This window comes from Salvelinus fontinalis, unplaced genomic scaffold, assembly GCF_029448725.1.
Source record: "Salvelinus fontinalis isolate EN_2023a unplaced genomic scaffold, ASM2944872v1 scaffold_0848, whole genome shotgun sequence".
Taxonomy (NCBI): domain Eukaryota; kingdom Metazoa; phylum Chordata; class Actinopteri; order Salmoniformes; family Salmonidae; genus Salvelinus; species Salvelinus fontinalis.
The window spans coordinates 15,672-83,354 of NW_026601057.1; the positions used below are offsets into that span (position 1 = coordinate 15,672).

Genomic DNA, 67,683 nt, shown 5'->3' on the forward strand with positions numbered 1-67,683 from the left:
TCTCTCTCTCTCTCTCTCTCTCTCTCTCTCTCTCTCTCTGTCCTTTTTGATTATATCAACAGAGAGACAGAGAGACAGAGAGAGAGGTCATAGGAGAAAGAGAGAAAAGTCAACAGAGAAAGGGAGAGAGGTCATCACTATATCACTGATACTATATATATATAATACCACTGATACTATATATAATACCACTATATCACTGATACTATATATAATATCACTGATACTATATATAATACCACTATATCACAGATACTATATATAATACCACTATATCACTGATACTATATATAATATCACTGATACTATATATAATACCACTATATCACAGATACTATATATAATACCACTATATCACAGATACTATATAATACCACTATATCACAGATACTATATAATACCACTATATCACAGATACTATATATAATACCACTATATCACAGATACTATATATAATACCACTATATCACAGATACTATATAATACCACTATATCACAGATACTATATAATACCACTATATCACAGATACTATATTATACCACTATATCACAGATACTATATATAATACCACTATATCACAGATACTATATATAATACCACTATATCACAGATACTATATATAATACCACTATATCACAGATACTATATAATACCACTATATCACAGATACTATATAATACCACTATATCACAGATACTATATAATACCACTATATCACAGATACTATATAATACCACTATATCACAGATACTATATATAATACCACTATATCACAGATACTATATATAATACCACTATATCACAGATACTATATATAATACCACTATATCACAGATACTATATATATAATACCACTATATCACTGACATTAATACAGAATAATAAGTGATATTCTAATCATTCATGTGAATGTGATAATACGAACATCTGTGTGCTCCATTGATGTCTGTTTGTGCGGATTGATTAGTAATGCCTTGTTGAAATACAAATGGGAAACACTACGTCATTTGAGACAATAGCTATCTATGTAAAGAGTTGCTGATTTTATGCACTTCATCATTACAACTGATGAACAGTCCCTGATGCTACTTGTCAGCGTGAATATTACCTCATATTTCCCCTCTTTCAGGGCTGATAGGTTATGTGTTGATGGACTGAGGGGAATGAAGCTAGAGCAGACAAGGGGATAATGGCTGGTGTCATTTTGGCTTGTTTTCGCTGTTCTTCAAATAGCCTTTTAACGGTATTTAAATGGGATACAAAGGCAGTAAATGAGCTTCAACATATTGTATCTTGAAAACCTGATTGCTGACATAAAACCATTTTGAGACGATATCAACAATGGACTAATACAACAAATACCAACAGATCGTTTTGGGCTGTTTTCTTTTATTAGGGAATAGGGTGACGTCCCTCTCTGTTCTCTTTTATTAGGGAATAGGGTGACGTCCCTGCTCTCCTCCCTCCCTCTTTCTCACCTCTAGCCTTCTATTCCATTCCTCTCTCCATCCCTCCCTCCCTCCCCTCTTTCTCACCTCTAGCCTTCTATTCCATTCCTCTCTCTCTCCCTTCTTTCTCACCTCTAGCCTTCTATTCCATTCCTCTCTCTCTCCCCTCTTTCTCACCTCTAGCCTTCTATTTCATTCCTCCCTCCCTCTGTCTTCCGCCTACTGTCTCACTATCTTACATATCCTCCCTCTTCATCTCTCTTCTTCTCTCTGCCATATCCTCCCTCTTTTTCAACACCTCCCCTTCATCCATCTCCTTTCCTTTTTCTTGCACTGCCTCTGCCCCTCTCCTTACTCCCTCCTCTCTCTATCTTTGATCCCCCTCTCTCCCTCCTCTCCCCTCTCTCTCCTTCCTCTCTCCTTACTCCCTCCTTGCTCCCTTCTCTCTCCCTCTTTCCCTCCTCTCTCCTCCCGCTTCCCTCCCTCTCTCCCTCCTTAATCCCTCCCTCCTCTTTCCTCCCTCTATCCCCCCTCTCTCCTTCCTCTCTCCTTACTCCCTCCTTCCTGCTCCCTTCTCTCTCCTCCCTCTTTCCCTCCTCTCCTCCCTCTTTCCTACCTCTATCCCCCTTCTCTCCCTCCTCTCTCCTTACTCCCTCCTCTCTCTCCCTCCCTCTTTCCCTCCTCTCTCCTCCCTCTTTACTCCCTCCTCTCTCTCCCTCCCTCTTCCCCTCCTCTCTCCTCCCTCTTTCCTCCCTCTCTCTCCCTCCTTCGCTCTCCTCCCTCTGTCCTCCATCCCTTTCTCTCTATTGGATCAGCAGATGTTGGTGACCCAGTTAGACCCAGGAACATATGTTTGATGTGTGGGGTCTGTCTGTCTGCTATTATGTGTGCCTGTCCTGGGAGGGTGATTTGTTCTTTAAGTACCAGGATGGAGAGATGGAAGGAGGGATGGAGAGATGGAAGGAGAGATGGAGAGATGGAAGGAGGGATGGAGAGATGGAAGGAGGGATGGAGGGATGGAGAGATGGAAGGAGGGATGGAGAGATGGAAGGAGGGATGGAGAGATGAAGGAGGGATGGAGAGATGGAAGGAGGGATGGAGAGATGGAAGGAGGGAAGGAGAGATGGAAGGAGGGATGGAGAGATGGAGGGAGGGATGTAGAGATGGAGGAGGGATGGAGAGATGGAAGGAGGGATGGAGAGATGGAAGGAGGGATGGAGAGATGGAAGGAGGGATGGAGAGATGGAAGGAGGGATGGAGGGATGGAGAGATGGAGGAGGGATGTAGAGATGGAGGAGGGATGGAGAGATGGAGAGATGGAAGGAGAGATGGAGAGATGGAAGGAGGGATGGAGAGATGGAAGGAGGGATGGAGAGATGGAAGGAGGGATGGAGAGATGGAAGGAGGGATGGAGAGATGGAAGGAGGGATGGAGAGATGGAAGGAGGGATGGAGAGATGAAGGAGGGATGTAGAGATGGAGGAGGGATGGAGAGATGAAGGAGGGATGTAGAGATGGAGGAGGGAGGGAGAGATGGAGAGATGAAGGAGGGATGGAGAGATGGAAGGAGGGATGGAGAGATGAAGGAGGGATGTAGAGATGGAGGAGGGAGGGAGAGATGGAGAGATGAAGGAGGGATGGAGAGATGGAAGGAGGGATGGAGAGATGGAGGAGGGATGGAGAGATGGAAGGAGGGATGGAGAGATGGAGGAGGGATGGAGAGATGGAGGAGGGATGGAGAGATGGAAGGAGGGATGGAGAGATGGAAGGAGGGATGGAGAGATGAATGAGGGATGGAGAGATGGAAGGAGGGGTGGAGAGATGGAGAGATGGAAAGATTGAATAGAAGCAACAGGGAATTAAAAAGGAGTGTGATGAGAAGAGAAAGAGAGGTGTATTTCTGTATCTTGTCTGAGTACTATGAGGAATGCTGTGCAGTGACCAGTTCATTAGACCGGAGAGAGAAACATGAAGGAAACACAAGTCGAGCAAAGCAAGGAAGGTAGAGAGTGGAAAGGTCATTATTCACAGAATGTGATGTAGTCATCACCATGTAAGCAGAATTATGTGTGTGTGTGTGTGTGTGTGTGTGTGTGTGTGTGTGTGTGTGTGTGTGTGTGTGTGTGTGTGTGTGTGTGTGTGTGTTCTCCAAACACTCCCCTGCTGTTCTGAAGGGCCTCTTTCTGTTGGCACTGAAATCACTCCATACTATGGGTGTGTGTGTGTGTGTGTCATGCTGTTACTAGAAGCCAAAACTCACAAACTGAAACACCTTGCTCCATTTGTTGTTGTAATTTTCTCTCTCTCTCTCTCTCTCTCTCTCTCTCTCTCTCTCTCTCTCTCTCTCTCTCTCTCTCTCTCTCTCTCTCTCTCAATTCAATTCAATTCAATTCAAGGGGCTTTATTGGCATGGGAAACATGTGTTAACATTGCCAAAGCAAGTGAGGTAGGTAATATACAAAAGTCAAATAAACAATAAAAATGAACAGTAAACATTACACATACAGAAGTTTCAAAACAATAAAGACATTACAAATGTCATATTATATATATGCAGTGTTGTAACAATGTACAAATGGTTAAAGCACACAAGTTAAAATAAATAAACATAAATATGGGTTGTATTTACAGTGGTGTTTGTTCTTCACTGGTTGCCCTTTTCTTGTGGCAACAGGTCACAAATCTTGCTGCTGTGATGGCACACTGTGGAATTTCACCCAGTAGATATGGGAGTTTATCAAAATTGGATTTGTTTTCGAATTCTTTGTGGATCTGTGTAATCTGAGGGAAATATGTCTCTCTAATATGGTCATACATTGGGCAGGAGGTTAGGAAGTGCAGCTCAGTTTCCACCTCATTTTGTGGGCAGTGTGCACATAGCCTGTCTTCTCTTGAGAGCCATGTCTGCCTACGGCGGCCTTTCTCAATAGCAAGGCTATGCTCACTGAGTCTGTACATAGTCAAAGCTTTCCTTAAGTTTGGGTCAGTCACAGTGGTCAGGTATTCTGCCACTGTGTACTCTCTGTTTAGGGCCAAATAGCATTCTAGTTTGCTCTGTTTTTTTGTTAATTCTTTCCAATGTGTCAAGTAATTATCTTTTTGTTTTCTCATGATTTGGTTGGGTCTAATTGTGCTGTTGTCCTGGGGCTCTGTGGGGTGTGTTTGTGTTTGTGAACAGAGCCCTAGGACCAGCTTGCTTAGGGGACTCTTCTCCAGGTTCATCTCTCTGTAGGTGATGGCTTTGTTATGGAAGGTTTGGGAATCGCTTCCTTTTAGGTGGTTGTAGAATTTAACGGCTCTTTTCTGGATTTTGATAATTAGTGGGTATCGGCCTAATTCTGCTCTGCATGCATTATTTGGTGTTCTACGTTGTACACGGAGGATATTTTTGCAGAATTCTGCATGCAGAGTCTCAATTTGGTGTTTGTCCCATTTTGTGAAATCTTGGTTGGTGAGCGGACCCCAGACCTCACAACCATAAAGGGCAATGGGCTCTATGACTGATTCAAGTATTTTTAGCCAGATCCTAATTGGTATGTTGAAATTTATGTTCCTTTTGATGGCATAGAAGGCCCTTCTTGCCTTGTCTCTCAGATCGTTCACAGCTTTGTGGAAGTTACCTGTGGTGCTGATGTTTAGGCCGAGGTATGTATAGTTTTTTGTGTGCTCTAGGGCAACGGTGTCTAGATGGAATTTGTGGTCCTGGTGACTGGACCTTTTTTGGAACACCATTATTTTGGTCTTACTGAGATTTACTGTCAGGGCCCAGGTCTGACAGAATCTGTGCAGAAGATCTAGGTGCTGCTGTAGGCCCTCCTTGGTTGGTGACAGAAGCACCAGATCATCAGCAAACAGTAGACATTTGACTTCGGATTCTAGTAGGGTGAGACCGGGTGCTGCAGACTGTTCTAGTGCCCGCGCCAATTCGTTGATATATATGTTGAAGAGGGTGGGGCTTAAGCTGCATCCCTGTCTCACCCCACGACCCTGTGTGAAGAAATGTGTGTGTTTTTTGCCAATTTTAACCGCACACTTGTTGTTTGTGTACATGGATTTTATAATGTCGTATGTTTTACCCCCAACACCACTTTCCATCAATTTGTATAGCAGACCCTCATGCCAAATTGAGTCGAAGGCTTTTTTGAAATCAACAAAGCATGAGAAGACTTTGCCTTTGTTTTGGTTTGTTTGGTTGTCAATTAGGGTGTGTAGGGTGAATACATGGTCTGTTGTACGGTAATTTGGTAAAAAGCCAATTTGACATTTGCTCAGTACATTGTTTTCATTGAGGAAATGTACGAGTCTGCTGTTAATGATAATGCAGAGTATTTTCCCAAGGTTACTGTTGACGCATATTCCACGGTAGTTATTGGGGTCAAATTTGTCTCCACTTTTGTGGATTGGGGTGATCAGTCCTTGGTTCCAAATATTGGGGAAGATGCCAGAGCTAAGGACGATGTTAAAGAGTTTTAGTATAGCCAATTGGAATTTGTTGTCTGTATATTTGATCATTTCATTAAGGATACCATCAACACCACAGGCCTTTTTGGGTTTGAGGGTTTTTATTTTGTCCTGTAACTCATTCAAGGTAATTGGAGAATCCAATGGGTTCTGGTAGTCTTTAATAGTTGATTCTAGGATTTGTATTTGATCATGTATATGTTTTTGTTCTTTATTCTTTGTTATAGAGCCAAAAAGATTGGAGAAGTGGTTTACCCATACATCTCCATTTTGGATAGATAATTCTTCGTGTTGTTGTTTGTTTAGTGTTTTCCAATTTTCCCAGAATTGGTTAGAGTCTATGGAGTCTTCAATTACATTGAGCTGATTTCTGACGTGCTGTTCCTTCTTTTTCCGTAGTGTATTTCTGTATTGTTTTAGTGATTCGCCATAGTGAAGGCGTAGACTCAGGTTTTCCGGGTCTCTATGTTTTTGGTTGGACAGGTTCCTCAATTTATTTCTTAGATTTTTGCATTCTTTATCAAACCATTTGTCATTGTTGTTCATTTTCTTCGGTTTTCTATTTGAGATTTTTAGATTTGATAGGGAAGCTGAGAGGTCAAATATACTGTTAAGATTTTCTACTGCCAAGTTTACACCTTCACTATTGCAGTGGAACATTTTACCCAGGAAGTTGTCTAAAAGGGATTGAATTTGCTGTTGCCTAATTGTTTTTTGGTAGGTTTCCAAACTGCATTCCTTCCATCTATAGCATTTCTTAATGTTACTCAGTTCCTTTGGCTTTGATGCCTCATGATTGAGTATTGCTCTGTTCAAGTAGACTGTGATTTTGCTGTGGTCTGATAGGGGTGTCAGTGGGCTGACTGTGAACGCTCTGAGAGACTCTGGGTTGAGGTCAGTGATAAAGTAGTCTACAGTGCTACTGCCAAGAGATGAGCTATATCTCTCTCTCTCTCTCTCTCTCTCTCTCTCTCTCTCTCTCTCTCTCTCTCTCTCTCTCTCTCTCTCTCTCTCTCTCTCTCTCTCTCTCTCCGTCTCTCTCTCTCTCTCTCTCTCTCTCTCTCTCTCTCTCTCTCTCTCTCTCTCTCTCTCTCTCTCTCTCTCCGTCTCTCTCTCTCTCTCTCTCTCTCTCTCTCTCTCTCTCTCTCTCTCTCTCTCTCTCTCTCTCTCTCTCTCCTCTCTCTCTCTCTCTCTCCGTCTCTCTCTCTCTCCGTCTCTCTCTCTCTCTCTCTCTCTCTCTCTCTCTCTCTCTCTCTCTCTCTCTCCGTCTCTCTCTCTCTCTCTCTCTCTCTATTTAGAACACCTCTATTTAATCTACTTCCCCTTCTCTCTTCCTCGCAATCCCTTATCATTCTAGCATCTGTCTATTTTCTATTCTCTCTCTCTCTCTCCAGTCTCTCTCTCTCTCTCTTCAGTCTCTCTCTCTCTCTCTCTCTCTCTCTCAATTCAATTCAATTCAAGGGGCTTTATTGGCATGGGAAACATGTGTTAACATTGCCAAAGCAAGTGAGGTAGATATTATACAAAAGTGAAAGTAACAATACAAATTAACAGTAAACATTACACATACAGAAGTTTCAAAACAATAAAGACATTACAAATGTTATATTATATATATACAGTGTTGTAACAATGTACAAATGGTTAAAGCACACAAGTTAAAATAAATAAGCATAAATATGGGTTGTATTTACAATGGTGTTTGTTCTTCACTGGTTGCCCTTTTCTTGTGGCAACAGGTCACAAATCTTGCTGCTGTGATGGCACACTGTGGAATTTCACCCAGTAGATATGGGAGTTTATCAAAATTGGATTTGTTTTCAAATTCTTTGTGGATCTGTGTAATCTGAGGGAAATATGTCTCTCTAATATGGTCATACATTGGGCAGGAGGTTAGGAAGTGCAGCTCAGTTTCCACCTCATTTTGTGGGCAGTGTGCACATAGCCTGTCTTCTCTTGAGAGCCATGCCTGCCTACGGCGGCCTTTCTCAATAGCAAGGCTATGCTCACTGAGTCTGTACATAGTCAAAGCTTTCCTTAAGTTTGGGTCAGTCACAGTGGTCAGGTATTCTGCCACTGTGTACTCTCTGTTTAGGGCCAAATAGCATTCTAGTTTGCTCTGTTTTTTTTTTTTTTTAATTCTTTCCAATGTGTCAAGTAATTATCTTTTTGTTTTCTCATGATTTGGTTGGGTCTAATTGTGCTGTTGTCCTGGGGCTCTTCTCTCTCTCTCTCTCTCTCTCTCTCTCTCTCTCTCTCTCTCTCTCTCTCTCTCTCTCTCTCTCTCTCTCTCTCTCTCTCTCTCTTCAGTCTCTCTCTCTCTCTCTCCAGTCTCTCTCTCTCTCTCACTCTCTCTCTCTCTCTCTCTCTCTCTCTCTTTAGTCTCTCTCTCTCTCTCTCCAGTCTCTCTCTCTCCAGTGTCTCTCTCTCTCACTCTCTCTCTCAAATAAATAGTTCCAAGTCCAAACACATAGACATCAATATTGGGCAAACTAGCCTCCAAGTTGGCACCAAGTGTTCCATGACAATAACGTTCTGATTAGGATTTTCAGAATGATCTTTGGTATCAATGACATGACATGCGGGTAAGTTGTTTGCACTTAGCCCATAGCTCTGTTAGGGAAGCCTGTTTCTAACCTTCTGAGCCTGGTTCCTCTCTAGGTTTCTTCCTTCCAGGGAGTGTTTCCTGTCCTCTTGCTAGTTGTTAGTCTGGGCAGCTCTATCAGCATAACTGATGAAAAAGGGCTTGATAAAATATATGTGAATGATTGATTTGGTTGAGAGATGTGTTGTTTCTGTGATGGTTCTGTGATGGTTCTGTGATGTTTCTGTGATGGTTCTCCGATGGTTCTCTGATGGTTCTGTGATGGTTCTGTGATGGTTCTGTGATGGTTCTGTGATGGTTCTGTGATGGTTCTGTGATGATTCCCTGATGGTTCTCTGATGGTTCTCTGATGGTTCTGTGATGGTTCTCCGATGGTTCTTGGATGGTTCTGTGATGGTTCTCCGATGGTTCTCCGATGGTTCTGTGATGGTTCTGTGATGGTTCTCTGATGTTTCTCTGATGGTTCTCTGATGGCTCTCTGATGGTTCTCTGATGTTCTCTGATGGTTCTGTGATTGTTCTCTGATGGTTCTGTGATGGTTCTCTGATGTTCTCTGATGGTTCTCTGATGGTTCTGTGATGGTTCTCTGATGGTTCTGTGATGGTTCTGTGATGGTTCTCCGATGGTTCTGTGATGGTTCTGTGATGGTTCTGTGATGGTTCTCTGATGGTTCTCCGATAGTTCTGGGATGGTTCTGTGATGGTTGATTTATGTACTTGTTTATGATCTAAGAACAATGCTCATTGCGATGCTTTAGCTGTGACGTCATTTGTGAATTATCAACTGAAAGAAAATATCATGTCAACAACAACAATAAGTTATGTAATGTTATCATCAAATGGACAGGATAAAGAAGACAATGTGAATGATTTATTTTCTTTTAGGGGGTAGATCAGCTTTCATATAGCAGATAGAATGTAGCTTCCATCAATTTACTTAACTAGGCAAGTTAGTTAAGAACAAATTCTTATTTTCAATGATGGCCTAGGAACATAACATCAAATTGATCAGAAAAACAACATTGTTAATGTTGTAAATGACTATTGTAGCTGGAAACAACAGATTTTTAATGGAATATCTACATAAGCGTACAGTGGCCCATCAGCAACCATCACTCCTGTGTTCCAATGGCACGTCGTGTTAGCTAATCCAAGTTTATAATTATAAAAGGCTAATTGATCATTAGAAAACCCTTTTGCAATTATGTTGGGACAGCTGGAAACTGTTGTTCTGATTAAAGAAGCAATAAAACTGGCCTTCTTTAGACTAGTTGAGCATCTGGAGCATCAGCATTGGTGGGTTCGATTACAGGCTCAAAATGGCCAGAAACAAATAACTTTCTTCTGAATCTCGTCAGTCTTTTCTTGTTCTGAGAAATGAAGGTTATTCAATGCGAGAAATTGCCAGGAAACTGAACATCTCGTACAACGTGGTGTACTACTCCCTTCACAGAGCAGCACACACTGGCTCTAACCAGAATAGAAAGAGGAGTGGGAGGCCCCGGTGCACAACTGAGCAAGAGGACAAGTGCATTAGAGTGTCTAGTTTGAGAAACAGACGCTTCACAAGTCCTCAACTGGCAGCTTCATTAAATAGGACCCGCAAAACACCAGTCTCAACGTCAACAGTGACCTGAATTGCTTTTGTTTTAAAGAAGAGTATTGAATTACAAAAGTGTCCCATACAATAAGCGGATTTGCTGTTCCTATGTTATGTCGGAAAAATTCAGTTATAAATTCTTCTGTCCTAGTTAAAAACAAGTTAGCATCCAATAGGCTTTGATTCAATAGCAAATTTTCGCGCTCACATGGAAATTCAGTAAGAATACTGTATATGCCCATTTTTTGATGGTCCGACCACATTCTGTCCCCTATCAACACTTTTTAACTTTTGGTGCCAGTGAGAATGACATAAGAAAGTAATCAAGACGACTAGTTTGATTAAACCTCCATGTGTATCTCACTAGGTCAGGATATTAACCTTTCATGAGCCTCTACCCCGGGTCCGGGATCACCCCCAACCCCCCCACACACTGATTAGCATAGCTAGCATAGCTTCACAAGTAGATAGTAGCATCTAAATATCATTAAATCACAAGTCCAAGACACCAGATGAAAGATACAGATCTTGTGAATAAAGCCACCATTTCAGATTTTTAAAATGTTTTACAGGGAAGACAAAATATGTAAATCTATTAGCTAAACACGTTAGCAAAATACACAATTTCTTTGTCCACCATTTTTTCTCTCCACCAGTAGCTATCACCAATTCGGCTAAACTAAGATATTGATAGCCAATAACCAATAAAAAAACTCATCAGATGACAGTCTGATAACATATTTATGGTATAGGATAGGTTTTGTTAGAAAAAAGTGCATATTTCAGGTAGAAATCACAGTTTACAATTGCACCGACCATCACAACACGACTAGAATTACTATAGAGAGCAACGTGTATGACCAATTTACTCTTCATAAAACATTTCATAAGAATAGACAAAGCATAGCAATGGAAAGACCCAGATCTTGTGATTCCAGACAATATTTCAGATTTTCTAAGCGTTTTACAGCGAAAACACAATAAATCGATAAGTTAGCATACCACATGTGAAAACGTTACCAGAGCATCGATTCAAGCCAAAGAGAGCTATAACGTAATCATCGCCAAAATATATTAATTTTTTCACTAACCTTCTCAGAATTCTTCCGATGACACTCCTGTAACATCATTTTACAACATACATATACAGTTTGTTCGAAAATGTGCATATTTAGCCATACAAAACCGTGGTTACACAATGAAAATAGTAGGAAATCAAGCCTCAAAATGTCGGACGTCATCTTTCAGAGTGATCTAGTTTAATCGAAAGCTAATCATATACTTGACTAAAAAATACAGGGTTGACAGGAATCGAAAGACAAATTAGTTCTTAATGCAATCGCTGATTTACATTTCTAAAATTATCCTTACTTTCTTATACAGCGTTCGCCAAGAGAAGCTATAACAAACAAAATGGCGTAATATGCGTTTAAAATATTTCGACAGAACAACGATTTATCATATTAAATATTTCTTACTATGAGGTGATTTTCCATCAGATTCTTGGGCAATGTATCCTTTCTTGGGTCTAATCTTCTTTTGGTCGATAGATGTTCTCTGTCATTCGAAATGTCCACTAACATCGACCGAGACCCCGAAACGTGACCAAAGCTTCAAAGTGCACGACAAAGAAATTCCTCAAAATCGCACTAAACGGATATAAATTGCTATAAAACGGTTCAAATTAACTACATTATGATGTTTTTAACAACTATAACGACTAAAAACATGACCGGAGAAATATCACTGTCTAAACAACCATTTGGAAAGAGGCAAGTCCGATGTTCATCTTGCGTAAAACGCGCGAAGGGAAAAGACGGTACTTCCACGTCTTCTTGTTTTATAGTGGCTCTGATTGTGCAATCGACTCCATTCAAAGCGTGATGACGTACTGACACCCAGAGGAAGACGTAGGCAGTGTCGGTTTCTCCATAGCATCTACTGGCACCTTAAAACCGACCCCAGATCAGGGGTAAAAATTTCTGAAATCTGACTCCCTGTCAGGAAAAGTGCTGTAGAAGTAGTTCTGTACCACTCAGAGACAAAATTCCAACGGCTATAGAAACTAGAAAGTGTTTTCTATCCAATAATAACAATAATATGCATATTGTACGATCAAGAATTGAGCACGAGGCAGTTTAATTTGGAGACCAAAAAATGCTAATGCGGAACAGCACCCCCTATAGTTGCAAGAAGTTTTAAACCTCCTCCATGTATATCTCACTAGGTCAGGATATTAAACCTCCTCTATGTATATCTCACTAGGTCAAGATATTAAACCTCCTCCATGTATATCTCACTAGGTCAGGATATTAAACCTCCATGTATATCTCACTAGGTCAGGGTATTAAACCTCCACCATGTATATCTCACTAGGTCAGGATATTAAACCTCCATGTATATCTCACTAGGTCAGGATATTAAACCTCCTCCATGTATATCTCACTAGGTCAGGATATTAAACCTCCTCCATGTATATCTCACGAGGTCAGGATATTAAACCTCCGCCATGTATACAGTGGGGAGAACAAGTATTTGATACACTGCCGATTTTGCAGGTTTTCCTACTTACAAAGCATGTAGAGGTCTGTAATTTTTATCATAGGTACACTTCAACTGTGAGAGACGGAATCTAAAACAAAAATCCAGAAAATCACATTGTATGATTTTTAAATAATTAATTTGCATTTTATTGCATGACATAAGTATTTGATCACCTACCAACCAGTAAGAATTCCGGCTCTCACAGACCTGTTAGTTTTTCTTTAAGAAGCCCTCCTGTTCTCCACTCATTACCTGTATTAACTGCACCTGTTTGAACTCGTTACCTGTATAAAAGACACCTGTCCACACGCTCAATCAAACAGACTCCAACCTCTCCACAATGGCCAAGACCAGAGAGCTGTGTAAGGACATCAGGGATAAAATTGTAGACCTGCACAAGGCTGGGATGGGCTACGGGACAATAGGCAAGCAGCTTGGTGAGAAGGAAACAACTGTTGGCGCAATTATTAGAAAATGGAAGAAGTTCAAGATGACGGTCAATCACCCTCAGTCTGGGGCTCCATGCAAGATCTCACCTCGTGGGGCATCAATGATCATGAGGAAGGTGAGGGATCAGCCCAGAACTACACGGCAGGACCTGGTCAATGACCTGAAGAGAGCTGGGACCACAGTCTCAAAGAAAACCATTAGTAACACACTACGCCGTCATGGATTAAAATCCTGCAGCGCACACAAGGTCCCCCTGCTCAAGCAGGCGCATGTCCAGGCCCGTCTGAAGTTTGCCAATGACCATCTGGATGATCCAGAGGAGGAATGGGAGAAGGTCATGTGGTCTGATGATTCAAAAATAGAGCTTTTTGGTCTAAACTCCACTCGCCGTGTTTGGAGGAAGAAGAAGGATGAGTACAACCCCAAGAACACCATCCCAACTGTGAAGCATGGAGGTGGAAACATCATTCTTTGGGGATGCTTTTCTGCAAAGGGGACAGGACGACTGCACCGTATTGAGGGGAGGATGGATGGGGCCATGTATTGCGAGATCTTAGCCAACAACCTCCTTCCCTCAGTAAGAGCATTGATGATGGGTCGTGGCTGGGTTTTCCAGCATGACAACGACCCGAAACACACAGCCAGGGCAACTAAGGAGTGGCTCCGTAAGAAGTATCTCAAGGTCCAGGAGTGGCCTAGCCAGTCTCCAGACCTGAACCCAATAGAAAATCTTTGGAGGGAGCTGAAAGTCCGTATTGCCCAGCGACAGCCCCGAAACCTGAAGGATCTGGAGAAGGTCTGTATGGAGGAGTGGGCCAAAATCCCTGCTGCAGTGTGTGCAAACCTGGTCAAGAACTACAGGAAACGTATGATCTCTGTAATTGCAAACAAAGGATTCTGTACCAAATATTAAGTTCTGCTTTTCTGATGTATCAAATACTTATGTCATGCAATAAAATGCAAATTAATTACTTAAAAATCATACAATGTGATTTTCTGGATTTTTGTTTTAGATTCCGTCTCTCACAGTTGAAGTGTACCTATGATAAAAATGACAGACCTCTACATGCTTTGTAAGTAGGAAAACCTGCAAAATCGGCAGTGTATCAAATACTTGTTCTCCCCACTGTATATAACTAGGTCAGGATATGAAAACCTCCGCCATGTATATATCACTAGGTCAGGATATTAAACCTCCTCCATGTATATCTCACTAGGTCAGGATATTAAACCTCCTCCATGTATATCTCACTAGGTCAGGATATTAAACCTCCTCCATGTATATCTCACTAGGTCAGGATATTAAACCTCCTCCTTGTATATCTCACTAGGTCAGGGTATTAAACCTCCATGTATATCTCACTAGGTCAGTATATTAAACCTCCTCCATGTATATCTCACTAGGTCAGGATATTAAACCTCCGCCATGTATATATCACTAGGTCAGGGTATTAAAGCTCCTCCTTGTATATCTCACTAGGTCAGGGTATTAAACCTCCATGTATATCTCACTAGGTCAGGATATTAAACCTCCTCTATGTATATCTCACTAGGTCAGGATATTAAACCTCCGCCATGTATATCTCACTAGGTCAGGATATTAAACCTCCTCCTTGTATATCTCACTAGGTCAGGATATTAAACCTCCACCATGTATATCTCACTATGTCAGGATATTAAACCTCCATGTACAGTGGGGAGAACAAGTATTTGATACACTGCCGATTTTGCAGGTTTTCCTACTTACAAAGCATGTAGAGGTCTGTAATTTTTATCATAGGTACACTTCAACTGTGAGAGACGGAATCTAAAACAAAAATCCAGAAAATCACATTGTATGATTTTTAAGTAATTAATTTGCATTTTATTGCATGACATAAGTATTTGATCACCTACCAACCAGTAAGAATTCCGGCTCTCACAGACCTGTTAGTTTTTCTTTAAGAAGCCCTCCTGTTCTCCACTCATTACCTGTATTAACTGCACCTGTTTGAACTCGTTACCTGTATAAAAAACACCTGTCCACACACTCAATCAAACAGACTCCAACCTCTCCACAATGGCCAAGACCAGAGAGCTGTATAAGGACATCAGGGATAAAATTGTAGACATGCAACAGGCTGGGATGGGCTACAGGACAATAGGCAAGCAGCTTGGTGAGAAGGCAACAACTGTTGGCGCAATTATTAGAAAATGGAAGAAGTTCAAGATGACGGTCAATCACCCTCGGTCTGGGGCTCCATGCAAGATCTCACCTCGTGGGGCATCAATGATCATGAGGAAGGTGAGTTATCAGCCCAGAACTACACGGCAGGACCTGGTCAATGACCTGAAGAGAGCTGGGACCACAGTCTCAAAGAAAACCATTAGTAACACACTACACCGTCATGGATTAAAATCCTGCAGCGCACGCAAGGTCCACCTGCTCAAGCCAGCGCATGTCCAGGCCCGTCTGAAGTTTGCCAATGACCATCTGGATGATCCAGAGGAGGAATGGGAGCAGGTCATGTGGTCTGATGAGACAAAAATAGAGCTTTTTGGTCTAAACTCCACTCGCCGTGTTTGGAGGAAGAAGAAGGATGAGTACAACCCCAAGAACACCATCCCAACCGTGAAGCATGGAGGTGGAAACATCATTCTTTGGGGATGCTTTTCTGCAAAGGGTACAGGATGACTGCACCGTATTGAGGGGAGGATGGATGGGGCCATGTATCGCGAGATCTTGGCCAACAACCTCCTTCCCTCAGTAAGAGCATTGAAGATGGGTCGTGGCTGGGTCTTCCAGCATGACAACGACCCGAAACACACAGCCAGGGCAACTAAGGAGTGGCGCCGTAAGAAGCATCTCAAGGTCCTGGAGTGGCCTAGCCAGTCTCCAGACCTGAACCCAATAGAAAATCTTTGGAGGGAGCTGAAAGTCCGTATAGCCCCGCGACAGCCCCGAAACCTGAAGGATCTGGAGAAGATCTGTATGGAGGAGTGGGCCAAAATCCCTGCTGCAGTGTGTGCAAACCTGGTCAAGAACTACAGGAAACGTATGATCTCTGTAATTGCAAACAAAGGTTTCTGTACCAAATATTAAGATCTGCTTTTCTGATGTATCAAATACTTATGTCATGCAATAAAATGCAAATGAATTACTTAAAAATCATACAATGTGATTTTCTGGATTTTTGTTTTAGATTCCGTCTCTCATAGTTGAAGTGTACTACCCATGATAGAAATTACAGACCTCTACATGCTTTGTAAGTAGGAAAACCTGCAAAATCGGCAGTGTATCAAATACTTGTTCTCCCCACTGTATATCTCACTAGGTCAGGATATTAAACCTCCTCCATGTATATCTCACTAGGTCAGGATATTAAACCTCCATGTATATCTCACTAGGTCAGGATATTAAATCTCCTCCATGTATATCTCACTAGGTCAGGATATTAAACCTCCACCATGTATATCTCACTAGGTCAGGATATTAAACCTCCTCCATGTATATCTCACTAGGTCAGGAATATTAAACCTCCATGTATATATCACTAGGTCAGCATATTTAAGCCTCCATATATCCACTAGTTCCATTATATCCATGATATTCATGGCTTCCTTAAGTGCATGAGGGTGATAGTTTGTATTGTGATTTCCTTTACGGTCCATAGAGGTATTTAAAACAGTATTATAATCTCCCACCATAATAATAGAGTATTGTATTGCTTGTAGGCTTGATCACAATTATTATAAATATTTTCAAAGAAACATGGATCATCATTATTTGGACCGTATAGATTAATGAGCCTGTTTACTGTCAAATAACATATTTAAAATCATCCATCTACCTTGAGGATCTGTTTGGACAATTATGCACATTCGGCTCAAAATTACTGTTAATTAATAAATTACTGTTAATTAATAAATTACTGTTAATTAATACCATCACCCCTTTTGTGTTTCTTTGCTCATGGGAGAAGTATATTTCATCACCGGGCCCCCGCAAGTCCGTTTTCCACACAACTTCATCTAAAATTGTTGAATGAGTTTCCTGTGAACAACGGATATTTTATTCCTTCTCTTTCAGCCAGGTAAATACTGATCGTCTTTTCTTATTATCTACTAAGCCATTAATATTATAACTGGCTATACTTTGTTCACCATTTACCATAATAAGATACAAGTTTCAATTGTATTTATCATAATATATGTTTGTAAATTTTATAATCAAAAAGTACCTTGATGATTGTGTGTCCAGAGCTGTACCATGATATTTGCACTGCTACTGAGTAAACCTCCAATTGTTCTCCAATATTCTACCCGCTAAAACCTCCCACCATCCCAAGTTGTGTTGTCGTCCCAGTGACTGGCAGACCACTGCTGTCCTGTCCTGTATCCTAGCGTCTTTGAGAGATTGGGACCCATCCTTTAAAAAGAGCACACAGTGCCACCTAGAGAACAAAAGCAGAACTTCTTGGGGCTAGGCCCCTTTTTTCTCAATTTCCGCCTGAATGACGTGCCCAAAGTCAACTGCCTGTTGCACAGGCCCTGAAGCCTGGATATGCATATAATTGGTACCATTGGAAAGGAAACACTTTGAAGGTTGTAGAAATGTTAAAATAATGTAGGAGAATATAACACAATAGATATGGTAGGAGGTAGGAGGAAATCCAAAGAAAAACCAACCTGATTTACAATGGAAAGTATAGGGGCATACTGAATTCTAGCTCCCAGGATGCAATTCTTATGGCTTCCACAGGGTGTCAGCAGTCAATGTTCAAGGTTTCAGGCGTGTAACTTCCAAAACCAATAAGAAATATCAGTTTTAGTACAGGGACACACTCTTAGAAATTCATGTTTGGGCGCCCCATGAAGACAAGATGCACCTGCTAAAATCGGTTTCCTATTGAACATAGCTCTTTCCGTAAGATATATTATAGTTTGATTACATTTTAGGGTTTCTGAGGAGTAAATAGAAACGTGTTTTGACTTCATGAAACAAAGTTTAGGGGTAGATTTTCAGACTCCTTTCTCTGCAAGTTGAACGAGTGGATTATTCAAATCGATGGTGCCAACTAAACAGACTTTTTTAGATATAAAGAAGGATTTTATCTAACAAAAACAACACTACATGTTATAGCTGGGACCCTTTGGATGACAAATCAGAGGAAGATTTTCAAAAAGTAAGTGAATATTTAATCGCTATTTGTGAATTTATGAAACCTGTGCCGGGGGAAAAATATTTTGATGTGGGGAGCCGTCCTCAAACAATCACATGGCGTGTTTTCAGTGTAATAGCTACTGTAAATCAGACAGTGCAGTTAGATTAACAAGAATTTAAGCTTTCAACTGATATAAGACACTATAAGACACATTTATGAACCTAAATGTTTAACATCCATAATTGTTATGATTATTTATTTGAATTGCGCACCCTCCAGTTTCAGCGCTAGCGGGACACCTAGCCCTAAGAAGTTTTTAAGAGTCAAAAGCATTTCCAACGTTCTCACCTCGATTGTATTGTATACATGAATTTAAAAAATATAAATATATATTATAATTATCTTGCATATCTTAATTATTATTATTTTTTTTTATTTTTTTTTTATTGTGATTCATCCTGTATTGTCGCTAACATCATTATCCCTTAGCAACAGATGTAGGATACACACACACACACACACACACACACACACACACACACACACACACACACACACACACACACACACACACACACACACACACACACACACACACACACACACACACACACACACACACACACACACACACACACACACACACACTCCCTACCCTTCCCCTACAAACATCCACAAGCTCAGGTGTCCCAATCCATTTAAATTACAGGTTGTAATGCAAGTAGGAAAAACGCCAAAGGGGATGAATACTTTTGCAAGGCACTGTAATACAGGAAAATAACTTTAAATAAATACGAACTTAACCGGTATTCACCAAGGTTCTCATCTTTAGTTTCATGGTGGGCACATGTAGCTTACATTCATCCACTCTAAAAAACTAGTGGTTCAACAAGGGTTCTTCTTCTTCTTCTTCTTCTTTCTTCTTCTTCTTCTTCTTCTTTCTTCTTCTTCTTCTTCTTTCTTCTTTCTTCTTCTTCTTCTTTCTTCTTCTTCTTCTTCTTCTTCTTTTCCTTCTTCTTCTTCTTCTTCTTCTTCCTTCTTCTTCCTTCTTCTTCTTCTTCTTCTTCTTCTTCTTGAAGAACCGTAGGTTTCTTGGCACTGAAAACGTCCCCCAAAAGGTTCTTCCAAGAACCCCATAGGAGGTGTGGTTCATCGAGGAACCTCCTTAGTTGGTGGGGTGGGGGGGGGGGGGGGGGGGGGGGGGTCTTGCAGGAACATAACAGCCTAACTGAAACATGTGGATTTGATTTTGAAAGGACAACAGTTCCAGGAACTTAACTGAAAGATGTAAAGATCTCAAGTTAAGGTAAGGTGTGTCCCTTGTATGATCTAAATTGATATTGTTTTATCATCTATCTTTTCATATTTGTGCAAATCTTTCTAAAAACAGAAAACAGACACAATTCTAGAGGTCAGAATATGTCGGCTGTAATTCTATGTTGTCGAACAGCTGTATTGGCTGCAGATAACTGAACTGCTCACTTGTGTGTTTCTGCAGGTATTTAGACGAGGAGGCATACAAAGGGTATGTCAATTAGTATTGGTATGTTATGCAGATCACATGTACCATCCTCCTCCCCTTACCTCTTCATTAAATACCCCATAGACCTGTACATTATGGACATGGTGTGTGTATGAAAACCATTATCAAAACTGGTGTTTTTTTCCCCCGATTCACATTTACTACAAAAACCAAGGTATGATTACCGTCATGTGCAATTAATTATCTGTAATTATCTGTAATTATCTGTAATTATCTATAATTACAATTGTTGGGATTCACAGACTTCAACCTCCCTTCACCTCTGATGAATATAACCGGAAACCTGTTTGATCACGATGCACTGCAAAATCCTTCCAGCTATGGATCAACCCAACACAGTAACATCAACATGGCAGAGGATATACCCAACACAGTAACATCAACATGGCAGAGGATATACCCAACACAGTAACATCAACATGCCATAATATACCCAACACAGTAACATCAACATGGCAGAGGATATACCCAACACAGTAACATCAACATGCCATAATATACCCAACACAGTAACATCAACATGGCAGAGGATATACCCAACACAGTAACATCAACATGCCATAATATACCCAACACAGTAACATCAACATGCCATAATATACCCAACACAGTAACATCAACATGCCATAATATACCCAACACAGTAACATCAACATGGCATAATATACCCAACACAGTAACATCAACATGGCATAATATACCCAACACAGTAACATCAACATGGCAGAGGATATACCCAACACAGTAACATCAACATGCCATAATATACCCAACACAGTAACATCAACATGCCATAATATACCCAACACAGTAACATCAACATGCCATAATATACCCAACACAGTAAAATCAACATGGCATAATATACCCAACACAGTAACATCAACATGCCATAATATACCCAACACAGTAACATCAACATGCCATAATATACCCAACACAGTAACATCAACATGGCATAATATACCCAACACAGTAACATCAACATGCCATAATATACCCAACACAGTAAAATCAACATGGCATAATATACCCAACACAGTAACATCAACATGCCATAATATACCCAACACAGTAACATCAACATGCCAGAATATACCCAACACAGTAACATCAACATGAAAGAGGATATACCCAACACAGTAACATCAACATGCCAGAGGATATACCCAACACAGTAACATCAACATGCCATAATATACCCAACACAGTAACATCAACATGACATAATATACCCAACACAGTAACATCAACATGCCAGAGGATATACCCAACACAGTAACATCAACATGCCATAGGATATACCCAACACAGTAACATCAACATGCCTTAGGATATACCCAACACAGTAACATCAACATGCCAGAATATACCCAACACAGTAACATCAACATGAAAGAGGATATACCCAACACAGTAACATCAACATGGCATAATATACCCAACACAGTAACATCAACATGCCAGAGGATATACCCAACACAGTAACATCAACATGCCATAATATACCCAACACAGTAACATCAACATGGCAGAGGATATACCCAACACAGTAACATCAACATGGCATAATATACCCAACACAGTAACATCAATATGGCAGAATATACCCAACACAGTAACATCAACATGGCAGAGGATATACCAAACACAGTAACATCAACATGCCATAGGATATACCCAACCTAGTAACATCAATATGCCACAGGATATACCCAACACAGTAACATCAACATGCCACAGGTTATACCCAACACAGTAACATCAACATGCCATAGGATATACCCAACACAGTAACATCAACATGCCATAATATACCCAGCACAGTAACATCAACATGCCATAGGATATACCCAACACAGTAACATCAACATGCCATAGGATACACCCAACACAGTAACATCAACATGCCATAATATACCCAACACAGTAACATCAACATGCCATAATATAACCAACACAGTAACATCAACATGGCAGAGGATATACCCAACACAGTAACATCAACATGCTAGAGGATATACCCAACACTGTAACATCAACATGCCATAATATACCCAACACAGTAACATCAACATGCTAGAGGATATACCCAACACAGTAACATCAACATGCCAGAGGATATACCCAACACAGTAACATCAACATGGCAGAGGATATACCCAACACAGTAACATCAACATGCCAGAATATACCCAACACAGTAACATCAACATGCCATAATATACCCAACACAGTAACATCAACATGCCAGAATATACCCAACACAGTAACATCAACATGCCAGAATATACCCAACACAGTAACATCAACATGCCATAGGATATACCCAACACAGTAACATCAACATGCCATAGGATATACCCAACACAGTAACATCAACATGCCATAATATACCCAACACAGTAACATCAACATGGCATAATATACCCAACACAGTAACATCAACATGGCATAATATACCCAACACAGTAACATCAACATGGCAGAGGATATACCCAACACAGTAACATCAACATGGCATACTATACCCAACACAGTAACATCAACATGGCATAATATACCCAACACAGTAACATCAACATGCCAGAATATACCCAACACAGTAACATCAACATGCCATAGGATATACCCAACACAGTAACATCAACATGCCATAATATACCCAACAGAGTAACATCAACATGCCATAATATACCCAACACAGTAACATCAACATGCCATAATATACCCAACACAGTAACATCAACATGCCATAATATACCCAACAGAGTAACATCAACATGCCAGAGGATATACCCAACACAGTAACATCAACATGGCAGAGGATATACCCAACACAGTAACATCAACATGCTAGAGGATATACCCAACAGAGTAACATCAACATGCCAGAATATACCCAACACAGTAACATCAACATGGCAGAGGATATACCCAACACAGTAACATCAACATGCCATAATATACCCAACACAGTAACATCAACATGGCAGAGGATATACCCAACACAGTAACATCAATATGCCAGAATATACCCAACACAGTAACATCAACATGCTAGAGGATATAGCCAACACAGTAACATCAACATGCCCTAATATACCCAACACAGTAACATCCACATGGCAGATGATATACCCAACACAGTAACATCAACATGCTAGAGGATATACCCAACACAGTAACATCAACATGCCATAGGATATACCCAACACAGTAACATCAACATGGCATAATATACCCAACACAGTAACATCAACATGGCAGAGGATATACCCGACACAGTAACATCAACATGCCAGAATATACCCAACACAGTAACATAAACATGCCAGAGGATATACCCAACACAGTAACATCAACATGGCATAGGATATACCCAACACAGTAACATCAACATGCCAGAATATACCCAACACAGTAACATCAACATGCCAGAATATACCCAACACAGTAACATCAACATGCCATAGGATATACCCAACACAGTAACATCAACATGGCATAATATACCCAACACAGTAGCATCAACATGCTAGAGGATATACCCAACACAGTAACATCAACATGCCAGAATATACCCAACACAGTAACAACAACATGGCAGAGGATATACCCAACACAGTAACATCAACATGCCAGAATATACCCAACACAGTAACATCAACATGGCAGAGGATATACCCAACACAGTAACATCAACATGCCATAATATACCCAACACAGTAACATCAACATGCCAGAATATACCCAACACAGTAACATCAACATGCCAGAATATACCCAACACAGTAACATCAACATGCTAGAGGATATACCCAACACAGTAACATGAACATGCCAGAATATACCCAACACAGTAACATCAACATGGCAGAGGATATACCCAACACAGTAACATCAACATGCCATAATATACCCAACACAGTAACATCAACATGGCAGAGGATATATCCAACACAGTAACATCAACATGCCAGAATATACCCAACACAGTAACATCAACATTCTATAATATACCCAACACAGTAACATCAACATGCCATAATATACCCAACACAGTAACATCAACATGCCATAATATACCCAACACAGTAACATCAACATGGCAGAGGATATACCCAACACAGTAACATCAACATGCCATAATATACCCAACACAGTAACATCAACATGGCAGATGATATATCCAACACAGTAACATCAACATGCCAGAATATACCCAACACAGTAACATCAACATGCCATAATATACCCAACACAGTAACATCAACATGCCATAATATACCCAACACCGTAACATCAACATGCAAGAATATACCCAACACAGCAACATCAACATGGCAGAGGATATACCCAACTCAGTAACATCAACATGCAAGAATATACCCAACACAGTAACATCAACATGGCAGAGGATATACCCAACACAGTAACATCAACATGCCATAATATACCCAACACAGTAACATCAACATGGCAGAGGATATACCCAACACAGTAACATCAACATGCCATAATATACCCAACACAGTAACATCAACATGGCAGAGGATATACCCAACACAGTAACATCAACATGCCATAATATACCCAACACAGTAACATCAACATGCCATAGGATATACCCAACACAGTAACATCAACATGCCATAATATACCCAACACAGTAACATCATCATGGCAGAGGATATACCCAACACAGTAACATCAACATGCCATAGGATATACCCAACACAGTAACATCAACATGCCATAATATACCCAACACAGTAACATCAACATGGCAGAGGATATACCCAACACAGTAACATCAACATGCCAGAATATACCCAACACAGCAACATCAACATGCCATAATATACCCAACACAGTAACATCAACATGGCAGAGGATATACCCAACACATTAACATCAACATGCCATAATATACCCAACACAGTAACATCAACATGCTAGAGGATATACCCAACACAGTAACATCAACATGGCAGAGGATATACCCAACACAGTAACATCAACATGCTACAGGATATACCCAACACAGTAACATCAATATGGCAGAATATACCCAACACAGTAACATCAACATGCCAGAATATACCCAACACAGTAACATCAACATGCCAGAATATACCCAACACAGTAACATCAACATGCTAGAGGTTATACCCAACACAGTAACATCAACATGGCAGAGGATATACCCAACACAGTAACATCAACATGCTAGAGGATATACCCAACACTCTAACATCAACATGCCAGAGGATATACCCAACACAGTAACATCAACATGGCAGAGGATATACCCAACACAGTAACATCAACATGCCAGAATATACCCAACACAGTAACATCAACATGCCATAATATACCCAACACAGTAACATCAACATGCCAGAATATACCCAACACAGTAACATCAACATGCCAGAATATACCCAACACAGTAACATCAACATGCCATAGGATATACCCAACACAGTAACATCAACATGCCATAGGATATACCCAACACAGTAACATCAACATGCCATAATATACCCAACACAGTAACATCAACATGCTAGAGGATATACCCAACACAGTAACATCAACATGCCAGAGGATATACCCAACACAGTAACATCAACATGGCAGAGGATATACCCAACACAGTAACATCAACATGCCAGAATATACCCAACACAGTAACATCAACATGCCATAATATACCCAACACAGTAACATCAACATGCCAGAATATACCCAACACAGTAACATCAACATGCCAGAATATACCCAACACAGTAACATCAACATGCCAGAATATACCCAACACAGTAACATCAACATGCCATAGGATATACCCAACACAGTAACATCAACATGCCATAGGATATACCCAACACAGTAACATCAACATGCCATAATATACCCAACACAGTAACATCAACATGGCATAATATACCCAACACAGTAACATCAACATGGCATAATATACCCAACACAGTAACATCAACATGGCAGAGGATATACCCAACACAGTAACATCAACATGGCATAATATACCCAACACAGTAACATCAACATGGCATAATATACCCAACACAGTAACATCAACATGCCAGAATATACCCAACACAGTAACATCAACATGCCATAGGATATACCCAACACAGTAACATCAACATGCCATAATATACCCAACAGAGTAACATCAACATGCCATAATATACCCAACACAGTAACATCAACATGCCATAATAAACCCAACACAGTAACATCAACATGCCATAATATACCCAACAGAGTAACATCAACATGCCAGGGGATATACCCAACACAGTAACATCAACATGGCAGAGGATATACCCAACACAGTAACATCAACATGCTAGAAGATATACCCAACAGAGTAACATCAACATGCCAGAATATACCCAACACAGTAACATCAACATGGCAGAGGATATACCCAACACAGTAACATCAACATGCCATAATATACCCAACACAGTAACATCAACATGGCAGAGGATATACCCAACACAGTAACATCAATATGCCAGAATATACCCAACACAGTAACATCAACATGCTAGAGGATATAGCCAACACAGTAACATCAACATGCCCTAATATACCCAACACAGTAACATCCACATGGCAGATGATATACCCAACACAGTAACATCAACATGCTAGAGGATATACCCAACACAGTAACATCAACATGCCATAATATACCCAACACAGTAACATCAACATGCCATAGGATATACCCAACACAGTAACATCAACATGGCAGAGGATATACCCAACACAGTAACATCAACATGCCATAGGATATACCCAACACAGTAACATCAACATGCCATAATATACCCAACACAGTAACATCAACATGGCAGAGGATATACCCAACACAGTAACATCAACATGCCAGAATATAACCAACACAGTAACATCAACATGCCATAATATACCCAACACAGTAACATCAACATGGCAGAGGATATACCCAACACATTAACATCAACATGCCATAATATACCCAACACAGTAACATCAACATGCTAGAGGATATACCCAACACAGTAACATCAACATGCCATAATATACCCAACACAGTAACATCAACATGCCATAGGATATACCCAACACAGTAACATCAACATGGCAGAGGATATACCCAACACAGTAACATCAACATGCCATAGGATATACCCAACACAGTAACATCAACATGCCATAATATACCCAACACAGTAACATCAACATGGCAGAGGATATTCCCAACACAGTAACATCAACATGCCAGAATATAACCAACACAGTAACATCAACATGCCATAATATACCCAACACAGTAACATCAACATGGCAGAGGATATACCCAACACATTAACATCAACATGCCATAATATACCCAACACAGTAACATCAACATGCTAGAGGATATACCCAACACAGTAACATCAACATGGCAGAGGATATACCCAACACAGTAACATCAACATGCTACAGGATATACCCAACACAGTAACATCAACATGCTAGAGGATATACCCAACACAGTAACATCAACATGCTAGAGGATATACCCAACACAGTAACATCAACATGCCACAGGATATACCCAACACAGTAACATCAACATGCCACAGGATATACCCAACACAGTAACATCAACATGCTAGAGGATATACCCAACACAGTAACATCAACATGCTAGAGGATATACCCAACACAGTAACATCAACATGCCACAGGATATACCCATTGGACTTATTTGGATTTTTTAAATTCTGCTTTGCCACTAAAAACATAATAAACACTGAGAACTCAAAAATATTGTGTTATTGTTGTTATTGTTATGCATATTATTAATAATAATAACCCCAAAATGTTATTCAAAATGTTCTTTGAAGAACCCTTTTTAAAAATTCTTAGGGATAGGCATCTTGCTAGCGGGACATCTTACTCTTTTTGGAAGAAACAAGCCTGAAACCTTGAACAAAGACTGTTGACATCTAGTGGATGCCATAGGAATTGCAATCTGGGGGCTAGAATTTCATAGGACCCAAAGCTTTCCATTTTAAAAGCCTGGGACCTAAAAAAAATAAAATAATTACGGTAGGTTTTTCTTTGGATTTTTGCCTACCATATCAATTGTATTATAGTCTCATACATTATTTTAACATTTCTACAAACTTCAAAGTGTTTTCTATCCAATGCTACCAATTATATGCATATCCTGGCATCTGGGCCTGAGGAACAGGCAGTTTACTTTGGTCACGTCAGTCAGGCGGATATTCAGGAAAATAGACCCTAGCTCTAAGAAGAAAGTTTTTTGAGAGGAACTTAGACATGAAAGGACTTTGAATACTGACGTCGGGAGATGACTTGGAAACCGGCCACTAGGGGCAGCAGTGAGCTCTGTTACCTTCAACTAGGTTTGGGTTTTGCTAGGTCATTGTGGACGGGGATGGCAGATGGGCGTAAGCATCTGCCTCTGATTCCAAAGGTTGCAAGTTTGAATCAAGCGATAGAAATATGTTTTTGAGAATTTTTGTTTTAAGTCTATCCCAAACCTTAACTCTTACCTTAACCATTCAGAGTTAATGCCTAAACTTAACCCTAACCTTCAAAATGTGACGTTTGCAACAACTTCGAAATTTGACGTTTGAGAAACATGGATTAACGTCTAACATGTCTATCTGACATGAGACTGTGAGAGCTAGTTGCTGAAATTATAATTTTGGATCACGGTTTTTAAGGACACACCTAAAATATTTCCACCTCCCATCTGAGCGCAAGGGAGCTGAATTTTCAGACAGGTAAATGACCAATTCTTGAGCAACAGTTTGAAAATAGCAGAGCGCTTGCTTTAACAAGTCAAAATTGCCAACAAACATGCATTTGACACTAGCTCCGGCTTCACGCCAGCCGAAGAAAGAGCCCTGTAGGTTGCTGACACTAAGACGGCGTGGGCGGCTCGGTTATTAATTACGGTAGGTACTGACTCTCTCCAAAAAAATGTGTGTGTGTGTGTGTGTGTGTGTGTGTGTGTGTGTGTGTGTGTGTGTGTGTGTGTGTGTGTGTGTGTGTGTGTGTGTGTGTGTGTGTGTGTGTGTGTGTGTGTGTGTGTGTGTGTGTGTGTGTGTGTGTGGCACTGAAATCACTCCATACTGTGCTCTTTCAAAAGCAAATAAATTAGATGATTATAGACCTTACTGCTTCCTATTGTGCACAGCTAAAGGTCTAAAGAACTGCATCTCAGAAAACCCTGTCTCTCTGTACTGGCATGCAGTATGTTTGTGAGCTAACACTAGATAATAGACCCCCTACTGTTCAGCCCTTTGTACTGAAACACTTATTTCTAAGTCTCAATGGAGAGTCTGCCGTAGAGCTATATACATCAAGCTAATGCTGTTAGTAGTTCTCTGTGCAGATAGCTGAGAAGACTCCGTTCCAAATGGAACCCTATTCCCTATATAGTGCACTACTTTTGACCAGAACCCTATGGAACCCTATTCCCTACATAGTGCACTACTTTTGACCAGAGCCCTATGGAACCCTATTCCCTATATAGTGCACTACTTTTGACCAGAGCCCTATGGAACCCTATTCCCTACATAGTGCACTACTTTTGACCAGATCTCTGTAGGTTTCCCAGGGAATAAGGTGCCGTTTGGGACGTGTCGTCTGAGTACATAAGGGTGCTTGCTCTGGCCAAAAAGAGCTGAGTCAATTGGACTTGACAAATCTAAAAACAAGCAGGCAGAGGCAGAGGCACACAACGCGTACAGTACATCACCGAAACACATATGTGATACACACTCTCACGTGTACTGTACACACACATGTGAACACGTACAGTACATTATACACACACACACTTTTAATAACTCAGATGTATGTTGAATGAGATTAGAGGTCAGAAAGGTTCATGTGATTTATTACAGAGAGAGTTACATTCACTGGGGGAGGTGGGACGGACATACACCCACATAAACACACACACACACACACACACACACACACACACACACACACACACACACACACACACACACACACACACACACACACACACACACACACACACACACACACACACACACACACACACACATAATGATGTCCAGTATGTTAACTTCAGCTGTTCTTGTCTAGTTGGTTGATTTGGAGTCAGGAAGCTGCTTGGTATGTTGATACTGATTTAGAGACTATATATCTAATAGCTGGTTTAAAGACTGCTCCAGATATAGACTATATATATCTAATAGCTGGTTAAAAGACTGCTCCAGATATAGACTATATATATCTAATAGCTGGTTTAAAGACTGCTCCAGATATAGACTATATATCTAATAGCTGGTTAAAAGACTGGTCCAGATATAGACTATATATCTTATAGCTGGTTAAAAGACTGCTCCAGATATAGACTATATATCTAATAGCTGGTTAAAAGACTGCTCCAGCTATAGACTATATATCTAACAGCTGGTTAAAAGACTGCTCCAGATATAGACTATATATCTAATAGCTGGTTAAAAGACTGCTCCAGCTATAGACTATATATCTAACAGCTGGTTAAAAGACTGCTCCAGATATAGACTATATATATCTAATAGCTGGTTTAAAGACTGCTCCAGATATAGACTATATATCTAATAGCTGGGATAAAGACTGCTCCAGATATAGACTATATTTATAATAGCTGGTGAAAAGACTGCTCCAGATATAGACTATATATCTAATAGCTGGTGAAAAGACTGCTCCAGATATAGACTATATATCTAATAGCTGGTGATATAGGCTACTGTCTGGTATTGTATCGTTCTGATGAGGTAGAGATTAGTGGATCTTCTCTTCTCTGACTCATATTAAACACACAGCTGACCACAGATCAACCCAGTCTGTCTCATTGACGTCATAGCGGAGGCTAACGTTGACGTTTAGGATTAACCCGAACGGGTTTGTGAATTGTTTTGAGCCTTCGTGTAGTGAGTGTTGGAAAGCCCTACATACTAAATAGTTACAAGTTAAATAGGAGAGAACAGGAAATGAACTGTTGCACATTGAGATAAAACACTTCTGAACAGGAATGCATTATACATCTCACTGGGTGGAAAAAGGGTCCATATCAGTGGATATCTTTGCATGACGTGTTTGATATTCTACAGAATACAGACCATGTCCAATGTATATATTTAGAGTTGTGTGGATTTGCACCGTATCCTGACACTCTGAATACAGATGCGTCTTTTAGACAGATATGATACTGGGATTACTCAGAATATCACACGTGGACATTGCCTATGGCCGGATATGGACTCATTCAATGTCCTGAGATATGTCACGTCCTGTTTTCTCTCTTCCTGTTGACAAATACTGACTGTATACATGGTGTATCTGTGTTTTCTCAGCACGTTCAAGGTATGACGCCTTATTGATTCCAGATATGCTTCTCCTGACTGAGGTCCAGATCTGGATCTTGATATGCTATTTGATCAGTGGTGGCTCCTCAGAGGAGGAATGGGAGGACCATCCTCCTCAGTGAAATTCATGAAAATAAAATGATGGATAAAACTATATTAAATATATTCAGGTCATCAAATAATTGATAAAAACACACTGTTTTGCAGTGAAGGACTACAGTAGCCTCAACAGCACTCTGTAGGGTAGCACCATGGTGTAGCCGGAGGACAGCTAGCTTCCATCCTCCTAAGGGTACATTGACTTAAATACAAGGAGGCTCATGGTTCTCACCCCCTTCCATAGACTTACACAGTAATTATGACAACTTCTAGAGGAAGTTATATTTCGTAGTAATTTTTTTAAACTTTCCCTTACTTAGCTAGTGAATGCAGCTAGCTAGTTTAGCCTACTCAAACACCCGGCTCAAACCTCTAGGGATGCCATGTTAGCTAGCTGGCTATGGCTATCGAACACTGGGACCCTTCCAAGTCAAAGTAAGCTTTTGGTTGTATTAATTGATTGCCACCGGTGCCCGCCGGTGTAACTGCTAAACTGCTTGCTGACTGTACACTGTACTGCACGATTGTAGCGGGCTTTACTAATGCGTTAGTTCTAGTAGCTATGTTGACTATAATATTACAGTAGCTACCTAATATGGTGACAACGATGTATGCTGTGTGTAGCGGTTAGCGGTTATGATATGAAGATTTGACTTGGAAAGGTTTTTTTGCCTGGTAACAGACAGCTAATGTGTTGTGCACTGAAGTCCACAAGTGAAGGGAAATGGTGAGAGAGGAGAAGAGCTTGTAGATGCAAGAAGGAATTACAATGAGCAAAGTGCTGTTTGTATGTGGCTGCTATGAAAGTGAACTGTGTTTGCGTGTGATCAGAGGTGTATTCATTCCGCCGATTCTGTTGAAAAACCTTTCTTAAATTTAACGGAAGCAAATGGAATGAAACGGGGATAAACATACCTGGATTTTGTCCAATAGAAACTCTTGTTTGCAACTGTTGGACTAATGATTATACCCTAGATCAGCTAGATGCAGGCAAGAATGTGCAAGGCGGTATTGAATGTGTCACTGTCTGTCGTCTTGATTACAAAAATACTGTATATATCTCGACCTGTGCACCCACGTTGTAAATTCATAGGCTAGGTTGTAGCAACCTCTTGATGAGTATAGGGAAAATGTTAATATCATGTAGTAGCCTAAACCTATTGATGTTACATTGAACTGGGTGAACGGAATATGAATGAAAGTCATCCAATATAATAGAAACAAGGCCATGCTTATAAAACCAATCATTGTCCTCCCTAATATTAAAATGGGCACAGTTTCTGATGCTTACTTGAGTTTTGAGGACATGCTCAATAAGTTTACAAATATTAAATCCATATAATTCTTTCAGACACTAGCTATAATCCGTCTGGATAAAGGCGCTCGCAAACCACAATCTAAAAGCACAGTAACTGGTAACATAGCGCGTTTGTTAATTTCGCCAGCAGCCAGTAGCACTAGCTATCTAGCTATAGAAGCCTGCCTGTGGGGAAAACAACCTGTGGTTACCTAGGTTACCCCGTTGGCAAAAACGTTATCCTTTTCAAACGCAAGCCACAGGGCTCTTCTCGCAGGCGCTGTTTCCCTACATTTGCCATCCGTTGGTCAGGATTTTTTTGACCTGGTTACATGTACATTGAACAACACAGCAGCTTTTCTGCATTTTTGTCATTTCTGTATAACAAAAAATGTATGACAAAGTTGGCTGTTTTACAATGGGGGTGAATGGGAATGACTGTTTGTTTTTCCCAGTTTGTGGGCGTGGTCGAGGGATTCTTTATTTCATTTTTTGACCCCCTATCAAGCTTTAAGGTGACAGCTAACGTTTTAAAACGTTTAGGCATATTTTGTACTACTGGTTAATATAAGCTATCTAACTAACTTAGCTAGCTAACTACCGACTTGGCTGGCTAGCTAGCTTGTTCCAGTTCATTTTCTCGTCGGGAATGAAGCCGATCTCTATAGCTACCTTGTGAAATAACAATATTTCCTTGCAATATCGACACAATTCCGATTCATGATTTATGCATTGACAGTTTGGAGGGGGACCACATTGGATCTGTACTGTGAGGGACCGTTGATGACGACCCGATCGGCATCCACCGTCCGTAACAAACAGGGCATGGCATATTTTTTGCAAGATTGTCCTACGTCTGCGTCTCTACAGAAAACAGGTGTTGTGATTGGTAGCTCTGGCTTTGCCACCCTGCAATTTTTAAAAACAGCAACTACTTGGATTAAATGATGATGATGTTTGCCTTTCCGTGCCTTGTATCCTACTACTGAATATGATGAAAAGGATGACTCATACGGTAACAGGGATATTTCTGAGGTCCGCATTGGATACATGTAGAATCTTTCCCATTGTGGAGAATATCCTAGCTCCGTAGATGAAACTAAGGACATGCATTGTCTACTCCATATATCGAATAACATGTCAGATATCTGGAGTTATATAGATACAGATAACCCCTGATATTGAACCTTTCCACCCAGTGGTTGTAATACCATTGCATTTTGCGTTAAACACTACAAGATGTTACTACACAGTTTGAATCCTAGGCTCAAAATGTCAGATTTGTTTTTATTTTGTTGTAATGGAAGACATTACATACAGTAGGTAGGTGGCCTTGTGTTGGTCACTGATCTTTGCCTGTCTCTCTACAACTGTAGGGATGACCTTTGATTGGACGGCATACACCAGTTGTCATGGCTACAGCCCATAGAAACGTATCTAATTCATTATTTGGTTTCAGATTCCTTCCTGATTTAATTGGTTGCTGACCTTTTCTCTCTAGTCTGTTATTGGTCGCTCACGTCCTCTCCCTCTCCCTCTCTGTGATTGGCAGGTTGTGACCAGGGGACCTGGTAGGTGTTGTTGCCGCTGTAGTCCATCGCTGAGGTTGTCTCAGAGACCAAGTGTGTTTCGCCACGGTGTTGCATCGTTGCCATGGGGAAACAGAACAGCAAGCTGCGCCCAGAGATGCTTCAGGACCTGAGAGAGAACACAGAGTTCTCCGACCACGAACTACAGGAGTGGTACAAGGTCAGTAGACAGTATACACACACACACACACACACACACGCACACACACACGCACGCAAACTCACAGACAAATACCCACGCACACCGTAATCATAACTCTAACATAGTGGTAGAAGGTGACAGAGGACAGACAGACCTTATTCCTAACATAGTGGTAGAAGGTGACAGCGGACAGACAGACAGACCTTATTCCTAACATAGTGGTAGAAGGTGACAGCGGACAGACAGACGTTATTCCTAACATAGTGGTAGAAGGTGACAGCGGACAGACAGACGTTATTCCTAACATAGTGGTAGAAGGAGACAGCCGACAGACAGACCTTATTCCTAACATAGTGGTAGAAGGTGGCAGTGGACAGACAGACAGACCTTATTCCTAACATAGTGGTAGAAGGTGACAGCAGACAGACAGACCTTATTCCTAACATAGTGGTAGAAGGTGACAGCAGACAGACAGACCTTATTCCTAACATAGTGGTAGAAGGTGACAGCAGACAGACAGACCTTATTCCTAACATAGTGGTAGAAGGTGACAGAGGACAAACAGACCTTATTCCTAACATAGTGGTAGAAGGTGACAGAGGACAGATTGACCATATTCCTAATCTCCAACAGGTGTTTATCCCTGGCCTTTTCAGACCACGGAAACCACTACTGATAAGATACATAATGGAATAACCAGGGAAACCACTACTGAAACGATAATACTGGATTAACCAGGGAAACCCCTTACCCCTAATGCCTTACCCCTAACCCCTTACCCCTAACCCCCTAAACCCTTACCCCTAACCACTAAATCCTAACCCCTAACCCCCTAAACCCTTACCCCTAACCCCTTACCCCTAACCCCCTAAACCCTTACCCCTAACCACTAAATCCTAACCCCTAACCCCCTAAACCCTTACCCCTAACCACTAAATCCTAACCCCTAACCCCCTAAACCCTTACCCCTAACCCCCTAAACCCTATCCCCTAACCCCTAACCCCCTAAACCCTTACCCCTAACCCCCTAAACCCTAACCCCTAAACCCTTACCCCTAAACCCTAACTCCTTACCCCTAACCCCCTAAACCCTTACCCCTAACTCCTTACCCCTAACCCCCTAAACCCTAACCCCTAAACCCTTACCCCTAACCCCCTAAACCCTTACCCCTAACCCCCTAAACCCTTACCCCTAAACCCTTACCCCTTACCCCTTACCCCTCACCCCTAACCCCTAAACCCTTACCCCTAACCCCCTAACCCCTTACCCCTAACCCCCTAAACCCTTACCCCTTACCCCTCACCCCTAAACCCTAACCCCTAACCCCCAAAACCCTTACCCCAAACCCCCTAAACCGTTAACCCAGACATTATTCCATTCAGAAAACGACACACAAAAATACACACACACACACACACACACACACACACACACACACACACACACACACACACAAAAATACACACACACACACACACACACACACACACACACACGCGCGCGCCCGTTCAGTGATGAGGTAGTTCATCGGCCAACTGTCACCTCATCATGCTGAGATTTGGACCAGAAATCTTCTTACGGTGGAAGAAACATCACGGTCCACTGAACGCCTATCTGTCCTCTTCCTCTACCCTTCCTCTTCATCAACAGGCTGGGCTGCATCTCAAATGGCTCCCTGTACGGTTCTGGTCCCTTCTGGGCTCTGGGCTCAGCCATCAGACTGCTGAACACTTGAACTGGACTGACCACCTGCTCTGATTCTCTGCACCTTAACACACCTGAACACACACACACACACACACACACACACACACACACACACACACACACACACACACACACACACACACACACACACACACACACACACACACACGCATACCTTAACACACCTTAACACACACACGCACGCACGCACGCACGCACACACACACACACACACACGCATACCTTAACACACCTTAACACACACACACACGCACGTACGCACACACACACACACACACACAAGCTACAGACACACACACACCCATACCTTAACACACCTTAACACACACACGCACGCACACACACACACACACACACGCATACCTTAACACACCTTAACACACACACGCACGCACGCACACACACACACACACACACGCATACCTTAACACACCTTAACACACACACACACGCACATACGCACACACACACACACACACACAAGCTACAGACACACACACACCCATACCTTAACACACCTTAACACACACACGCACGCACGCACGCACACACACACACACACACACGCATACCTTAACACACCTTAACACACACACGCACGCACGCACGCACGCACACACACACACACACACACACACACACGCATACCTTAACACACCTTAACACACACACACACACACACACACACACACACACACACACACACACACACACACACACACACACACACACACACACACACACACACACACACACACACACACACACACACACAAGCTACAGACACACATCACATCTGCTGCTTCCAGTCTCTTATTATTATTGTAAAATACTGCACAATTTGAACACTTTTCCAGCCAATTCTCCCTTCCCCCAAAACACGTGTAAATATTTGACTATAAATTGTTCCTTCCTGTATTATACTTGAAAGGCTGGTAATGGCTCACATCAACACCATCATCCCAGAAACCCTGGACCCATTTCAATTCGTACCGCCCGAAACAGATCCACAGACGATGCAATCTCTATTGCACTCCACACTGCCTTCACCCACCTGGACAAAAGGTGCACCTATGTGAGAATGCTGTTCATTGACTACAGCTCAGCGTTCAACACCATAGTGCCCTCAAAGCTCATCACTAAGCTAAGGACCCTGGGACTGAACACCTCCCTCCTGCAACTGGATCCTGGACTTCCTGACGGGCCACCCCCAGGTGGTAAGGGTAGGTGACAACACATCCACCACGCTGATCCTCAACACGGGGGCCCCTCAGGGGCATGTGCTTAGTCCCCTCCTGTACTCCCTGTTCACCAACAACTGCGTGGCCAAACACGACCCCAACACCGTCATTAAGTTTGCTGACGACACCAAGTTGCTTGGCCTGATCACCGTCGATGATGAGGCAGCCTCTAGGGAGGACGTCAGAGACCTGGCCGTGTGGTGCCAGGACAACAACCTCTCCCTCAACGTCAGCAGGACAAATAAGCTCATTGTGGACTACAGGAAATGGAGAGGCGAGCACGCCCCCATTCACATCGACAAGGCTGTAGTGGATTTGGGTCGAGAGCTTCAAGTTCCTCGGTGTTCACATCACTAAGGAATTAACATGCTCCACACACACCAACACAGTCGTGAAGAGGGCATGTCAGCGCCTCTTCCCCCTCAGGAGGCTGTAAAAACTTGCCATGGGCTCTCAGATCCTCAAAAAGTTATACAGCTGCACCATCGAGAGCATCTTGACTGGCTGGATCACCGCTTGGTACGGCAACTGCAAGGCGCTACAGAGGGTTTTGACAAAGCCCAGTACATCACTGTGGCCGAGCTCCTTGCCATCCGGGACCTCTATACCAGGCGGTGTCAGAGGAAGGCCCACAAAAAAGTGTCAAAGACTCCAGGCACCCAAGTCATAGACTGTTCTCTCTGCTACCGCATGGCAAGTGGTACCAGTGCACCAAGTCTGAAAACAACAGGACCCTGAACAGCTTTTACTCCCCAAGCCATAAGACTACTAAACAATACTGCTACATAGCTAATCAAATGGCTACCCGAACTAACTGCACTAACTCTCTTGCACTGACTCTATACACACACACTGGACTCTACCCAACACACTCACACATACTGACACTGACATCCCAACACAAGCATACTGACGCCACACACCAACACACACACTTACACACACATTCACACACCAAATACGCTGCTGTTACTGTCTATTATCTATCCTGTTGTCTAGTCACTTTACCCCTACCTACAGTATACTGCTGTTACTGTCTGTTATCTATCCTTTACCCTACCTACAGTATACTGCTGTTACTGTCTATTATCTATCCTGTTGTCTAGTCACTTTACCCCTACCTACAGTATACTGCTGTTCCTGTCTATTATCTATCCTTTACCCTACCTACAGTGTTTACGAAAGTATTCAGACCCCTTGACTTAAAAAAAAAAAATAGGTTACAGGCTTATTCTATAATTTCTGGATTTTTTTTTTTCCTAATCAATCTGAACACAATACCCCATAGTGACGAAGCAAAAATTGTTTTATAAAAAAGCTAATTTATTACAAATAAAAAACTTAAATATCACATTTGTATAAGTATTCAGACCCTTTACTCAGTACTTTGTTGAAGCACCTTTGGCAGCGATTACAGTCTTGAGACTTCTTGGGTATGACGTTACTTGGCACACCTGTATTTGGGGAGTTTCTCCCATTCTTCTCTGCAGATCCTCTCAGGCTCTATCAGTTTGGATGGGGAGCGTTGCTGCATAACTAATGATCAGCTATGAAAAGCCAACTGACATTTACTCCTGAGGTGCTGACCTGTTGCGCCCTCGACAACCACTGTGATTATTATTATTTGACCCAGCTGGTCATCTATGAACATTTGAACATAACATCTTGTTATAATCTCCACCCGGTACAGCCAGAAGAGGACTAGCCACCCCTCATAGCCTGGTTCCTCTCTAGGTTTCTTCCTAGGTTCTTGCCTTTCTAGGGAGTTTTTCCTAGCCACCGTGCTTCTACACCTGCATTGTTTGGGGTTTTAGGCTGGGTTTCTGTACAGCACTTTGTGACATCGGCTGATGTAAGAAGGGCTTTATAAATAAATTTGATTGATTGATTTTCAGGTCTCTCCAGAGATGCTTGATCCGGTTCATTTCCGGTCTCTGGCTTGGCCACTCAGGGACATTCAGAGACTTGTCCCGAAGCCACTCCTGCGTTATCTTGGCTGTGTGCTTAGGGTCGTTGTCACGTTCCTGACCTTATTTCCTTTGTTTAGTCTTTGTTTAGTTGGTCAGGACGTGAGCTGGGTGGGTATATTCTATGTTATGTGTTTCATTGGTTTAGGGTTGTCTAATTGGCCTGATATGGTTCTCAATCAGAGGCAGGTGTTTTACGTTGTCTCTGATTGGGAACCATATTAAGGTAGGCTGTTCTCACTGTTTGTTTGTGGGTGATTGTTCCTGTTCGTGCGTTATTTGTGTTTTATATATTCTCAAGTTCAGGACTGTAGCGTCGTTGGGTTTCGTTTTGTTTATTGTTTTGTTCGTCTTAAAAAAAGTATTCAAATAAATATGGATACATACCACGCTGCGATTTGGTCCTCCTCTCCTTCAACCAACGACGAGAGTCGTTACAGTCGTTGTTCTGTTGGAAGGTGAACCTTCACCCCAGTCTGAGGTCCTGAGCGCTCCAAAGCAAGTTTTCACCAAGGATCTCTCTTTACTTTGCTCTGTTTATCTTTCCCTCGATCCTGACTAGTCTCCCAGTCCCTGCCACTGAAAAACATACCCACAGCATGATTCTGCCACCACAACGCTTCACCGTAGGGATGGTGCCAGGTTTCCTCCAAACATAATGCTCGGCATTCAGGCCAAAGAGTTCAATCTTGGTTTCATCAGACCAGAGAATATTTTTTATCATGGTCTGAGAGTCCTTTAGGTCCCTTTTGGCAAACTCCAAGTGGGCTGTCATGTGCCTTTTACTGAGGAGTGGCTTCTGTTGTCACGCCCTGACCTTAGAGGGCCTTTTTTATGTCTCTATTTGGTTTGGTCAGGGTGTGATTTGGGTGGGCATTCTATGTCCTTTATTTCTATGATTTGGTTTTCTATGTTTTGGCCGGTTGTGGTTCTCAATCAGGGACAGCTGTCTATCGTTGTGTCTGATTGAGAACCATACTTAGGCAGCCCTTTCCCACCTGTGATTATGGGTAGATGACTTGTGTTAGTGGCACTATAGCCCTCGGAAGCTTCACAGTCGTTTATTTTGTTTCTTGTTTTGTTGGCGTCATTCCATAATAAAGGAAAATGTACGCTTACCACGCTGCACTTTGATCTTCCTTCAACCACGGACGTGACATCTGTCTGGCCACTCTACCATAAAGACCTGATTGGTGGAGAGATGGTTGTCCTTCTGGAAGGTTCTCCCATCTCCACAGAGAAACTCTGGAGCTCTGTCAGAGAGTTATTCTATACACCCTATGGGCTCTAGTGAAAAGTAGTGCACTATATAGGGAATAGGGTGCCATAGGGCTCTGGTCAAAAGTAGTGCACTATATAGGGAATAGGGTGCCATAGGGCTCTGGTCAAAAGTAGTGCACTATATAGGGAATAGGGTGCCATAGGGCTCTGGTCTAAAGTAGTGCACTATACAGACCCCACACATAATCATACCTTTCTAAAAACCTATTTTCACTTTGTCATTGTGGGGTATTGTGATGTCATTATGGGGTATTGTGATGTCATAATGGGGTATTGTGATGTCATAATGGGGTATTGTGATGTCATTATGGGGTATTGTGATGTCATAATGGGGTATTGTGATGTCATAATGGGGTATTGTGATGTCATAATGGGGTATTGTGTGTAGATTGATGAGGATTTTTTTTTCCATCCATTTTAGAATAAGTCTGTAATGTAAGAAAATGTGGAAAAGTCAAGGGGTCTGAATACTTTCTGAAAGCACTGTATATATGTTCAAAGCTACCTCAATTATCGCGCACCCCTGCACATCGACTCGGTGCTTGTATTTTCTACTCCCTTTATATAGACTTGGTACTTTCTACTTCCTGTATATAGACATGGTACTTTCTACTTCCTGTATATAGACATGGTACTTTCTACTTCCTGTATATAGACATGGTACTTTCTACTTCCTGTATATAGACATGGTACTTTCTACTCCCTGTAAATAGCCATGTTATTTTCTATTTCCTGTATACAGCCATGTTATTTTCTACTCCCTTTATATAGACATGGTACTTTCTACTTCCTGTATATAGACATGGTACTTTCTACTTCCTGCATATAGACATGGTACTTTCTACTCCCTGTATATAGCCATGGTACTTTCTACTCCCTGTATATAGCCATGGTACTTTCTACTTCCTGTAGATAAACATGGTACTTTCTACTTCCTGTAGGGCTTGTAAGGTCTCTTAAGTAAGCATTTCACGGTCATCAGAAAGAAAGGAGGACCAAGGCACTCTTCATATAAATCATTAAAATATCTTTATTTGTATGGCATGTTCAATGGAAAAGAAGTTTAAAAACTCTAACGCGTTTCGGCTGCATGGCCTTTGTCAGGGAGTACAGGTCTACACATGTTGTATTAGGCGTATGTAAGAAATACACTTTTTGATTTGATTTGTATTCAGCCAGGTTACTTTTATTTGTTATTATTATTCGTTATTCACTGTGTATTTATTCCTCATGTCACTATATTAATTTGTTTATGTATTTAAAAAAAAAATCTTTATCTTGACTGCATTTTTGGAAAAGGACCCATAAGTCAGCATTTAGTCTACACCTGTATGTGACAAATAGCATTTAGTCTACACCTGTATGTGACAAATAGCATTTAGTCTACACCTGTATGTGTAAAAGAGCATTTAGTCTATACCTGTATGTGACAAATAGCATTTAGTCTACACCTGTATGCGACAAATAGCATTTAGTCTACACCTGTATGTGACAAATAGCATTTAGTCTACACCTGTATGTGACAAAGCATTTAGTCTACACCTGTATGTGACAAATAGCATTTAGTCTACACCTGTATGTGACAAATAGCATTTAGTCTACACCTGTATGTGACAAAGAGCATTTAGTCTACACCTGTATGTGACAAATAGCATTTAGTCTACACCTGTATGTGACAAATAGCATTTAGTCTACACCTGTATGTGACAAATAGCATTTAGTCTACACCTGTATGTGACAAAGCATTTAGTCTACACCTGTATGTGACAAATAGCATTTAGTCTACACCTGTATGTGACAAATAGCATTTAGTCTACACCTGTAGGTGACAAATAGCATTTAGTCTACACCTGTATGTGACACATAGCATTTAGTCTACACCTGTATGTGACAAAGCATGTGACAAATAGCATTTAGTCTACACCTGTATGTGACAAATAGCATTTAGTCTACACCTGTATGTGACACATAGCATTTAGTCTACACCTGTATGTGACAAAGAGCATTTAGTCTACACCTGTATGTGACAAAGAGCATTTAGTCTACACCTGTATGTGACACATAGCATTTAGTCTACACCTGTATGTGACAAAGAGCATTTAGTCTACACCTGTATGTGACAAAGAGCATTTAGTCTACACCTGTATGTGACACATAGCATTTAGTCTACACCTGTATGTGACACATAGCATTTAGTCTACACCTGTATGTGACACATAGCATTTAGTCTACACCTGTATGTGACAAAGCATGTGACAAATAACATCTGATTTGATTTGATTTATACTTGTGCTCAAATTTTTATTATTTGACTCTATTTATATAAAAAATGTTCTATTCTACTGAGCCATTTACTTTAAGTTCCCCGTCTTATATTTTATATGTTCTTATTGTTGTTTAGTTGTTGAGAAGGAACCTGCAAGTAAACATTCGGTTGGATGGTGTGTACTGTGTGTATACTGTAAATACGATGAATAAAACTTGAAACTTGATGAATGCTGGACATAAAGTCTGTTTTCAGAGAATGATGTCGTGGGTACTATCTGCTGGTGTTGGCAATGGAACGAGGGCTACAAAAGGTCTCTCTCTGTTCTCTCTCTCTCTCGCTCTCTCTGGTCTCTCTCTATCTCTCTCTGTTCTCTCTCTATCTCAGTTCTCTCTCTCTCACTCTCTCTATCTGTTCTCTCTCTCTCGCTCTCTCTGGTCTCTCTCTATATTGCTCTGTTCTCTCTCTCTCCCACTGTTCTCTCTCTATCTCAGTTCTCTCTCTAGCTCTCTCTCTATCTGTTCTCTCTCTCTCTGTTCTCTCTCTCCATCTCAGTTCTCTCTCTCTCACTATCTGTTCTCTCTCTTTCTGTTCTGTCTCTCTCTCTCGGTTCTCTCTCTCTCTGTTCTCTCTTTCTCACACTCTCTCTCTCTCGCTCTCCTTAGGGCTTTCTGAAAGACTGTCCCAGCGGCAACCTGAACGTGGAGGAGTTCAAGAAGATCTACGCCAACTTCTTCCCGTACGGAGATGCCTCCAAGTTCGCCGAGCACGTCTTCCGAACGTTCGACACCAACAACGACGGCACCATCGACTTCCGGGAGTTCATCATCGCGCTGAGTGTCACGTCACGGGGAAAGCTGGAGCAGAAACTGAAGTGGGCCTTCAGCATGTATGACCTGGATGGGAATGGGTACATCAGCCGTGATGAGATGTTGGAGATCGTACAGGTGAGACATGGGATTTGTAGTCCTGGTGGAGGTCGTACAGGTGAGGAGGTCCACTTCAGTTTCTGCTCCAGCTTGCCCAGCTCGTTTAAGTAAGCAATGCTCAAGCTTGCCCAGCTCGTTTTAGTAACCAATGTTTCTCATTTAAATGTGGTTAAATACTTCCTCCTGGTTCCTCTCTAGGTTTCTTCCTAGGTTCCTGCCTTCTAGGTAGTTGCTCTTAGCCACCGTGCTTCTTCCTCTGCATTGCTTGATCTTTGGGGTTTTAGGCCGGGTTTCTGTACAGCGTTTTGTGACATCAGCTGATGTGAAAAGGGATTCATAAATTACATTTGAAATTGATTGATTGATGAATAGACACACCAGTCATGATGAAGGGATGGAGATCCTACAGGACAATGAAGGGATGGAGATCCTACAGGACAATAGACACACCAGTCATGATGAAGGGATGGAGATCCTACAGGACAATGAAGGGATGGAGATCCTACAGGACAATAGACACACCAGTCATGATGAAGGGATGGAGATCCTACAGGACAATAGACACACCAGTCATGATGAAGGGATGGAGATCCTACAGGACAATGAAGGGATGGAGATCCTACAGGACAATAGACACACCAGTCATGATGAAGGGATGGAGATCCTACAGGACAATAGACACACCAGTCATGATGAAGGGATGGAGATCCTACAGGACAATGAAGGGATGGAGATCCTACAGGACAATAGACACACCAGTCATGATGAAGGGATGGAGATCCTACAGGACAATGAAGGGATGGAGATCCTACAGGACAATAGACACACCAGTCATGATGAGGGGATGGAGATCCTACAGGACAATAGACACACCAGTCATGATGAGGGGATGGAGATCCTACAGGACAATAGACACACCAGTCATGATGAAGGGATGGAGATCCTACAGGACAATGAAGGGATGGAGATCCTACAGGACAATAGACACACCAGTCATGATGAGGGGATGGAGATCCTACAGGACAATAGACACACCAGTCATGATGAAGGGATGGAGATCCTACAGGACAATGAAGGGATGGAGATCCTACAGGATAATGAAGGGATGGAGATCCTACAGGATAATGAAGGGATGGAGATCCTACAGGATAATGAAGGGATGGAGATCCTACAGGACAATAGACACACCAGTCATGATGAAGGGATGGAGATCCTACAGGACAATGAAGGGATGGAGATCCTACAGGACAATAGACACACCAGTCACGATGAAGGGATGGAGATCCTACAGGAGAAACAGAGAAAACAGTTAGGTATTTTTTGGGGGGCTGAAATTGTTTAGCACTAAGATGGCAAATGTAACAGAGGTGAACTGTTCATTGCTAGCTTAGCCAACTGTAGCATTGTGTTGTCTCTACGAGCTGTACCAGCTGGGAATCCTGAACTACTTTTATGAACTTTTAGAGTCCTGGTTGCATCCCAAATGGCACCCTAGTCCCTATATAGTGCACTTCTTTTGACCAGAGCCCTATGGCACCCTATTCCCTATATAGTGCACTACTTTTCACTAGAGCTCATAGCGTGACAGACCCCACACATAATCAAGGACCCCCACACCCCCCCCAGCCACGAGCTGTTCACTCCCTTACTGTCGGCCAGATGGTAAGGGAGAAAACAACTCGTACTTTTAAGTAGTAGATGTCCTGGATGGGTGACAGCACGGTCCCAGTGATGTACTGGGCCGTCATCACCACCCGGTCTATGTGTCATTGGCCAGATTATCACGCAAAAAAAAAAAAAAAAAAAAAGTAACTTTCCTAAAATAAGCCTTTTTTAAACCTGGGTGATTCCAGCTTTGTATTTAGATAGAAAATAAAGTAGAATCTTGCAAGGAAGTGAGAGTGTTAACAGAATTATGTTTTCAACCCTCTGCCGTATGGCGTGAGACTAGTAGTGTCCCTCTTACTCTGAGAATTACCCGTCATTGACCATTTGGACATTCCGAAAATATACGGTACAAGAGTAAAGCTTTATATGTTTGTATTATAAACTGTGTGGTTCGAATCCTAAATGCTGATTGGCTGAGAGCAGTGGTTTATGAGACAATATACCACGGGTGTGTGACAAAAACATATTGTTAATGCTCTAATTACGTTGGTAACCAGTTTATAATAGCAATAAGGCACCTCTGGGGTTTGTGGTATCTGGCCAATATACCATGGCTAAGGACTATCCAGGCACTCCGCATCACCTCGTACTTAAGAACAGCCCTTAGCCGTGGTATATTGGCCATATACCACACCCCTTCAGGCCATATTGCTTAAATATACTACTATCCTACTGTATTAAAACATTTAACCTTAAAATGAACCCAAAAGCATGTCAACAACTAGTTTAACAGCTGCAACCACGGTAAACGTAATCTGTTTATTGTACACTATCGGTCAAACGTTTTAAAGGGTTTTTCTTTATTTTTACTATTTTCTACATTGTAGAATAATAGTGAAGAAATCAAAACTATAAAAGAACACATATGGAATCATGTAGTAACCAAAAAAGTGTTAAACAAATCAAAATATATTTTATGTTGGAGATTCTTCTAAGTAGCCACCCTTTGCCTTGATGACAGCTTTGTACATTCTTGTTGTGATGTCTTCACTAATATTCTACAATGTATTAAAATAGTAAAAATTAAGAAAAACCCTTGAATGAGTAGGTGTTCTAGAACTTTTGACCAGTAGTGTATGACTATCAAACTGTATTAAAAGCTTTAACCTTAACGAACCTCATCGCTTGATCGGTTTAACTACATCCACTATCTTACTGCTACAACTGTATTAAAAGCTTTAACCTTAACGAACCTCATCGCTTGATCGGTTTAACTACATCCATTATCTTACTGCTACAACTGTATTAAAAGCTTTAACCTCTCTAGGGTATGTGAGACGGTAGCGTCCCACCTCGTCAACAGCCAATGAAACTGCAGGGCGCCAAATTCAAAACAACAGAAATCCCATAATTTAAATTCCTCAAGCATACAAGTATTTTACACCATTTTAACGATACACTTGTTGTAAATCCAGCCAAAGTGTCCGATTTCAAAAAAGTTTTACGACGAAAGCACACCAAACGATTATGTTAGGTCAGAGCAAAGTCACAGAAAAAGACAGCCATTTTTCCAGCTAAAGAGAGCAGTAACAAAAAGCAGAAATAGAGATCAAATTAATCACTAACCTTTGATAATCTTCATCAGATGACACTCATAGGACTTCATGTTACACAATACATGTATTTTTTGTTCGGTAAAGTCCATATTTATATCCAAAAATCTGGGTTTAGGCAAGACGCTACTGTATCACTTGGCAAAAAGCCTGAGAAAATGCAGAGCGCCAAATTAATATTAATTACTATGAAAATTACTATAAAATCAAACGTTCATTAAATCACACATGAAAGATACCAAATTAAAGCTACACTGGTTGTGAATCCAGCCAACATGTCAGAATTCAAATAGGCTTTTCGGCGAAAGTATACGATGCTATTATCTGAGTATAGCACAATAGTAAACAAAGAGAGAGAAGCATATTTCAAGCCTGCAGGCGCGACACAAAACGCAGAAATAAAAATATAATTCATGCCTTACCTTTGACGAGCTTCTGTTGTTGGCTCTCCAATATGTCCCATAAACATCACAAATGGTCCTTTTGTTCGATTAATTCTGTCGATATATATCCAAAATGTCCATTTATTTGGCGCGTTTGATCCAGAAAAACACCGGTTCCAACTTGCTCAAACATGACGACAAAATATCTCAAAGGTTACCTGTAAACTTTGCCAAAAAATTTCAAACTACTTTTGTAATATAACTTTAGGTATTTTTTTACGTTAATAGTCGATAAAATTGAAGACGGGATGATCTGTGTTCAATACAGGATTAAAACTAAATGTAGCATGCCTTTTGGACATGCACTTCAATCAAACACGACACCTGGAGTGACTCGACTTCAAGATGTCCGTATTTCTTCATTACACAAAGGAATAACCTCAACCTATTTCTCAAGACTGTTGACATCCAGTGGAAGCCGTAGGAACTGCAAGCAATTCGTTTAGAAATCTGGTTTCCCAATGAAATATCATTGAAAAGACAGTGACCTCAAAAAAAAAAATCGGAATAGTTTGTCCTCTGGGTTTCTTCTGCTAAATAAGTTATGTTATACTCACAGACATGATGCAAACAGTTTTAGAAACTTGAGAGTGTTTTCTATCCAAATCTACTAATAATATGCATATCTTATCTCCTGGGGATGAGTAGCTGGCAGTTGAATTTGGGTATGCTTTTCATCCAAACGTGAAAATGCTGCCCCCTACCCTAGAGAAGTTAACCTTAAGGAACCTCATCGCTTGATCGGTTTAACTACATCCACCATCTTACTGCTACAACTGTACTAAAAACGTTCACCTCAAACCATCCCTGTGTAAGGGATTAGGACTAATGCTGTCATATGGTAAAACATCTGGACAAACAATGCAAAGGATTCTCAGATTGACAGATAGAAGTGAAGAAGTCTGCCCCCTAGTGGGGAGATTTTTTGCTGCACAATCCAATAGAAGGAACGGCTGACAGTTGCATAGTTTGCTGTCAGCATGGTTGTTAGAGATGCTAGTGATAATTAAGAGATGCTAGTGTCAAGTGGGTGGAAAGTGACTGATTCTTAGGATCTAGGTTGAGCAGGCAGAGTGAAGTAGAGACCAAACACAACAGGACCAGGGTCAGCAGTTAATACAGAATTTGGGTATGTTTAGTCATTCTTCAGCTGGCTCAGGGAACATTTTACACACCGTTTAAAATGACACTAACGGAACAATCAAAGGAGCTAAAAAGGCATGGGAGGTTGTTCAGAACAGGAAGGCAGGCATCCATATTGTCTCCCTCATCCATCCATTTTCCCCAAATGCTCCCCAGAAACAACCCACGCCTCTGAACTGCAGCCCCTCGTGTGGGTGGCCACACCTCAAACAGAGAGAAACACAACAAAATAAACAAGTCATTTGTCAATTGAACCAATGACATTTCTGTCTTGATTGTAACCCACTGGGCACAGACGTCAATTCAAAGTCTATTCTGCATTGGTTCAACTTCATTTCATTGAAATGACGTATAAACAACATTGATTCAATCCAGTGTGTGCCCAATGGGAAGGCAATTAGCCACACCTGTGACATCAGCGTTGTTTCGTTAGCTGGCCAGTAAAGAGGTTACGTAGGGTTGGTCATGAATATTTTGGGGCGGGAATTACAGTGTTGTGTGTTCTTTCAAGTTTTTGTTGTAACTGGGAAGTCTTTACCAGTTTAGCTGAGGAGACAGTTACAAGAGAGAGTGAGGAAGAGACAGATTGGGGTACATAGATATAGGGAAAGTTTGAGAAAGAGAATGAGAACGGGTGCAGAGAATAGATGGTTCTGTATTGTACTGAGAGCAGTATGGTTGCAAGCGCTGTGTGTTCCAGGATTAGTGAGTTAAATTTAACCAGGGTTTATCCCTGAGTATGCAGAATACTGGGATTATCCCCTGGCTCTCTGAGGTTCTGCTCTGGTGAATGAGAGGAGGAGAGACGGAGGAGAGGAGAGGGAGGGGAGAGGAGAGGAGGAGAGAGAGGGGAGAGGAGGAGAGAGAGAGGAAATAAGAAAAGGAGAAAGGAGAAGGGAGAGGGAGGCAAGGAGAGGAAGAGATGAGAGGAAAGGGAGAGGCCAAGATATTATCACTGAGGATGGTGGGATGGAGAGAGAGAGAGATGGATGAGGGGTGATGAAGGTGGTGGAGAGAGAGAGATGGATGAGGGGTGATGAAGGGTGTGGAGAGAGAGAGAGATGGATGAGGGGTGATGAAGGGGGAGCGAGAGAGAGAGCTAGCTATAGAGAGAGAGGGAGAAGGGAGTTACATTGTAAACAGTGGAGAGGGTGAAAAGCTTCAAGTTACTCTGAGTGCAGATCACTGGACAACCTGAAATGGTCCATTCACGCAGACAGTGTGTTGAAGAAGGCGCAGCTACTCTTCAACCTCAGGAGGCTGAAGAAATTATGCTTGGCCCCCAAAGACCCTCAGAAACTCTTCTATAGAAGCACCATTGAGAGCATCCTGTCGGGCTGTATCACCGCCTGGTACGGCAATTGCACCGTCCGCTCTTCAGAGGGTGGTGTGATCAGCCCAACTCATCACCGGAGGCACACTGCCTGCTCTTCAGGACATCTACAGCACTCGGTGTCACAGGAAGGCCAAGTAGATCATCAAGGACCTCAGCCACCCGAGCCACGGTCTGTTCACCCTGCTACCATCTAGAAGATCATCAAGGACCTCAGCCACCCGAGCCACGTCCTGTTCACCCCGCTACCATCTAGAAGATCATCAAGGACCTCAGCCACCCGAGCCACGTCCTGTTCACCCCGCTACCATCTAGAAGATCATCAAGGACCTCAGCCACCCGAGCCACGTCCTGTTCACCCCGCTACCATCTAGAAGATCATCAAGGACCTCAGCCACCCGAGCCACGTCCTGTTCACCCCCGCTACCATCCAGAAGCTCATCAAGGACCACAGCCACCCGAGACACGGCCTGTTCACCCCGCTACCATCTAGAAGATCATCAAGGACCTCAGGCACCCGAGCCACGGCCTGTTCACCCCGCTACCATCTAGAAGGTCATCAAGGACCTCAGCCACCCGAGTCACGGCCTGTTCACCCTGCTACCATCTAGAAGATTAACAAGGACCTCAGCCACCCGAGCCACGGTCTGTTCACCCCGCTACCATCTAGAAGGAGGAGGTGTGGACCCTGTACAGGTGCATCAAAGCTGGGACAGAGAGACTGATAAACAGCTTCTATCTCCATGCCATCAGACTGTTAAACAGTCACCACTAGCCGGCCTCCGCCCAGTACCCTGCCCTGAACCTCAGACACTTCAACTAGCGGGTTACCACCCGGTACTCTACCCTGCACCTTAGAGACTGCTGCCCTATCTACATAGTCATGTAACACTGGTTTACACACTGTTTTACCCAATTCATATGTATATACTGTATTCTAGTCAAGGCCTATCCTATTTAACTATTGCTATTACTATCCTACACTCACTGGCCAGCTTATCAGGTACACCACCCCGTTCACTGAAAACGATCACTCCTACAGACTGTGAGTCACATGTCCGTAGTTACTCATTAAAACAGGCAGACAAGCATCCAGGAATTCAGTTACTGTTCATTTGAACGTCAGAATGGGAAAAAAGAGTGACCTAAGCGACGTTGAGCGTGGGAGGACCGTCGGCGCCAGGCATGTCGGATCCAGGACCTCAGAAACAGCTGCCTTCCTGGACTTTTCATGCACGACTCTGTCTCGGGTTTCCTGAGAACGGGGCGACAAACAAACAACATCCAGTCAGCGGCAGAAACAGCTAATTGGCGAGAATGGCAAGAATAGGGCAAGCTAACAGACGGGCAACAAACTGGACAATAACGGTGCAGTACAACAGTGATGTGCAGAACGGCATCTCGGAACACACAACTCGTCGATCCTCGTCACAGATTGGCTATTTGCAGCAGACGACCACCCCGGGGTTCCACTCCTATCAGATAAAAACAAGAAGAAGAAGAAGCTGCTCCCTCCCTCTCCCTCTCTCTTTTCCTCTCTCTTTTCCTCTCCCTACCTCCATCCCTCTCCCTACCTCCCTCCTTCTCCCTACCTCTCTCCCTCTCTCTTTCCCTCTCCCTACCTCCCTCTCCCTACCTACCTCCCTCCCTCCCTCTCCTCCCTCTCTCCCTCTCTCTTTCCCTCTCCCTACCTCCCTCCCTCTCCCTACCTCTCTCCCTCCCTCCCTACCTCTCTCCCTCTCCCTATCTACATACCTCCCTCTCCCTATCTACATACCTCCCTCTCCCTCCCTCTCTCCCTCTCTCTTTCCCTCTCCCTACCTCCCTCCCTCCCTCCCTACCTCCCCCCTCTCCCTATCTACCTCTATCCCTCTCCCTACCTCTCTCCCTCCCTACCTCCCTCGCCCTCTCCATCTCCCTACCTACCTTCCTCTCCCTACCTCTCTCCCTCTCTTTCTCCCTCTCCCTACCTCCATCCCTCTCCCTACCTCCCCCCTCTCCCTACCTCTCTCCCTCCCTACCTCCCTCTCCCTACCTACCTCCCTCTCCCTACCTCCCTCCCTCTCCATCTCCCTACCTACCTTCCTCTCCCTACCCCTCTCCCTCTCTTTCTCCCTCTCCCTACTTCCATCCCTCTCCCTACCTCCATCCCTCTCCCTACCTACCTCCCTCTCTTTCTCCCTCTCCCTACCTCCCTTCCTCTCCCTACCTCCCTCGCTTACTTGCTCCCTCCCTCTCTCCTCAGGCCATTTATAAGATGGTGTCATCTGTGATGAAGATGCCGGAGGATGAGGCCACGCCGGAGAAGAGAACAGACAAGATCTTCAGACAGATGGACCTCAATAATGATGGTGAGAGAGGGAGGGGACAAGGGATGGGTGAGAATTGGGTGTGGATCACTGTCATGTTACAGTTTTGAGAGTGTCTGAGCAGTATTTTTGTGAGTATTTCAATTCTTCCCTTTACTCTCTTTCTATTCCTGTTCTCCTATCGCTTTCTCTTCCCCCTCTCTGTTCCCCTTTTAACATTCCCCTCCCTGTATCATTTTTCCTTTCCTTTCCTCTCTCTCTCTCTCTCTCAATCTCCACCCCATCTCCCTCTCTCCCTTTTCTCTCTATCTCTCTTTCTCCATCTCCCCCTTTCACTCTCTCTCTCTCTCTCTCTCTCTTTCTCTCACACTTCCCTCTTTCCCTTTTCTCTCCATCCCCCCCCCAGGTAAACTGTCACTGGAAGAGTTCATTAAAGGTGCCAAAAGTGATCCCTCTATCGTGCGGCTACTCCAGTGTGACCCCAGCTCCGCCTCCCAGTTCTAACCCCGCCCACCTGGCCTGCCACGCCCACCCTGATTGCTATGGAAATAGTAACTCCAATTAGTTTATGATGGTTCTCATCACTCATATATTTTTGGTGTACAAGATGGAGGAAGAGTTTTAAAAGGAGATAAAGCAAAAATCATGATCATTTTACTTAACCTTTTTTTTTTTTTAAGGAAAGAAGGGACATGCATACATTATTATTCAGAAGATGATACGACAACTGAGAATACAAAAAACAAGCCGTTGTCCGATGTGTTTTACTGTCTCTCTCTCTCTCTCTCTGGAATTCTGTAAGAATGTGATAGAATTCTGGAAGAATGGGATGGAATTCTGGAAGAACGGCATGGATTTCTGGAAGAACGGGATGGAATTCTGGAAGAACGGGATGGAATTCTGGAAGAACGGGATGGAATTCTGGAAGAACGGGATGGATTTCCGCTGAGCTCCGCTGCCTCACATCGTCAGAAAGTCCGTCTGCCATTTTTACAAAGTCTGTTTATTATGGGGAAGAAAATGAAGGGAACATTCCATCCTGAGAACCTCGCATGGGCCATCTGTGTTCTAATCATTCTGTTCCATAGATTCTGTTTCCCTCCAATTAAGGCACAGCTCCTCCAATCCTCTTCCACTTTTATATCCATATTTATGTGTATATACATGTGTATATGACATTATACGAAATGAATAGGCAAGTATATATATCTGTCTTTATAACTCTTGTTGCATTCAGAAGGCAGTATCATGTAGATGTTTTGTTTGCTCTGATCCGATATGGGAATTGCCTAACCGTTTGTTCATAGAGGGAACATGGGACCGGGACAGGAAGTTGTGATGTTTCTGATATGTGATCTTTCACTGCGGAAAAGAAAGCTGTTGAAGATCCCATTGGGTTTTTAATACTGATGTACTTAAATGTATTGTTATATTGATTCATTTAAATGTTTTATTGTTATTATTATTTTTGTACATAATATTGTTTTCCTCATGTTGTTTACTTGTATTTATTTATTTTCATTATTGTGGTTTTAATTTGATTTGTCATTGAATATGATTATGACACAGTACTTGGAGAGGAATCGTTGGAAAGAAAAAAAGAAAGAAATGATAATGACTTGTCTTTGGAATCCGTCCGTCACATGTGGACAAATGACTTGTCTTTGGAATCCGTCCGTCACATATCTGTCCAAGATGGAATGTTGAGATTCCAGAATTCGGAATTGGAAGGGAAAAATTTGAAAATTCTAGAATATTTATATCAGGTGATTCCATAATGCATTTGATCAATGAAACCAGTAGCAACACATCATATAATTTGAGCCTCCACAAGTGTATGCATGCATGTATGTGTGTGTGTATGTCTGAGTGTGTGTATGTGTATGTTTTTGTGTGCATGTGTGTATAGTATGCATGTGTACGGTTTGTGTGCATGTCCAGGCTTTAAACTTTAACAGTATAATACATTTGTGTTGTTTATTATTAATATGTCATATAAGTATTTAAAGTTAGTTATTTTAACACTTTATCGCATCACTGAGCAGTGAAGTACAGTAGCCACATCGTCACACACCTCACTGCATGGTACACAAAACAACACAACAACAAAAAACATCACAAAACAGTTCCATTTTATAGCTCTACTCTCTTCAGCAGCACCGTCCCTTCAGCCTACCAGACCGCACACAGAAGACACACCGACATGCCGTCTTTGCGCACTCTTGTGTGTGTGTGTCACTTTGGGACAAACCCCCTCCCTCCCGCCTTCTGCCAGACACAGAGCACAATACACTAAGGGCTTGATTATCTCTATCCCTGCTGGTCTTGATTATCTCTGTCCCTGCTGGTCTTGATTATCTCTATCCCTGCTGGTCTTGATTATCTCTATCCCTGCTGGTCTTGATTATCTCTATCCCTGCTGGTCTTGATTATCTCTATCCCTGCTGGTCTTGATTATCTCTATCCCTGCTGGTCTTGATTATCTCTATCCCTGCTGGTCTTGATTATCTCTATCCCTGCTGGTCTTGATTATCTCTATCCCTGCTGGTCTTGATTATCTCTATCCCTGCTGGTCTTGATTATCTCTGTCCCAATGCTGTTCTTGATTATCTCTGTCCCAATACTGGTCTTAATTATCTCTATCTCTGCTGGTCTTAATTATCTCTATCCCAGTGCTGTTCTTGATTATCTCTGTCCCAGTGCTAGTCTTGATTATCTCTATCCCAGTGCTGTTCTTGATTATTTCTATCCCAGTGCTGGTCTTGATTATCTCTATCCCAGTGCTGGTCTTGATTATCTCTATCCCAGTGCTGTTCTTGATTATCTCTATCCCAGTGCTGTTCTTGATTATCTCTATCCCAGTGCTGGTCTTGATTATCTCTATCCCAGTGCTGTTCTTGATTATCTCTATCCCAGTGCTGTTCTTGATTATCTCTATCCCAGTGCTGTTCTTGATTATCTCTATCCCAGTGCTGTTCTTGATTATCTCTATCCCAGTGCTGTTCTTGATTATCTCTATCCCAGTGCTGTTCTTGATTATCTCTGTCCCTGTGCTGTTCTACCTTCCTTTTCAATGTGTTAACCGAGACATCGATCAGTAGATAGTGGAATTGTTTTAAGGCACTGATCACTTAGAGGGTTGCATTCCAAGTGACACCCTGAACCCTATACACTCCACTACTGGTGACCGTCAAGGCCCAGAGGACTCTGAATGAGCGCACTGTAAAACTTTAGTATAAGGGTAGGTAATAAACCATTTATAAACCATTAATAAACCATTAATGAGGCATTTATAAACCGTTTGCTCACCATGTATTAATCATGACTCTCATATGTGTAAATGTCAAATCTAATTTTATTTGTCACATACACATGGTTAGCAGATGTTAATGCGAGTGTAGCTAAATGCTTGTGCTTCTAGTTCCCGACAATGCAGTAATAACCAACGAGTAATCTAACCTAACAATTCCACAACTACTACCTTATACAAACACAAGTGTAAAGGAATGAATACGAATATGTACATAAAAATATAATGAATGAATGTCAGGAAGCTAGTTATTCAGACATGTGTATATATAGTTCCTTAAACATCCTGTGTTGTGTGTTGGATCTATCACCAGGTACTGCTGGAATGTCTACCAACGGCATCTTGTTGTGACAAATTGCACTGCTCACTCCATGTTATAAAGTATTTATAACATAAATGGTGTTCACTTTAGATTAGGGGCTGCAAAAAGACCTTACTGGTGATTAGTAAATGGTTTACAAACGTTGGATTAATGATTAATACATGGTGAACACACACACTTTAGACATGCCTTATACATTATTTATTACAAACCCTTCAAATAAAGCGTTACCGAGTGGACACTTCAGGAGAAAGGACATATTATTTGGAATGCACCCCTAGTTTCCCACAATGTGTACTGCACTGCACCTCACCTATGAGCTTCCAGGGTCACTGCCCCCTGGTGGTTGGATGAGCTTCCAGGGTCACTGCCCCCTGGTGGTTGGATGAGCTTCCAGGGTCACTGCCCCCTGGTGGTTGGATGGGCTTCCAGGGTCACTGCCCCCTGGTGGTTGGATGGGCTTCCAGGGTCACTGCCCCCTGGTGGTTGGATGGGCTCCCAGTTCACTGCCCCCTGGTGGTTGGATGGGGAATATTTGCTGCAAAATTCTGGTAACATTCCCAAAATGTCCAGGTTTTCTAGAAATCCTGATAAAAAAAAGATTCCCAGATTTCCTGCTTATTCCAGGAATTCTTCCAATTTGGATTTCTGGAAAAACCTGGACAATGTGGTAAAGTTACCCTACACCGTCCTACCTACCCTTTTTCTGTTCTGACTGCCTCAGACTAATAACTTGAGTTGGATCAAGATATTTTTTTAAACTCTTTCTTCCTCCCTTTTTTCTGTTGCATGACAACCTCTAGTGAGGATGGATTGTTCTGTTTTGACCCGAAATCGATAACAAATATACCTTCTGTGTTTCAAACATGTGCGTGTCTGGGTTTTTCTTATGGTTGTATTAAAACAAGTAATTTTAAGGAATATTATGATTCTGGTTAAGAGTTTATTAGGAGTAAAACGTGCAAATGATAAAAGATGTCAGATGTATAGAACACATTCAGTGTTCCGTATGACATTCAGTGTTCCGTATGACATTCAGTGTTCCAGTGTTCCGTATGACATTCAGTGTTCCGTATGACATTCAGTGTTCCGTATGACATTCAGTGTTCCGTATGACATTCAGTGTTCCGTATGACATTCAGTGTTCCATATGACATTCAGTGTTCCAGTGTTCCGTATGACATTCAGTGTTCCAGTGTTCCGTATGACATTCAGTGTTCCGTATGACATTCAGTGTTCCAGTGTTCCGTATGACATTCAGTGTTCCGTATGACATTCAGTGTTCCGTATGACATTCAGTGTTCCGTATGACATTCAGTGTTCCAGTGTTCCGTATGACATTCAGTGTTCCAGTGTTCCGTATGACATTCAGTGTTCCGTATGACATTCAGTGTTCCAGTGTTCCGTATGACATTCAGTGTTCCGTATGACATTCAGTGTTCCGTATGACAGAAAATCATTTTAGTTCTACTCAATGCATATCTCTGTTTTCTCTGACGTGTTGGACAAAGACAGAGCTCACTGTTAATACCACTCAGGGAGGTGGAGAGAGATACTGCTGTGTGTGTGGTAACATGTCATTCCTTTCAGGAATCTTCAGTTATTTAGATAATTAAACAGAAAATCTATGGCAATCTATCGTAACTTTGGTAATTTATATTTGAATAATTTTAAAAAATATATCTATTCTTATATACTATTAATTTATTATTGCTGTGTCTATATTGTCCGTAAGTTTATAGTAGATGGACCATATGGTAAAAAATAAATAGCCTAATTAATGATAAAAGCATCTAATCAACAATGGAATTATTTTCAATTAACTCTGCAGCTCTTCGAACGACTGATTTCTGTCACAACTGCCACCAGTTTGACGCCAAAACATTGAAAAAATACATACACACACAATATATATATATATACACATATTAATAAAGTAATACAAATATATAATGACAAAGTTAACAGGTTCTGACATTTTAGCAACAATATTTTTTTTAAAATCTGAAATATGACATTTATATAAGTATTCAGACCCTTTATTCAGTACTTTGTTGAAGCACCTTTGGCAGCGATTACAGCCTCAAGTCTTCTTGGGTATGATGCTACAAGCTTGGCACACCTGTATTTGAGGAGTTTCTCCCATTCTTCTCTGCAGATCCTCTCAAGCTCTATCAGATTGGATGGGGAGTGTTGCTGCACAGCTATTTTCAGGTCTCGCCAGAGATGTTTGATCGGGTTCAAGTCCGGGCTCTGACAGGACCACTCAAAGCCTAGTGGTTAGAGCGTTGGACTTGTAACCGAAAGGTTGCATGATCGAATCCCCGAGCTGACAAGGTAAAAATCTGTTGTTCTGCCCCTGGACAAGGCAGTTAACCCACTGTTCCTAGGCCGTCATTTGTTCTTAACTGACTTGCCTAGTTAAATAAAGGTCAAATAAAAAAAATATAAAAGACATTCAGAGACTTGTCCCGAAGTCACTCCTGCATTGTCTTGGCTGTGTGCTTATGGTCGTGGTCCTGTTGGAAAGTGAACCTTCACCCCAGTTGGAGGTCCTGAGCGTTCTGGAGCAGGTTTTCATCTCTGTGTACTTTGCTCCGTTCATCTTTCCCTCGATCCTGACTAGTCTCCCAGTGTCACATTCGTCATAGTAATCGGACCGAGGCGCAGAGTTCCACATCTTTTAATAAACAGAAACTCACCAAACAAAACGACAAAAGCACAAACGAAACGTGAAACTACTGGTGTGCACACAAGCAACTAACTGTAGACAAGATCCCACAAAACACAAAGGGGAAATGGCTGCATAAATATGATCCCCAATCAGCAACAACGATAAACAAACAGCTGCCTCTGATTGGGAACCATATCAGGCCACCATAGAAATACAATTCCCCTAGATGACCCACCCAAGTCACTATCACGCCGCAACCAACAGAGAATAAACAGCTCTCTATGGTCAGGGCGTGACACCCAGTCCCTTCCGCTGAAAAACAGGGATAGTGCCAGGTTTCCTCCAGAAGTGACTCTTGGCATTCAGGCCAAAGAGTTCAATCTTGGTTTCATCAGACCAGAGAATCTTGTTTATCATGGTCTGAGAGTCTTTCGGTCCCTTTTGGCAAACTACAAGCGGGCTATCATGTGCCTTTTACTGAGGAGTGGCTTCAGTCTGGCTACTCTACCTTAAAGGCCTGATTGGTGGAATGCTGCAGAGATGGTTGTCCTTCTGGAAGGTTCTCCCGTCTACACAGAGGAACTCTAGAGCTCTGTCAGAGTGACCATTGGGTTCTTGGTCACCTCCCTGACAAAGGTCCTTCTACACGATTGCACAGTTTGGTCAGGCAGCCAGCTCTAGGAAGAGTCTTGGTGGTTCCAAACTTCTTCCATTTAAGAATGATGGAGGCCACTGTGTTCTTGGGGACCTTCAATGCTGCAGACATTTTTTGAAGAAGTCTGAACTCAAGCACATAATGTTTAAAAGGGATCCAAAACGTGTCGGCGTTTCGGTGGGACTCGCTGGATTAATGTGAGTAAGGTGACAACAAATCAGGAATTTTTTTAAATGGGAAAAATAAATATACAATATTCATATACAAACACCAATCACTTTTTGGTGAGGGGGGAGTCCGATTGCTGGATAATGCAGATATTTCCACCACACTCACACACACACACACACACCAGGCTGTTGACACGGGAACCACAGAGTCCTATCAAAAGAAGAAAGAGTGGGTAAGTCAGGAAAGGAAAGGACACCCATAGGGCTCTGGTTAAAAGTAGTGCACTATATAGGGAATAGGGTGCCATATGGGATATAGTCAGTCCTCTACAAAGGCAGTTAGGCTGGATCATCTAGTACAGTCTGAGCAGGGCAGGCCTAACCAGTTGAGCATAGACAGACAGCAGCACAGTAGTAGCCAATAAACTGGGGTGAGGTCAGGATATGGTAAATGTGGGGAGGCATGTGTTATATGTTAAGGCTGGTTGAGGGGGTCTATGAGGGGTGCGTGGGCTGGTGTAAGGATTTCGTAAATGGAGGCAGGTCTGGCTGTTCATCACTGGGTTAGGGGTTTCACAGATGGGTACGGAGCTGTATCTGGGTTAGGGGTTTCACAGATGGGTACGGAGCTGTATCTGTGTTAGGGGTTTCACAGATGGGTACGGAGCTGTATCTGGGTTAGGGGTTTCACAGATGGGTACGGAGCTGTATCTGGGTTAGGGGTTTCACAGATGGGTAGGGAGCCGTATCTGGGTTAGGGGTTTCACAGATGGGTACGGAGCTGTATCTGGGTTAGGGGTTTCACAGATGGGTACGGAGCTGTATCTGGGTGTCCATTGTTCATCTTTATATCCAGAAGCTGGATCTCTGCTGGGAGTCTTGTTCCAGCAGCGCATGTTCCTCTTGCGGTCTCAGCTGCTCCCCCCCCCCCCCCTCCTCCTCCCGTCAGGCTGCCCATCTCTCTGGTTCTGGTACTGCTGAGGATGATGAAGAGGTTGGTGCTGGGACTTGCTTGAGATGAGATGGGGCCGAGTGAAGAAGATGAGGAGGAGCATGTTGGGGCACGGAGCTAGGGAGAGTTGGACGACTCAGCTGGCGCTATTGCAGCTATCTGAAATGCACACACACACACACACACACACACACACACACACACACACACACACACACACACACACACACACACACACACACACACACACACACACACACACACACACACACACACACACACACACACACACACACACACACACACACACACACACACACACGCATATGTAATACATAGCATCCATCAACAGTAGTCCCGTGTGGCTCAGTTGGTAGAGCATGGCGCTTGCAACGCCAGGGTTGTGGGTTCATTCCTCACGGGGGGACCAGGATGAATATGTATGAACTTTCCAATTTGTAAGTCGCTCTGGATAAGAGCGTCTGCTAAATGACTTAAATGTAAATGTAGCTGATCAACACTGACTAGAACTGAATGGATCGAATAGTAATTTGCAATATGTACACTACACTGAACCCAGGTATAAATAATGTCAATGAGAAAACTGAGAAAATATCTTATGGCTGGACGGTGGCTGAGAAGGACCAAAACCTCACAGTTCTGCCGTGGTCTCTGGGCCTGATCTTCTTGTAAGGACAGCAGGTTAGACCCAAGAAAGACATAAATAGAGAAACACTGCGCTGAGAAAACCAGCTGGACTATACAGGTCACGATCAGAGGAACCACACAGGATCGGTCGTGCTCTGGAGAGAGGAGCGAGACCGGTCAGTGTGTGTGTGTTTGTCTGTACAGAAAACACCCAAATGGACTTTGAAAGTTACGATCAGAGTCACCCACAAAATCTATTTTGTATTCTGGAGAGACAGAAAGAGAAATTTGAGAAAAGTGTGCCAGGAATGTGTTTGCAAGAACGAGTTTAACTGAGAAATGATCTGTGAGAAATGACAAGGAAGAAGAGGAAGTTTCAGCTTTGAGGAAAATCAGACGGATTATTTAATTTACACTGGAGAGTGAAAATCAGTAGCAGGGAGAGAGAAAAGTCATTCAAAACCTCCAGATGACAGGAGAGACACTGTGAGGTTCAGAACGCTGATTTTGGAACTCAAAGCCAGTCTCTGTGGTGGGAACTAAAGCCTAGCTCAGGAACTGTCTCTGGCATTCATGATGAAACACATCTTACATAACATTCAATACGCCCCTGGTACAAACACAGTCTGCTTCTAGGAAGAAGCAAGTGTTGAGTGCTACTGTAGACTAGTGTTTGTAGGATTGCAAGATATACTGGTTAGATCACTTCACAGAAAACTAGCACGACCCAACTGGTTTTTCCTTGATGCCATTGGCTAGATTATGTAGCAGTGGTGGAAAAAGTACCCAATTGTCCTACTTGAGTAAAAGTATAGACACCTTAATAGGAAATGACTCAAGTAAAAGTGAAAGTCACCCAGTAAAATACTACTTGAGTAAAAGTCTAAAAGTATTTGGTTTTAAATATACTTAAGTGTCAAAAGTCAAAATTCAAATAGTCAAGGACCAGTGGGACTGTACTCTTAGCGACACATCTCACTAAGAGGAAGTTGTTGTTGACCGCTGGAATTGTGTTGTTGTATGTAAACACTGGTACTGCCTTTTACCAGGTCTCCCTCACAAAATAAATGTTCTGGTTAAATTAAGGTTAAACAAAATGAACACATCATCCCTCCACATGACCCACTAAACACACACACTCCATATGTGACTTAAGTAAATACGTGTGGGGTCGAAGGGGTACTCGTAGGTGATGCTGGCATAGCCAATAGCGTCTGGGAACAGGCAGTGAGTCAAGAGGCTCCGCCCCCCATAAACTATGGTCACTACGGAAACAGGCAGACCAACGCCAGAGGCTGTGGCCAGAAGATTTGCAAACATGCTGATCATAAACAACAACCATGTCTGACACACACAGAGAGAGAGACAGAGGACTGTAGAGGGAGAGCGAGAGAGCAAGAGAGAGAGAGAGCGAGAGAGAGAGAGAGAGAGAGATAGAGAGAGAGACAGAGGACTGTAGAGGGAGAGCGAGAGAGCAAGAGAGAGAGAGAGAGAGCGAGAGAGAGAGAGAGAGAGAGATAGAGAGAGAGAGAGACAGAGGACTGTAGAGGGAGAGCAAGAGAGAGAGAGAGCGAGAGAGAGAGAGATAGAGAGACAGAGAGAGAGACAGAGGACTGTAGAGGGAGAGAGAGACAGAGGGCTGTAGAGGGAGAGTGAGAGAGCAAGAGAGAGAGAGAGAGAAAGAGAGGACTGTAGAGGGAGAGCGAGAGAGCAAGAGAGAGAGAGAGGGCTGTAGAGAGAGAGCAAGAGAGAGAGAGAGAGACAGAGACAGAGGACTGTAGAGGGAGAGAGAGACAGAGGGCTGTAGAGGGAGAGTGAGAGAGAAAGAGAGAGAGAGAGAGAGAGAGAGAGAGAGAGAGAGAGAGAGGACTGTAGGGGAGAGCGAGAGAGCAAGAGAGAGAGAGAGGGCTGTAGAGGGAGAGTGAGAGAGCAAGAGCGAGAGAGAGAGAGAGGACTGTAGAGGGAGAGCAAGAGAGAGAGAGAGAGAGAGAGAGAGAGAGAGAGAGAGAGAGAGAGAGAGACAGAGAGAGAGGACTGTAGAGGGAGAGCAAGAGAGAGAGACAGAGAGAGAGAGAGAGCGAGAGAGGACTGTAGAGGGAGAGCAAGAGAGAGAGACAGAGAGAGAGAGAGAGAGAGAGAGAGAGAGAGAGAGAGAGAGAGAGAGAGAGAGAGAGAGAGAGAGAGAGAGAGAGAGAGAGAGAGAGAGAGAGAGAGAGAGAGAGAGAGAGAGAGACAGAGAGAGAGACAGAGAGAGAGACACAGAGAGAGACAGAGGACTGTAGAGGGAGAGAGAGAGAGAGAGAGAGAGACATAGGACTGTAGAGGGAGAGCGAGAGAGCAAGACAGAGAGAGAGAGAGAGAGAGAGAGAGAATGAGAAGACTGTCGAGAAAGAGAGAGAAGACTGTAGAGCGAGAGAGAGCGTGAGTGAGCTAGCGAGAGAGCGTGAGTGAGAAAGCGAGAGAGCGAGAAACAGAGAGCGAGGAGATTGCGTTCACTTGCCCAGTCTTCCAACCGCCCTGTTGAAGTTTCCTTCAAGAGATCAAAAATAACTCCAATGACAGAAAAACAGTCAATTCTCTTTCATCTGACAGGAAACAGGAAACAGGAGGACCAGAGGGAAAGACCGAAATTAAGGAAGAAAAAATGAGGAAAAATAAATGGAGGGATAAATCAGTGCCAATCACCAGGAGACAGAGGAGAGAGAAGACAGGAAGTAAAGCATCACAGGAACCAAAAACCGTTCACTTGACAAACAGCACAGCTCTAAAACATTCCCCCCATAGACAGACGTGCATTCTCACATCACTACAGCAAAGACTTCACAGCCACACATCTGAAATGTAGAGGCTGTCACACCCATATCTGTTTCACTTGACTTTGTCTCCACCCCCCACCAGGTGTCTCCCATCTCCCCTCATTATCCCCTGTGTATATATACTTGCGTTTAATGTGTGTCTGTTGCCAGTTCGTCTTGTTTTGTGTCAGGTCTTATCAGCGTGTTTCCTGTTTCGCCTGTTCTCAAGTCTTTGTTTTCTAGTCTTCCCGGTTCTGATCTTTCTGCCTGTCCTGATCCTGCTGTTCTGTCCCTGACTGCCCTCGACCTGCATTGTGCCTGCCCCCTTTGCTTTAATAAATATTCTGAGATTGGAACTATCCGCTTCCTATGACTGTATCTGGGTCTCATCCTGAGTTGTGATAGAGGAGACTAAATACCGGATCAATAAACTATCAATACAGAACAGATCAGAGATAATACTGGATCAATAAACTACCAATACAGAACAGATCAGAGATAATACTGGATCAATAAACTATCAATACAGAACAGATCAGAGATAATACTGGATCAATAAACTACCAATACAGAACAGATCAGAGATAATACTGGATCAATAAACTATCAATACAGAACAGATCAGAGATAATACTGGATCAATAAACTACCAATACAGAACAGATCAGAGATAATACTGGATCAATAAACTATCAATACAGAACAGATCAGAGATAATACTGGATCAATAAACTATCAATACAGAACAGATCAGAGATAATACTGGATCAATAAACTATCAATACAGAACAGATCAGAGATAATACTGGATCAATAAACTACCAATACAGAACAGATCAGAGATAATACAGGATACAAAGTCAAAGGATTCTCACCCGGATAATGGACTTGTCTTGTGATTCTCACCCGGATAATAGACTTGTCTTGTAATTGTCTTGTCTTGTGATTGTGTCTGCACTTCTTGTTATAAGACAGGATGATGGCCAGTATTTCCTTCAACACCCTACAGATACACATTACAGCTGGATTCCTATAACAACACCCTACAGAGAGATGTACTCAGTCTCACCACTAGCCCAGTAGTACTACATTATATATCAGTCTCACCACTAGTCCAGTGGTACTATATTATATATCAGTCTCACCACTAGTCCAGTAGTACTATATTATATATCAGTCTCACCACTAGCCCAGTAGTACTACATTATATATCAGTCTCACCACTAGTCCAGTAGTACTATATTATATATCAGTCTCACCACTAGTCCAGTAGTACTATATTATATATCAGTCTCACCACTAGTCCAGTAGTACTATATTATATATCAGTCTCACCACTAGTCCAGTAGTACTACATTATATATCAGTCTCACCACTAGCCCAGTAGTACTACATTATATATCAGTCTCACCACTAGCCCAGTAGTACAACATTATATATCAGTCTCACCACTAGTCCAGTAGTACTATATTATATATCAGTCTCACCACTAGTCCAGTAGTACTATATTATATATCAGTCTCACCACTAGTCCAGTAGTACTATATTATATATCAGTCTCACCACTAGCCCAGTAGTACAACATTATATATCAGTCTCACCACTAGCCCAGTGGTACTATATTATATATCAGTCTCACCACTAGTCCAGTAGTACTATATTATATATCAGTCTCACCACTAGTCCAGTAGTACTATATTATATATCAGTCTCACCACTAGTCCAGTAGTACTATATTATATATCAGTCTCACCACTAGTCCAGTAGTACTACATTATATATCAGTCTCACCACTAGTCCTGTAGTACTATATTATATATCAGTCTCACCACTAGTCCAGTAGTACTATATTATATATCAGTCTCACCACTAGTCCAGTAGTACTATATTATATATCAGTCTCACCACTAGCCCAGTAGTACTATATTATATATCAGTCTCACCACTAGTCCTGTAGTACTATATTATATATCAGTCTCACCACTAGTCCAGTAGTACTACATTATATATCAGTCTCACCACTAGTCCAGTAGTACTATATTATATATCAGTCTCACCACTAGTCCAGTAGTACTATATTATATATCAGTCTCACCACTAGTCCAGTAGTACTATATTATATATCAGTCTCACCACTAGCCCAGTAGTACTACATTATATATCAGTCTCACCACTAGTCCAGTAGTACTATATTATATATCAGTCTCACCACTAGTCCTGTAGTACTACATTATATATCAGTCTCACCACTAGCCCAGTAGTACTACATTATATATCAGTCTCACCACTAGCCCAGTAGTACAACATTATATATCAGTCTCACCACTAGCCCAGTGGTACTATATTATATATCAGTCTCACCACTAGTCCAGTAGTACTATATTATATATCAGTCTCACCACTAGTCCAGTAGTACTATATTATATATCAGTCTCACCACTAGTCCAGTGGTACTATATTATATATCAGTGTCACCACTAGTCCAGTAGTACTATATTATATATCAGTCTCACCACTAGTCCAGTGGTACTATATTATATATCAGTCTCACCACTAGTCCAGTAGTACTATATTATATATCAGTCTCACCACTAGTCCAGTAGTACTACATTATATATCAGTCTCACCACTAGCCCAGTAGTACTATATTATATATCAGTCTCACCACTAGTCCAGTAGTACTATATTATATATCAGTCTCACCACTAGTCCAGTAGTACTATATTATATATCAGTCTCACCACTAGTCCAGTAGTACTATATTATATATCAGTCTCACCACTAGTCCAGTAGTACTATATTATATATCAGTCTCACCACTAGTCCAGTAGTACTATATTATATATCAGTCTCACCACTAGTCCAGTAGTACTATATTATATATCAGTCTCACCACTAGCCCAGTAGTACTATATTATATATCAGTCTCACCACTAGTCCAGTAGTACTACATTATATATCAGTCTCACCACTAGTCCAGTAGTACTATATTATATATCAGTCTCACCACTAGTCCAGTAGTACTACATTATATATCAGTCTCACCACTAGCCCAGTAGTACTATATTATATATCAGTCTCACCACTAGTCCAGTAGTACTATATTATATATCAGTCTCACCACTAGTCCAGTAGTACTATATTATATATCAGTCTCACCACTAGTCCTGTAGTACTATATTATATATCAGTCTCACCACTAGCCCAGTAGTACTATATTATATATCAGTCTCACCACTAGTCCTGTAGTACTATATTATATATCAGTCTCACCACTAGTCCAGTAGTACTATATTATATATCAGTCTCACCACTAGTCCAGTAGTACTATATTATATATCAGTCTCACCACTAGCCCAGTAGTACTATATTATATATCAGTCTCACCACTAGTCCTGTAGTACTATATTATATATCAGTCTCACCACTAGTCCAGTAGTACTACATTATATATCAGTCTCACCACTAGTCCAGTAGTACTATATTATATATCAGTCTCACCACTAGTCCAGTAGTACTATATTATATATCAGTCTCACCACTAGTCCAGTAGTACTATATTATATATCAGTCTCACCACTAGCCCAGTAGTACTACATTATATATCAGTCTCACCACTAGTCCAGTAGTACTATATTATATATCAGTCTCACCACTAGTCCTGTAGTACTACATTATATATCAGTCTCACCACTAGTCCAGTAGTACTACATTATATATCAGTCTCACCACTAGTCCAGTAGTACTACATTATATATCAGTCTCACCACTAGTCCAGTAGTACTATATTATATATCAGTCTCACCACTAGTCCAGTAGTACTATATTATATATCAGTCTCACCACTAGTCCAGTAGTACTATATTATATATCAGTCTCACCACTAGTCCAGTAGTACTACATTATATATCAGTCTCACCACTAGCCCAGTAGTACTAT

At 42.0% G+C, this 67,683-nt stretch overlaps 1 protein-coding gene and 1 long non-coding RNA gene across 2 annotated transcripts; both read left to right on the forward strand.

Moving 5' to 3' along the window:
- Positions 1-34,160: 34,160 nt before the first annotated feature.
- On the forward strand, positions 34,161-52,991 carry LOC129847451 (hippocalcin-like protein 1). The gene is made up of 4 exons (XM_055915243.1): positions 34,161-34,374; positions 43,506-43,787; positions 52,155-52,260; positions 52,625-52,991. The coding sequence occupies exons 1-4, from the start codon at positions 34,279-34,281 to the stop codon at positions 52,720-52,722; spliced, it is 582 nt and encodes a 193-aa protein (XP_055771218.1). The 5' UTR covers positions 34,161-34,278; the 3' UTR covers positions 52,723-52,991.
- Positions 52,992-56,103: 3,112 nt separating this feature from the next.
- On the forward strand, positions 56,104-56,717 carry LOC129847450 (uncharacterized). Its single transcript, XR_008758426.1, has 2 exons — positions 56,104-56,178; positions 56,353-56,717. It is a non-coding gene; the product is annotated as an uncharacterized LOC129847450 (long non-coding RNA).
- Positions 56,718-67,683: the final 10,966 nt, after the last annotated feature.

Bases quoted from the DNA above. Each gene is read 5' to 3' on its own strand.
- LOC129847451 (XM_055915243.1), top strand. From the start codon at position 34,279: ATGGGGAAACAGAACAGCAAGCTGCGCCCAGAGATGCTTCAGGACCTG. The intron at 34,375-43,505 runs GTCAGTAGACAG...CGCTCTCCTTAG, and splicing joins AACTACAGGAGTGGTACAAG to GGCTTTCTGAAAGACTGTCC. The intron at 52,261-52,624 runs GTGAGAGAGGGA...TCCCCCCCCCAG, and splicing joins GATGGACCTCAATAATGATG to GTAAACTGTCACTGGAAGAG.